A 60,948-nucleotide genomic window follows, 5' to 3' on the forward strand; every position below is an offset into this window, starting at 1 on the left:
TATCGTGCTTTATTTGCTATAAAATTCTTTTAAATGTTGATTGATTATAGCTGATGCAAGTTGGATGAAATCATACAAAAAAAATTCCATACAAAGGAATTTTTCGCTATGCGTTTGTGCTTTGATAGTTTTCTTACTTTGTCAATTTCACAGCTAGTTTTTTTTTGCTTGGAAATATTCTCACCTAAACCTTTCAACGTGTCTTTTATTGTGGAAAACACAAAGTCCAACTGAAACATGATGCCAACGTTTGTCGGCACGCATGCAGTGAAAAAATAGCATTGACTGTGATAAAAAAATGCAAGAATACTTGACGCATCAGCGAAATATTCCTAGCTAGCGCTGCCTTGAGTTATAGAGTATTTTCCTGTTTCAAGCAATTTCTTAGACCCAGTAGAACCTGAGATACCATAAATACCTTGGTGATCTGTTGAATTCATGGCGCCGCATAATTAGTGGAACGTGATAAAAAACATAATTGTCGGCACGAGTGTAAACAAAACACCGACAAGTGAAGAAATAATACAAAAATACTCGACGCATCAGTGGAAAATTTACAGTTAGTACTGCCTTGATTTAAAAAGTATTTTCCTGTTTCAAGCGATTTCTAAGACCAAGTAGATCCCGAGATATTGTTTTTTTGAGAAAATTGCGAGCCGAATTTTACAAGTCAGTTCAACTCTCAATGAATATCGAAAACAATGGGTGTGAAAATTTACTAATTGCATGCTGGAAATTGCTTTGTTGACAAAAACAATGAATAAAGTTTTCTTCGATGCAAAATCGTTATAAAAGACTAACTAACTCAATAAGTTTTTCAAACATCAATCATTTACGATAAGTGCATCCACGAGTAAGTTACGAGTTTAATACGAGTTCAATTTAAAAATGCCTGGTTTGAAACGCCCTCGACAAAGTTTCACATTTGAGTACAAGCTGAGAGTTATCGCTCGGGCAGATGAAATCGGTAACAGAGCAGCAGCACGAGAGTTTGAGATCGACGAATCTATGATCCGTTACTGGTGAAAGAAGAAGGCTGTAATGACGAAAATGCCAAAGCGTCAACGCACCTGCCGTACTGGTAAAGCGAAGTTTCCTGCATTGGAGAGAACTTTGAAAGAGTGGGTCATCAGCCAAAGAGAAAAGAGCCATGCAGTCACCACCGTTATGATCTGTTTCAAAGCGAAGGAGTTGGCAAAACAGATGAATGTCGCTGAATTTGTTGTTGGTCCGAGCTGGTGTAGCAGATTCATGCGCTGAAATCGCCTATCCGTGCGTGCGAGAACCACTGTTGGCCAGAAGCTGCCAGATGACTGGGAGGAGAAAGTTGTGAACTTTCGCGAGTTTGTTTCGCGAAGAAAAGAGGAGCTTGGCATCCAAGCAGATCGTGTTTTCAACATGGATGAAGTTCCGATGTCATTTGATGCTCCTCATTCCAGAACTGTTGATTCAACCGGCGCTGAAAGCGTTCCTGTTTCAACCACCGGTCACGAGAAAACTGGCTTCACTGTTGTACTTGCGTGCTCGGAGTCAGGGAAAAAGCTCAAACCAATGGTCATTTTTAAACGCAAAACAATGCCAAAAGAAAAGCTCCCAGATGGTGTGGTTGTCCACTGCCACTGCAAAGGATGGATGGATCGCGACGGAATGGCTGTTTGGGGCGAGAAAGTTTGGCGACCAAGACCTGTGTCTTTCTTCGACAGAACATCGCTTCTGATCTTCGACAGTTACAGCATGCACATCGATGAAGATGTTCGGAACACTTTCAAAAACGAGCACAAAACAACCACTGCAGTGATTCCTGGCCGTCTTACTAAGAAATTGCAGCCATTAGACATTTCTGTGAATCACTCATTTAAAAACCATATCCGTGTCGAGTGGGAAAAGTGGATGTTGGAGGGCCTACACACCTTCACCGCAACCGGGAAAATGAGGAGGGCAACACATGTGGAAGTCTGCGATTGGGTTATTCAAGCATGGAGGGCAGTGAAAACAACGTCAATCACAAATGGTTTCAGGAAGGCAGGCATTACGGGTTGTGCCGAGGATAGAGCGAGCGATGAGTCGGACATCAGTGACTATGACGAAATGGAATCCGCAACCGCTTTGGATCGTGTTATGGATGCCCATTTAATTGACTTGTTTAATAGTGAGACGGAAGATGAGGACTTTAATGGAGTTTAAACTGAACTTGATCAAACTGACCACTAGCCTGGGATCATTTAGGTTTTAGTGAAGGAATGCATGTTTCAGGTATTTTTTGAACATTTTAGAAGTGAATGAACTGTTTGTTATTTCTAGTGTTTTAAAATAGTTTTGAAGATCGTTTTTACTTAGCACATTAAGAACTGTTTGTTATTTCTAGTGTTTTAAAAGAGTTTTGAAGATCGTTTTTACTTAGCACATTAAAGGTATTGTTATAAGTTCTAAATTGCAGTTTTGCTGTTTCGCGGGTACTTTTTGGCTGCCCCTCACCCCTACCCCATAAGGATCTTTTACACTCATCCCAGCTTTCTCTCAACCTTACAAAAATGGCGCTTAACGATCAATTGCTCCAACAACGAACGCTTTAGCATAACTTTCTTTTGTTTTTTGGTGCGGGTTATCTGCCAGTGTGGGTAATCTGCTGAATCTTTTTTCTCATTTTGGCAAAAAACGACCGGTGCGGGTAATCTGCCGGAAATTACGGTATATTTTGTTTTAATATTTTGGTTTTGAACAAGAATTTCAAAGGTGAGAAAAAAGGAAAACAAGGAATAGAAGGCAGGATTTGTTATAAACTCAAGAGTTATTTCTTTTGAAGAAGTAATTGATGTAACATTCAATTAATTCGCGTTTACATCGTGTGAAACAATCAGTAATTTCATTTCAAAGTATGGTCTCGTAAGGAGCTCTTTCAATGGAGAAAGTGTTACAAGAAATCCGAATTTCTAGACTTACCACTCTCTGTTTGGATTTGTGAGATAATTATAATGCCTGTAACACAATTCACTTTTTAGTGCATTACAAGTTATTGTTTTGTAACCTATGTGTTTTAGTCTCATCGAAATATTTAGAACAGTAGATTCTGTTCATTCTTGTCAAGCTATTTTACAATCAAGGCTGTTTCTATTTGCGCTAAAAAATATTAGTTCTATTTGCTGGGCACTTGTGTTGAGAGTCAAATTTCACTGTTGTCCAAAGAAAACGCTTGTTCAGCTATTCTCTATTTTCACTTTTAATGGAACAACATTACTTTTTCTTTAATTACTATGTGAAAGATGAAGAATTATTGCATTGTAGGTAAAGGGAAATGGTATTGGTATCATTTGCTGGTTTGGTTCTTCCCAATTCTGGCGAACAGATCATACGGCAGTGCACGTGGGACAAAGCAAAGAAAATAGAGACAATGCAGAGGCCTTTTGAATCAGTATGGGCGCAAAGTGACAAGGCACACTACAACGAAAACCAGCGATAGCAATATATTACTTCTCTGGCAAAAAAAAAGGACAGCGACATTTGGTTACACCTTTTTAAGCTACATAAGTTCACTAACTAAAATTTGCTGTAACACTTGAATGGTCTGAGTGTCATGTGGTACCATAACTTTACAAATAAAAATAGCCCTTGATAAGCTTGTTTCAATGAAAGAATTGTTGAAAAGCACAATCTTTCCATTGTTATTGCAATCAATCGCTAGTAAACGGGTGCGAAAGCTTAGATGTTGATTTATTTCACATGTGAACAAATTCATGCTTACATATGTATCACTTTCGCTGTGCTGTTGATAAAATAAAACAGATTCACAGTTGAAATGGTTTCATTTGTGCGATTATTGTACTATTGTGAAAGAAACAGTTTTAACAATCGTGCTTCTACGATCAGACAATCCTGTGTTTTCTAGTAATAACTAATTCATGAGCAATACTTACCTCTCCCGGAATTCACTGTAACTTGCCTTGTTTACAAACACCAACGGCACGACAAATGTCTTGACAATTAGGCTGTATACCTCACGTTACATAATCGCCATCCATAAAAGGAAGATGGGGGGCTGGTTTTAATTGACAGCTCATATTCACAAGCCGAACATACTATACAGCAATTGAATACATTTTAATTCATTTTTCAAAGAGTACCAACTGTTGAATTCAAGTTAAAGATGCTTATTGGGCCAGGTTCTTAATGCTTCCCCGTTTCCCACATTGGGTGGAGGCTTCTGTACTGCCATTTTGCAGTGACGCTTTGTCAGGTAGTTGTAGTCTGCACTAATGAGTCTGCTATCAAGCAACTATTGATGAACCGTGTTGCTAAAACTTGTTCTCTGTGTTGACTTTTTGCCTTCTTGAGAATCTGTGCTTCTGTCCTTGGCCGTGCACAAAAATTGAATGCAGAATTGCAGAGGAAATTGGGTGAACTTCTAAAATTTAGCACAGGTGAGTGCAAAATAATAATAGAACTGCTTCGGTTGTTGTTATTATTAAGCTAATGGCCATTTCGAAAACCCATCCTTTAGCCTACAGGTGAATTCAGCTTTACAATCTGAGATTTCTCGCCAATCCTGAAATCTAAATAAAATGTAAAATTTTAGTTCCAAATTCTTGACACCTCTGTTTCAGCCAAACACGCTAAAGAGAAAGACTAGTATAAAGCGTGACTATCTGTGAATCGACGTGAAGGCAGATCAAATAATCCTACAAGCGATAAACTACCTCTTTCCTGCGTTTGGTAAGCTTGGATTTACTAAGTTTTGAATTTTCTCAGCAGATTAGTAAAATACCAAAAGCTATTTCAATGTGGGGAGGCCTTCAACAACAAGCATGTTGTAGAACATTCATAACTTATACATTGTTGAGGAAAAGATTTCTATCTTGGCTCAACTGTCTTGGTTCAGCTGCTAAAATGCTGTTTTTGCTACATCTTTCCAGAGGTCAGTTATGACCAATTGCGAATGTACACATGGTTTATTTCATTGGTAAAAATTCCTTGCTCTCTCTGAGATTAGACCTGTTGTATAATTGCGATGATTTCAATAACTTGCAAACGCACAGCGCATCCATAACAGAGATTGATTTGCACATAATATCCTTGGTTTAAGACCCCTGCACATAAGATCCTACAAAGGCTAAAATTTTAGGTTATGTTCGTATCAGTGGAGTTACTGAAACAAGTGTACAGGTGGTAACTGGATGCTGAATTAAATTGACCATCTGCTTATATTTAGAATTAACTTGGCATAAAATGTCTTTTGTTTCAAGCTAAAGTAACGTGTTGTATGAATATTGTGTTCCCCCTTTCCAATATGATTTGTATTGTATTATATAAACAATAGCATTCATTTGATGCAAAAAAATCAAACTGATAGTGCAGGCCTAAGATTTACTTTGTTCCAGCTTAATCCTACAGTACTATGATCTCTTAAAGGGGCCCTTAGAGTTTTGATTTTGTGACTTTGTCATGGAGGAAGAACTTATAAGTTTTTCATAAAATGGATTACTTATTCAATATAGCAATGATAGTGCACTTCGACAGGCTTTTTCCAAAAAGATATATTGAGCAATTTTCATTCAGTGTTATTGCTTAGTTAGGTAGTGCCTAGGGTGCTGGGTTTTAATAAACTATAGTCCTTGTAAAATGTTAAATATATTCCGTATTTCAATTCTTCCAGACAAAATTAGAAATTCAATCTCAATCACACTTGTAATCCATGCTAAAAAGAGAAGGTGAAATCTGTACCCTGAATTTATGTCATAGTTGCTAAATGTCAAGTCAGCCTCTTCAAGTCACGATCCTGTAAGGTTCTCTTCATGCCCTGTTAGAGTAAAAACTTGGATGAACAAGGTAAATACCTTCATTAGTGTACTTCTTGATATTTCACTTCTCTGCCTAAAGCATGTCAATTATTTATGTGCTGCTTTGTCTCAAAGGGAACTTTGAAACCAGTTTTTTTCTGTGGATACAAAATAAATGCCAATATATCATTTCCCTTTTAATTAGACAGAACAACATTCACTGTAACCACATTGGCACAGTGTTTTTGTTTCTTCAACAACAGTCTCTACTTTATTTTCACAATGCCACTCTCCACCCCTGTGTGTCAATTGGTTACATGCAAAGGTGATGCTGGGAATGACCTCTACATGCACTAGTATCTCATCCTCGTGGAATACATGTACGCTTACTCCTATTGTAGTCCCTTTATGGGACTGAAATTGAACTAAGCTGTATATAAATAATGTGCCTTACATTTCTCATAGTTAAGTGCATTTATTGTCTTGGTTCAAGCCTACCTGTCTGTCTTTTAGTAGTGTGATATGTGAGGTAGCAATTGTAAACCTTTGGAGATGATATCAGGGTTGGTTATTTTGCTGTCATGCATTGAGACATCCATGCGATGAGCTTTAATGCATCCACAGGTGGCCAAAAGTTTTTTGTGTCATTACCGGATTCCGCTCGATGACTAATGGAGTTCCAAACTTGGCAAGGAGTGCTTACATGACTGCCAGATACTATGTGTTCCAGGTTTTTAAGAACCCGAACTGTCAATTTTCAAGTATACTACCGAAACAGGTAGACCGCGAATTGAAAGATATGCGTGACAGTTGATTTTGGCACTAAACGTCAACGACTTAGGTCACATGGCTTTGTTTTTCAAACCAAAAACATGAACTCACGTGGTCACATTCCTAAGAGTGCGATAGAGTGAGTCAAAGAATGGCGTTCTCTGTAAACAGCAAAGGGCGAAGTTACAACCGAGGAAAATCAATCAATGAAAGTTTGAGAGGAAGTGTTATCGACTCCATTATGGCGGAAGGCGGAGATCCAGCCTCAGGGTTCTTTCCAGGAAAGTTTTCTGATGTTGCTAACCGCTTCAGAGTGTCAACTCAATTTGTTTCAAAGTTATGGCAAAATTTGTGCGCTACGGGTGACCATTTGCCTTCGAAGAAACTATCAGGTAATCCGTCACACCTCAAGCCTGAGGACATAGAACTGATTGAATTTCTCAAACAGGAGAAGCCTTCCCTTCCCTATAAATCAGTTAAAGATGTTCTTGAAAACTACAGTACTTTAGACGGCAGAACGTCCTTGACAGCGATCGGAAATGTTATCAGGAATAAGCTGCCAGAAGGACCTTACACTAGAAAACGACTGACGAAGGCATCTGCGGAAAAATTTACCCCTGTGAACACAGTTTACTGTCAACAGTTTCTAAATACTTTGAGTGCTTTGCCACCAAAAAAACTTAAATTTTTCAATGAGGCTGGCGTTCATAGTGGGACAGGAAACCCCGCTTATGGAAATTCTCTCAAAGGGGAAATAGCGGTTGAAATAATTTCAGGAAATAAAAAAGGAGCAAATGTAACGCTTAGCTTATTGTGTGGACTGGAAGGAGTACTGTATGCAAACACTGTGGAGGGCGCGTCGGATTCTACAAATTTTCTCAATTTCTTCGCTGAAGCTGGCCAAGCCACAACTGCACTCTGTAATCCAGCAATTGAATTTGGTGATTATATCATTCTTGACAATTGCGCCACACATCGTTTCGAGACTGGGGACATTTTGCAAAGATGGCTATTGCACATGGGAGCACAAATCATTTACACTCCATCCCTTTCACCAGAATTCAACGTCCCAGAATTCGTTTTCAATAAATTGAAAACTGTTTTAAAGAAGGAGGAATTTGGATGCCTATTGCGTGAAAACGTTCATGTTGCAATCTTTGAGGGGTTGGAACTCATAACTACTGAGGACATGTTTGGTTTTTATAGCTTTATCTTGTAGCTATGTCAGTTAAATTTTATTCGCTGTGTACTGAATCGAATTACCTTGTTAACTAAAGAACCTGTTGATCTGATATAAAAACAACACAAGTTTTTATTCATTTGTCTGATGAAAGTTTCAGTTTACATTTACTATTATTGCAGCAAGCATGTTGTGTAAAGTAACATTTGTACAAAACTGTAGAACTTCAACAATGGTTAATGTAAGTTACAATTTACGTTTCTTGAACAATATTAAAACTTTCAATGTTTTGTTCTAGTCCATTTGTAACTGAGAATCGCTGAAGTGGCAGCAGGTGCATGTTTGTTTACTTTCAGTATTTCATTATCTTTGTTGACTGTAGACCTTATAAACAGAAAAATACAACATGAAATTACTCTTTTCCAAGGAAAAATGTTTATCTTTCTTAGTATCGGAATTTTAAACACATTAACTTAAAAATTTCAAGAGCAGTAACATATGTACTCTTTAAAAGCACAACATGGTTCAAGCAGGTAATTGACAGCCAGACAGTTTGTCTCCTGCTGAATCGCACTGTATTTTGAAACGAAGACTATTTAATTTAAGCTTAGTTCGGACAAATTTAGTAGAGCATTTGCAGCATCGTTAAGTTCAGTTCGCTCATTGTCATCATTTCCTTCACTCGTGGAAAGTGTCGATCGGGTGATAGTCGCGCTGGGTTTAGTTTGCGTACCATGCAAGTACAAGTTGCTTTCCTTCAGTGCAGCGGCCAGTTGTTCCTCTTCGTCTTCGACTGTTAATGGTTGGAGTTCTGTGCCAGTTGAATAAGATTTGCTAAAAGTAAAGCTAAGCGGCGAGTCTACGGGTTTATATTGCAGAGGTTCAGGGGTTTCTGAAGGCCATTTAATGCCTTTTAATTCCCATAAAGTTCGCACGGGATTTCCTTGGTGTGGCACTTGGTAGCTTTCTAGCACTATCTTCTTGTCATATTCCGTCAGTGCCTCAAGTAAGCTGACCCCAACTGGGGGAATTTTTCCTTTAAAATGGGATTCAAGTTTCTTTAAATCCATGTTAACCTGACGCCAGTTTTCAAACCCTTGAGTATTTAGATAGCATGGCTTGCACTCGTTAATCAATCGCGATCGCATAAGACTTGAGAATGAGTTTGATGTTTGATTCTTTAATGCTATCTTCATTGACAAAGTGTTTTGCAGTTTCTCAAGACCTTTCTTTGCATTGTTCAGTTCGTTAACTGCGTGAGAAACAACATCTTTTTCATCTTTGTGTTTGCTTAAGTCACCACAAAATTCTGCTGATTGGCAAGGGTGAGCTTTGTATGGGCAGTTGACACGATTGTGCCTTTCACGCCGACGACGTTGGTACAAGAAGGTTTCGAATAATCGATCCCTGCAAGTTTGCCGTATCTAGCCATCAATCGCTGTACTTCCTCTTCTTTTTCCGCCACCTTTTTCCTCTCTTTTTTTACTTCTTCTTGTTTATCTGATATGAGGAGATCCAAGGGGGACATATAATGATTTGATCGTGGCCCACGATTTAGCGCATTGTTTTCGGGCAAATCGCCTGTACTAACTCGGTGCTGTTGTTTTCGAGGTGGAGATTTGAGTTTTCTCTTCGAATCTCTGTCTGTTTCGCTTCCCTCTCTCATCTGCTGACGCTTCGCGGAAATTAACTCGGGTGTTGATTTAGGTTGCCACATGATTTTTATCTTTAAACGGCGAAATGTCGTTCCTTGCACTTTGGAAGCACAACGCCAAGCATCGTGGAAGGAGTCGTTCGGGCGTATGGTTACCAACGTGTTCTCATCATCCGTGTACAGTACTCATAGTTCCGTGTCAGGTATAAACTGTAAACTCTCAATTTTACCTCTAATTACTTACATGAGATCTTCAAAATTCTGTATTATACTTTCGGTGAAGATGACTTCACACCTGTCGACTCCTTCTGGGATGCTATAAGAAACTTTTAGCTGCAACATACTTGTGACCAGAGAAGGAAGAAAAGCAAAAAGGGCAACTATTGCGAATAATCGTAGAGTTCTAGAATGTGGTCACGTGAGTTCATGTTTTTGGTTTGAAAAACAAAGCCACGTGACCTAAGTCGTTGACGTTTAGTGCCAAAATCAACTGTCACGCGTATCTTTTAATTTGCGGTCTACCTGTTTCGGTAGTAACTATTAAATAATTTAAGGGTTTCTATAGCTACATTTTTTAAGTACCCCCTTGCAATGATTTCTTTTTACAAGGCAAGTGCTATTCTGACCTTACTCTCTGCTCTAATGCCCCTAACCTCACCGGCCATTCTTATAGTAAGAAATTTTCCCGTATGTATCTACTCATCAGATAAGGAATATGTGTTTTGTAAAGCTGAGTAGCTCATTTCATTATTGAAATTTTATGTGGGTTACCCTCAACAACAGAATCATGGCCTTCCCTTAATTGATTTCTGCTCCAACTTCATCCCCCTCAATTTCAATTTTCTTATATCATCATGGTTCTACCTTCTTAAACCTCCATCCTGACATGAACAATAAAGCTCTTGAACTTGACAGAAAGTAATGTTGTGAGTGTAAAGGTATTAGGTTCTTTGTTTAAGAGGTCTTGGTTTTGGTTTTGATTTAAAGAAAAAGCTTTCAATAAACAAAATAGACGATTTATTTGTTAAAATAAAATAGTTCTTAAATTCCAATGCTACAGGAATGAATTAAGTCCAACAACACTACTTTCTAAGGTTTGTATCTTTGTACTGTAGCTTCATTTTGGCCCACGATACAGACTATTAAACCGTTTGCAATACTCCACGCACTTTTATATCGATGCTCATTATGTGATGACAACTTTTGTCATTCTTACCTTGCTTGAAAGTACAACCAGCTTAGAATAGTATTCTTGTAACGAACCCAAGTAGCTGGCACGTGGTGTGCGTTGAGATCGTTGAGTGTCAACTGCACGATGTAGAACAATTGGACAGGCTTTACTTGATCTATGCCTTGCATTATGCACACAATGTGTGCACATTACCTAAGCACCGGCCTTAAGTAATTTGTTACAAAGCAAAACAAAAAAACAACAGCTCTAATTTTATATCAGCAATTCAATACAAAACCGATATCTTAAAGTTACCTTTAATGACAAATAATAATCAGTTACAACTGCTTCACTGTTTCGTTTCTATTTGAATGTTTACTACGTACAAAATGATATTTCAAAATGGTTTACAAAATTTTGATTCATACATTGCAAAATGTTGTTTTGAAAATTTATAACATAGCACTAAAATAGTTTCGAAAATATCAATCTCAAAATCACAGTAACAACCCTAAACATCCTCAGGTTTCCTGAAAAGATCCTGATGAACATCCTCGCTGAAACAAAAATAAAAGTAAGTGTAAGAAATTTGAAAAATACACTAACAGAAATTCCTTTATTATGTATTGCAAAATTTAGTGATTAATCTTTCTTTTGGGTTGGTACATTTCACTGACCCATAGCACATGGACTAACACAATGGACCTGGTACATGAACTACTTGAATGAACTACAAATGAACTACCCTAAATGTGAACCCCTAAAATTTCTAACACAAAAGTTCTACAGTTTAGTTTAAGAATCAGTTTGTCTGCCTATGTTCCAATCTTCTAGGAATAATTTTACGTTATCGCTTCTGCATGCATTGCGTGCTGTTTATTTGTTATTCCTGTTACAATAATAACTGAATATAATTTAAAGTAAACTTTTTTCTTTATTGCAACACAAAGGACACTACTAACAAAACAAGACATACACTACTTACAATACCACTAACGATAAGTTACTTATACTACTTACTATACAATACTTCCTTAGAGTTCAATTCTTACACTACTTTTACAGTTTGTTTTTTCCTTTTTTCGATTACACACCAATGTGCCTAGCAAATTACAATGCAGAAAGGGTTTCCACTTAGCCTCTAGCATCTTGCTATTATTGTACCTAGCAGCAATTTGACATCCAGTTTCATATTTTCTTTGAATTAGTTCCTTATAGGAAGAGAAAAAAGGATGACTATTATTTCTACGGCAGTTCCATAAATGCAGCTTACCTAAAACGATTCAGTAGTTAAACAGAGAACATTTAGTATCTGTGACATCAACTAAAATAGTCTTTAACTGGAGTTTCCTTTGGTCTTTGGCTATAGCAAACCAGTAAGATTCAACTTCTTCCCAAAATTCATGAGTAAATACAGTAAAAGAATAAATGATCAATGGTTTCCACACCAGTATTGCAAAAGGTGCAAACATTGCTTTGTATTAAACCTATCTTAGCTAAGCAAGAATTTGTGAATAAAATGTCTTTCAATATTTTAAACTGAAAGCATTGCACATATGTTTCACAGATACAGGACATTATTAATGAGAAGGCTATCAATAGAAAATTTAGATTTTAACATTGTGAAGCCTCTGGACTCTGTCGTGTTACAAGATGTAAGCAGACTGTAGAAATCCCTAGATTTGCTAAGTGCTGGATCAAAGGTTTTGTCACCAATTTTAAATTGCAGTGATCTGACATGATCTTTATTAACTTCGCAGGTTGGAATTCTTAGATGACGGTACAGCGCAACAAACACCAGTCTAGGTCAGAAAGTTGGAATCTTTTTAACTATTATGTTTTGCAAGGTTAAAGGACTCTGTGTTACTGAAATCAAATTTAAAGTTGCTTAGAAGAACAATGTTTGCGCTATTATAATTATTATAAAATATAGGTTTACTGTTTACTTCAATGTTATGATTGTTCCAGATGATTGTTTCACATGGACTTACAAGGTTGAATCTAAAACAAAAATCTGACCACCAATGTAACATCTCCTTATAAAATATTGGGAAAATGTTATAGTCATCAATATTATAATCACAATGAAGAAAAAATTCTCACCAAAAGGTTTTAGTAAATGTAATAGATGTGCTTTCCAGGGATAAAAATTATTGCTTAAAAATCTTCTGATCCATGAAATTCAGACTGACATAATTGATGTTGTGAGATGAGTTACCTTTAGGCCACCAAATCCAAAATCATTTATTACTTCTGTTGTGGTGATTTTATCAGGACCCTTCCAAAGAAAATTAAACATAATTGTTTGAAAAGCCTTTATGAACTCCATAGGAGAAGGAAGAATTGACGAGATGTATAAAACTTTAGGAAGTAATAAACTCTTAACTGTCACTTGACCAAACAGGGAGAGGCCTCTCCAACTCTACAAGTGTATCTGAGATTTGATTCCTCTGAGGTTATCGTAGAAATTCTTTTGTACTGATTCTGCATTATTGTAACTAAAGTGAAGTCCTAAAGCTTTTACAGTTTTTTGCCATTTCAATGCTAGAGGTGTTTCGGTGTTATTACGGAAGGAGGCAATCCACATTGCTTCAGTTTTTGTATAATTCACCTTTAGGCCAGAACATTTTTCGAATTGATCAAGTAACTTAAAAGGTATTGAGCAGATCTGATATCTGACACAAAAGCTGTTGAATCATCTGCATACTGCACCATTTTGAATTCTTTTGAATCTATTTTGATTCCATTTATTTCTGAACATGAGTGAATAGCGACTGCTAATAGTTCCACAGCGATGATAAACAAGTAAGGGGAAAGAGGGTCTCCCTGCCTTACTCATCGATTTATTTCAAAGCTAGCTGAGAGCATTCTATTACAGACAATACAACTTGTTATGTTACTGTAAAAGGTTTCTAACCATCTTGTAAGACTGGGACCAAATCCAAAGACTTCTAAGCATTTAAACATAAAATTTCACTCCAGACTGTTGAAAGCTTTCTCGAAATCTATACAAAGTAGCAATCCAGGAATAACATAAGTTTTTGTGTAATCCATTATGTCCAGAATTGATCTTGCGGCTTCTTCCATGTAGCGACCTGAAACGCACCCAGTTTGATTGCTATGAATGATTTCCGGTAAGACTCTAACAATACGGGTCGCTATAACTATAGATAAATTCTTGACTCATAGAGACTCTGGGTGCGCATCACTGCAGTCCTTTTGCCATTTTTTTGTTATTCCTGTTACGATAAGAACTGAATATAATTCAAAATAAACTTAGAATGAATGGTTTTGTTAGCTTGGCTTCTCTGACGACCGTAAGCCAATTGTTGGGCACCAACACCTGGGTTGTTTTTTGCTCTTCGATCTGGGTGAAATCCCTGTCGTTCTCAAGGAATGTGTGGCCTCTCATGAGAAACTTGTGATTAATCACCTCGTAGATTCCTTCATGTTGGAGGTCTGCCAAGAACTTCACTAGGAGGTAGTTTTTATTCTGGCCGATACACCTGTCAGAGTAGCTGAGCAGCAATCTGTAGGTAAAAAAATGAAAGTTCAAATGAAATGGATTTGATCTTCGATTCTCTACTGTGATAAGTCTTAAAATCATGCTGTTTGGTTTTTACCTCTATTTTTGTTTTTTACTTATAACTTATGAAAAATTACAGAGAAGATATTAAGACCTTTTTAGTCTCGTTTCTCTCTTTGTTAAGACAATACTGCTAACCACTTGCATTTGCTTGAGTTGTGGTTGGTTCACTTGGTTTTCTAAGTTTTTGTGATTTCTAAGAGTAATAAATTAACCACACTGTTTAAAACCGCTGCGTCAAACTAGATCTGAATTTTCTTTTTAATGCAAACTTTCAGTTGCTCCACTTCTGAATTCTGTGAAGAACATGTTCAGGCAGGAGACCACTACACAGGAATCGCACTTTGCTACATTCCCCCCCACATCATGTAGCCCTGCTCGGCCACACAATCGTGGATGCCAAAGTTGTAGACCCAAAGCTGCGTGGCGTAAAACTCATCGCTTTGGTGGAGATTGGGTGTGGGAAGGTTTTGCTCACAGTCAAAGGTTATCTTGTCCACGGCATCTACAGTCAGTGGCTTATTCTGTGGCCCCAGAATCCTTTGCTTTCCCAACCAGCTGTGGGTGGTGACTAGCTTTTCCCTACATTTACTGTCGTAGCCAGCTTGTGCCTCCTCTTGGTGTTTGTCATGCTCCTCTTTTAGTTGTTCTTTCTCTTCTCCTGAGCTGACTTTAATTGCTAAAGCCAGCTCATCACACCTCACGTAGGTATCCATCCTCAGCAGACCAAAGCGCAGATTGAATTCTGTGTTAAACACATGCCAGTAATAGTCTTGGCTGATTTTAGGTTGAAGTTTCGGCAAGGGTTGCTGGTTTTGCAGTACTTCTCTAGAAGGAAGAAAAGAAATATTTAGTGCCAAAAAATTAACAAACATAAACTTTTTTCAATGATGTCTTTTTCTTTTGATTAAGTCTGAGATAACAAACATTATCTTGCTCCAATGATGTCACCTTCTGATATCAGTTACCCTATTCCATAACTCAATTAGTCAATGTCGAGAATACTGATAATATTAAACAAAAACAAGGAAGTGAGACACTCAAGGAACTTATCACTTTTGAATTATTTACCTGAGGACATTTAGGTTATTGATCCATACTTCGGGTTCTCCCTCCTGCAGGTACATATGGTACACTTGCTGCGCCAAAAGACTTTCTACCAAATAACATTTGTTGCCATTGTCCTTTCTTGAGTAATGTGACTCTTGCGAGGGGAAAGAAAGGATGTGATCCCTGACCTAAAAAGTTTAAAATACACTAAAACATTAAAGGCACAGAATTGTGCACACTTTTAAGAAGAACTTTTTCACATTTTTTTTGGCCAGATAATGTTGCTTAAGGGTGGGAGTTTGTAGATTTTTTCAATGGAATTGCAGTATATGCCTCGAAAACACTCTAAGCAAGCCTAGTGGTTTCAACATTGACACATACTTAAACCGTGTTTTTGGCAAATTAGTCTTAAACCCGTTTCTTTTTTAGCAGAGATGATTTTAGAAAGCTATTTCATGGTTGCTTATGGCATTTGATAGGTTTAAGTGAGATATGTGTGGAAACTAATGCCAAAACTAGACTTCGAAAAATGATACTAGCACGCCACATCAAATGTGATGATTTGGTGTAGCCAAACCAGTCACAATGCTAAAACAATGACAAAACAACGAAAAACCAACCAGCATCATGGATTTCTAAAAAGAACGGTGGAGCATGGCAATACTTTCAGTAGAATTCTAAATGAATGCAACAATCCAAACTTGGCAATTTCCTTACTTCTTGTCTAAAAATCAACATACTTGCGTGATTGTGTTCCATGGGAATAAATCCGTGACAGTCAGTGGAATGCATTGAGGGCTCGGGAATCAAGGAAGAGCTCATACTGATCATGTGTGAAAGTATCAAATTGCAGCCAACAAAAAACACTGTAATGGCGAGCAGTGTGCGAAGTTCAAGCAAAAATTCTTGCAGTTTTTTTGTGTGCAAATACACAATGCTTCCTCCTGAGATCTTCTCTGGGGAGGGAAAAACTTTCGCAAAATTAAAAGAAATGTTAGTTTGCATTATTTTGCTGTGGAGCGATTGATTTCCAAGAGGAGTTCGGGCAGAACAGTGAGTTCAAGTTTTGGTTTTAATATTGTGGTTTGTCAGGTGTTGCTGTTGGATTTCTCTTGTTCTTTAACACGTACTTACGCATATAATATATCATTTTTAGACACAGTATTTGGTTAAATGGCTAGGTTACAGCACATTTGAAAACAGTTGGGAGGAAGAGGAAACCCTCACCATTGATCTTGTCAGGTCACTTTCATTGACACTTTGACTGTTTAGTAAATGAGCTGTTGTATAATAATTAAAGGAACTATAGCTTCTTTGTTTTTCAATTGAGTTTTCTTCGAGGAGACGCAACAACTGCATGTATAAAGACCATTTTACTTAAACGTTTGGTAGAGTTTTTATTGGCAGTGTTCTAACTTCAGTCAAATGTGTACACCAATAATTTATGTTAATAGTCTCCATTACTACTGTGGGATGTCTACACTGTAACAGAATTATAAGTCTATTTTTTTTTATTAAATGTATTTATTTATGTTTGTACATTAAAGTTTTGGAATAAGACCCTGATTAATGTACATGTATTTCATTCAATTTTGGTTTCCTAGTTCATTTTAATCGATTTCTATAAATTCAAAATTTTGGTTGCTGTCAAGAGGAGCTGACCTAGTACCTATTTTGATTCTGCTGCAGAACTTTCAAAGTGCAACCAGAGAGGTTGATGAGAGCTGTAGATACTTAACAGGTATCAGTGCTCTCGAAACTTAAAAATAAGAGTAAATGTAATGTAGTGATTGACTTTCACCATGATTGCTTTCGAAGTTTGTTTCATGGAAAGGGAAGAGAGGCCAGGGAAAAGGGGCATATTTTACTATATGAAGAGGACTTCAGTAGATGCAAACTCCCTGAAAAATGGGATTTACTTTGTTACTCCAATGGGGATCGGGGTAAGGGTAAAAAACCCTTTTAAGGTGCAAATATTTTTAGGAAAGTCACCTAAAACTTTTACACTTTTTCAGAGAAAACTTCTAGAACATAAGGGAATGCTTATTGAGAAACTTTCTCTGGACTTTAACCATTGGCCATTCACACTTTTAAGTTAGATTACTTTCTTTGAGCTTAACCCAATCTACTCCTGCAGCCAAACCTTGAGCCATTGACATGGTCTTGTAGTGTGTCAGTGAAACCATATTGTGTAACCATTCAAATGAAAGTTTCACATTCTTTTAATGAACCCAAATCAAATTTAGGATTGTACCGAAGTTTGATTTTGGCCTTGGAAGTGAAAGGGTTACAACAAAGGAGGTTTATAAGGTCAACATATTTGCCTTGTTTCCATATGTCAAAGTACCATTGCTGAGCCCATGATGTAATAAGCACTCACAACAAATCATGATTTCACTGCCCAGGAGTATTCACCAAAGACAGTTTGAGATTTGGAACAAGTCATTACCCTGGTCAACAGCTCTCTTGCATCAAAAGATTTTGATTTGGTCCCTTTTAAAACAAGATTTATCATTTATTCATTGCTTACTGCCACATCTAATTTAAAGGGTGTTGACCTTATTTACTGTATGTTAAGTAACAAGTTGCCTGATTGATTCAGGAAGAAAACTGCATTGTCTGCTTGCTAGCTGTTTGCTGATTGATGATTTTCTTGTTTACAAATCTCTTCCAGCTGTTTGAGAAGCTCAGCTTTGTTTTTTTGACTGAAGCCTTTGGCATTTCTCTGTTTCAGTTCATTGTTGAATTCTCAGTCATTTTTGAAAAATCAGTATCGGAGCTTGTGGATTGTGTAGGAGGCTGTTCATTTTGAGCTTCACTTGGTTGTTGCAGATGTTCAGTTAGATGAATTTTTGCTCGCTTTCGGGCTTCTTTAATTTCAACATTCAAGTAGCTTTCTTTTCTCTCTGTGTAATTTCGCACCTCCCTTTCATGTTCTTTAAGCTCCAGGTGATCTGACCGTAAATAATTAACCAATCATCTTCAAGGAGAAATTATTTTTAAAGCCGCACAGAATACTTTGTGCGCCTAGTAGAGCTTGTTCTGACCTTCGGCGTGTATTCCATTGACACGTCGATAGGGCTGTGAGGATAAACATGGCAGTTTTCAGTCGGAAGGCTTTTTTTCTCATCATACTTTGGTTGTGAGTGGAGTTATAACTTTACTACCACATATTCGTAAAGATTTTTAAACTAAGAAAAGTTCAGTACTCGATTATCTAGACCAACAAAGTCAGTGAGTTGTGGGCCTTCTGCATGGGCACATGACATGTTCTCTCCCACAAGAGGTGGTTGAACCTTCTTTCCATTGATCCATACATTTTGATGGAGTATTCAGCTTTGTTGGTTGAAGGAACTGTGTGCAGAAGATGCAAGGAAGCCATTTGTGCCGCTCGAACTAAAGATGGATCTTGTGCAATCAGATATCTTTCCTCCAGATTCTCATTGGTGTCGTCGCAGAGATCGCAAACAATGGCAAGTCCTCCATCAGTTGCGAGACTTTGTCCAACATTTCTTGCAGCTTCGTTGTTCCAGGCTCTCTTCCACAGGCCAACAATAGTTTTATTCTATGAGGTTTTTTGTGTCCTACTACTTGTAAAGTTTGCTCCACCCATTTTCCGCCAATTGCTGTCTAGAAAGACGATTTTTCTTCTTAAAATCGTGCGCTCGAAAAGTGCAAGTAATCATGGCACGTTTGTGGGACAAATCTAAAAACTTCCAAGGTCTTGTTTTCACTCCTAACAGAGATAAATTACTGCTTTGGGCTTTAAAATAGAAAGGAAAAATACAAATCAATGTTTAGGTGGCCTCAGTATGGAGGATCAAGTAGTACAGAGTCCGTAGAACTTTCTGGTGAAGAAGGTTTTCTTCCTACAACCGCTGCGAAAACATGAAGATCAGAGCGCTTTCAGATCACAGATTTAAAGCAGCTTTTCGGACTTAAGAAACAAAAATGGTAATGTACATTATTACTTCGAAGTTGAATTCAACTTTTGGAACGATTGGTAAAGCCACAGGCGTTAAAAATGTCCGGAAAAGCGGTCGGTAAAAACTCAAGCTTTTGTGTTAGCGTAAAGAATAATTTGAACATGTGGTCATGCAGGAAAGCACATGTGCAAAATTTTGAACAATTTTTTGCGTTTAAATAGGTTTCTTCGCCTCAGTGTGAATGAAAATCTATTGTTATTGACCTTCCTTTTGCATTTCTTTCATTTGGTTCCCTGTGTTTGGGAATTTTAGGTTTTAAAAGTGAACAGTAACTTGTACGCTGGATTTCTGCATATTTAATTTACGGCCACCTCCAGGCACTTTGTTTATTTTGTTTATTCACTTCGTTCAAATATTTGCGCGTCTTATTAAGCTACTACAGAACTGCTGGGAAAAGAACCAAAATGGCCACTTATTAACACAGTTGAAATACGACTGATCTCAAAATAATTGCCTTGTTTTTGTCGTCTTTTTGATTTACGACTTTCATCTTTCTTTCCAGCGCTGTCAAATTTCGTCGCACAGCGAAGAAATTACTCGATTTCTTGCTTTCAGATTGATTTTACAAGAGTTCTTCGCTTTTATTTTTCGTTGTTTTCTCAAATGTTAGCCGTTACAAGAATAAAATTCTGTTGTATTTGGTTTCGTTTTGTCCCCCAAAGTCAATAATTAACTCATTTTCGCAAAGTCAATTTTCTCTGCTTCTGTGGGACATTTTGTCGCACGGTAAGGAAATAATATAATTTCTTGTTTTCTCACCAGTTTTATACATCAGGTTGAGTTCTTTTTGTTAAAATTTTTTAATATTTCAACCCTTCATTTATTGAACTTTAAATAAACAATGTCTTGAAACCTGATCTTGTGTCTGTGGTTACTCCGCATATGGTTTAGGGGTGGGTCGCGGGCAATTTCATTCAGGCATCAATGGGTTAGTCCATGTTTGATTGTTTGAAGTTGTGTAAGCTGTTCATAAACTGCCCCTGCGCATTTTTGGACAGTGCCATAGTCATCATTTCCCAACCAAAGAGCAACTGTTATACTGTGCTCAGTAAATTATAAGGCTCAATGATTTTCACTCTGACACTTTTCTCCCCTGTGAAATGGCATGACCATTTCAGCCATGGGAAACCATCATGATGCTGTTGGTTGGTGTTGAAACTGCACTCTGTACACTTGAGTGACTTAGAAATAGTGTAATGTAATTCTCAATGTCAACATAGCCCACAACTACCTCTCCAAATTTATTAAAGGTCAGGCCAATCTCTTCTAGCAATTCTTGGCGTGTGCCATTCAGATTATTAAATTTTTTTCTTTACTGAGTTGGAGAGCGTTTGATCGAATGGTCGACCAAACTAGTGCTGTGGCTGACATACGATAATAATAAAATGAATGACTAAATAAAAGCAAACTAGAGATTGATGGAATACAGTACCTTTAATACCGGTATAGAAAGTACACTGTTAAAAGCAAATTGAAGTAAAACACGAAGTGATTTTCAAGCTTACAATGCGATGCGGCCAGCGCTGCATGTTGTGCGATTCAAGTACTCAAATCACTTCCATCCAAGTGTAGAAAAGATTCACCGTCGAAAGAGACTTCCCAACTGTCCAAATCAACACTTCTCATATTTACAGCACAATTCCAAGTTCCAAGCACGGTATAAGACAAGACAAAATAATTCTGAAAAGTATCAACACTCGCCCTGGCAGTGACTGCCATCATTCAAATGCAAACTCACGACTACACGCGGGCTGCCTTATGGGATATGGCAATAAAATTTTCTCTCCAATAACGTCACCAGATCACCTGGCTCCCATTGACATCTTTCTTGTCGAAGGACATCCCTAGCAGAATCCCATTTATTGGACTTGCACAAAATAATCCCACGAGCCATGTCGTCGTTCTTTTCGACTCCTTGTCCTGTGAAAATGTTGACTGATTTGTGGAGCTCGAATAACCTGAGGATGTGTGTCACCATGAAATGCATATATGGTGGTATTGAATTTCTTTTGTACCCCTTCCTTTTGTCATTTAAGCTGAGGAACAAAGAAATCCACTGCTTTGCTTTCATAAAAAACTGTTTTGGGTCGTTTTCTGGATTCCAGTTGTTGACAACTTTGTAGATGTCAGCAAATGCTGTCCATACCTCTACAACTGTTGATACAGTTTCTGGACGTAGGGTATTGAGCAGTTTACTGGGGGAGGTCAGCCAGCAGGATCTTCTTGTCAGATCCCAAGAGGCTTGTCCAGTCATATCTACTGCTGGCTTTCCCATCACCATTTTTTTTGTTCCCACACATCGAAAGAAACACCAGAAGGTCTGATCACTTGAATTGGGTTTTTGAGCTGTGCCTCCTTTGCTTCCCCCTTTTTTTGTCTAAGTCATCTTCACAGTCTCAGTCTAAACATTCATTGACGAAATTTTCAATCAAAATATCTGTAACACGTAGCATCAAGTGAAGTTCATCTACTACTATATGATCCAGCAGAATGTTCAACAAAGGTTGCTTATCACAGCAGTAATTATCTTTAGATGTTGACATTTCACGGATCTCTTCGAGAGTTCATACCATGGGTGGAGTGTTATAAATAAGGTAGTTGTCACTTATGTTCCAACGATCAGCCTTGTTTACTTTACACCAAGCACAGGCATAGTTGGATGTGGCTTCATTGAGTCCAAGCATCAGTAAAATAAATTTGTAATCGCCTCCAAGGTAAAATTCAGTGTTGAAGTCTTGACCATCTACAGTTAATTTTCCTGAGTCAATCAAGCTGTTTATTTCCTTGAATAAACTTCCAAATTACACCATTATTGTCTGATGCCCTTCAGTTCCATTGACTATACCAATAGTTCTGTTTCCTTTTGCAGACATGACAGATTCCCCAGTTTGAAGAATAGAAAATGAAAGTAAGATGAAATTTGAATTCCTTGTCATTCTGGCACCACCATTGATTTTAATTTTGATTTTGTCATTGATAGTAAAAAGAATTTCAACTGAACTCACTTTGCCTCCTTCAAAATTTTCATCCAATGCCTCAATGTGGCACATTTTGTTCAGCTGTTCACAGCACTGCTTCACCAGGTAGGACCTGGGTAGGTTGTCTGTAATCATGGAGATTTCATGATAGAATGAATCTCCCACACAAAACATGTCTAACAAGAAAAGGATTTGCTCAACTTTTCTTTTTTCATCTTCTGACGAGGAGCTGTACCTGTCTTCCCCCTCTGCAGATTGAGATGTAGAATTGCTGGAATTAGGCAAGCAACTAACCTTGTGAGTCACACTGGTGTCTGATTCTTTGACACTTAAACTTTCCAATTCAATACCTGGACTTGTTTTTAACTTGTGAAAGAGGCTTTCCTTTGAACGATGAAATGTCCAAAGATTTTTCTAACAATTTAATGTAATCTTCCAGTTCTTTGTATTCTTCCTGTAAACTTTGGGTTTTCCTTTCACTTTGTTTTGCCTCGAACACCATCTCCTCATAGATCCTTTCCTTCTCTTCCTCTAAATTCTTACACCTTGATTTCCATTCTTGTAGCTCATCATGTAGGATTCCTATTTCATCATGCAGGCTTTCCATTTTGTTGTAAAACTCTTGAATCATTTTTGCCCGCCCTTCCATTACGTGAAATTTCCGGACTTGCTCTTCTAACTCTTTTCTTGCCCTACCTTTGGTTTTTTTGTACTGCAGAGAAATGTTGTATGTAGTTTTCATCAAAGCTGAATCAATTTCTTTTCTAATATTTGGGTCATCGTTGAAGGCAAAACATTCACCAAATGTGTACTTTTCGACCAAATCTATGTAGGTGAATTGTTTGGTGACCGATAAAGATGATGCCTCGCCTTCTTTTGGGCTTGTAGCCAAAGACCTTGGCTTCTCATAGCTACTTCTGGGTAAAGAATTTTCACCAGAAGTGTCCATAGAGCATGTGATTCCTTCTTGCACAATTTTTTGTGCATCTTTGAAAATGGGGTAAGGAATTTTGAAAGTGAAAATGATTCTTCTTTCTTTATCTCTCCCATCAAATCTTATATCTGGTGTAGTGACCCTGTTTGCCTCCTTGAAATGAGTCTAACATTGACTAAATTCATCCAACATACTTGCAAATTATTCTATGATGTAATGTTTCAGCATTGTTTATTTTGCAATAAGGAAAGGCTACTAAGCTTTATACATAACACTATGGGATTCAAAATGGTGGATGTCTCATGAGAAAAATGGCTCTTCGGCACTTCTAAAACATGGCGATTTGCAGTGACCCCTTAAAAATGGCTTCCCTCTCAGTCTTACTCAGCAATGTTTTAGAGATTCTTTTGCCAAGTTTGGAACCAGTTTAATGCCATCAGTGAGTCGTAAATCTGCACGAAAACTAAAGTTTCGCATGTAAACAAAACAGTCAGATATGAGAAGAACTTCCAGGAATTGTACAAAGTGGTTAAGCTTTGGCAGTTTTGTGCACTCTCCAGGTGTAATTAAGAAGTATGGGAGAACAATTGAAAGGCAGTGGGCAAGAATGTCCCCTGGATTTTTTCAGCCATTTTTGAAAGTGCTCAAAACTGGCTGAATTTTGGCATGTGGGCTTTATTTCACCTGAGAAACATTGCTCTGAAGTTTTTTTCACTGGGTTGTTCTTTGTTCCCGAGAAATAACGTATGCAAAAAAGGCACACAGGTTGGAAAAACCGAGTGGTTTATTGCATACACAATATCTTGAAAACGAAGCGAACTTTAGCATGAAAACTACAGAACATTGCTTAACATACCGGAACAAAACTGCATGCGAAATTTGGAGTGTTTTCGACAAAGTTCACTTTTGATTAAAATACCTAACGCCCTTTCCCTGCTGAGTCCTTCAAATAATCGAAGCCGGGCCTTTGTTATGATAAACTAACCCTTGGAGTCAACCCTTTCCCATATTAATTTATTTTTAGAACACCGCGGGGCTCTTGTTCCTGCAAATTCTTTAGAATGCCCAATCAGAGGGAAGCTATTGTATACGTCACACGCATGTCACATGCCACTGGTCACAGCTTACAGCAAAAAAATAAAAGTAATGGCGAAATGCGTAGAGAATTCATCCAGTGAAGAAAGTGAAACTTCTGATTCTAATGACCTCTCTTCGGCAGATTTCAGTTCATCTTCCGAAAGTAGTAGTGAAGAAGAAATGGCGTCGAATACGTCTAAAGGAAAAGCACCAGCAAGAACCACGAAAACAGCTTCTGGTAATCGGTCCAAAGCTGAGACCGTGTGGCTGAGAAAGAAGACAAAAACAGATAAATCGTTGAATGCCAACGAGATTGAAGACCTTACAACCTCGATATTCTCATCGGAAGAAGTCGAGAAAGTGGAACAGCAGCTACGGTCGACTTTAGTGAACGATCCACGCCTGAACAAAGGCGATTGTAAACGTTTTGTGGAGCATTTATTATGCGATACCGAAATTCAAAATTTCCTGTTGCTGACAAATGGCTTTTGTCGGAAGTTTTCTAACTTGGCAATGGAAGCATTCAGTGGTAATACTTCAACCTACAGGAAAGCGGCTTTTTCGATTGCGTGGATGAAGTTTCTGTCTAACTTCTATCCTGGAAAGACAATGCAGGAGCGGATGATCGTGGAGAGGATACTAAAGACTTCAAATCAACAGTTCGATTCAAATTCTGTTCATGCTGTTTTAAGTGCGATACATGAAAGTGTGTATTCAACAATCCACGATCATGTACAAATAAAGAAAGCCGAAATGGAGAATGGAGGAACTGGTCAGGCAAGAACAGTGTTAAGGGAAGAATCGGACGACATATTGTATCGATTCTGTGGAGCTTCGCTTCACCGCATGATTAAACTTCGGGAAGAAACGCTGGAAGGGAAGAAAGGGCATGGAGAATTGTCCGATCAAAGAAAGCCGATCATGACAAAAGAATAGCAAATTCTCCGTGAACTTTTACTGAAAGATAAAACAAACATTGCAGCCAGCCTCAAAACCCGCGATGAAGGGAATTTGAAGTTTCCCAAAACTGAACTTCTCCCCCTTTTAAGATCTGTGGACAACGAAGTTTGCGAGTTTGCAATGGATTCTAATCTACGAAAGTACCTGTCAAAGTTTTTGACCATGTGTCAAAATGCTGTGCTAAACAATGAAACACTGGAAATGGACTTCTGTATTATCGTGGCTTCAATTGTAGAGGCAGAAGTTGCAACTAATGTACAAATAGTTAATGGTCTTTTCCAGGCATTAGTGTCAAAACTAGCTAACACCAGAATCAATGAATTTATGAATGGCAGAATGGAGAGAGAATTTAAAAACCAGGGAGAAGTTGTGGATGCCGATGAGATGCTCAGACCACGTTTGAAAGCTTGCGCCTTGGCAACAAAACGCAAGTGACTTTTCTATTTGCATAGTGAACATAACATTTTAGCCAGACAATTAAGACAGATAGTTTTTACATCAGTTTTATTGCTTGCGGATTATTTGGTGTTGATTGAACTGAAATTAGGATTCCATAAGGGCTCCTGACTGAAATGGTTGTCACAAAATTATTTTTTATGTAACATTTCTGTTTGGCTACATGTAGATTACCTGTTCTTCTCTTTAAGTGTTTCGTTATTGCGCAACAGAAGAAGCAATGAGCACAGACTGGTGCAACTTTTAGTTTAAGGATACCGATAGTCACTTTTTTTGTGATGACATGATACTAGAAAGTTAAGTTATTCTCAAGCCCCGGGGGGACTCCTATATGAAAGGGGCGGGGATGCTTGTCGAAAATTTTGAAAAGAACCCCTGAAAGAGAGCAATCTGGGTGTGACTCTAGCTTTTCTTGACCCCTAAAAGATACCAAAAAGCTAAGAATAGAATTATATTTCTTCATGTGCAGCCCTAAAGGAGACCATTATGGCTAAAAATATTGGTGTTTTGCCTGGAATACCCTAAGCAAGATGAAAAATCCGAAATTTACACCCCTAAGTGAGACGACGAGCATCCACACCCCTTTCATATGCTATCCCCACCCTGGGTTCTTAAGCCTTGAATAATGAGTAACAATAGATGTAAATTATAAAAGTAAAGCCTGAATCTTTTGCCTAATTTATCTTATTTGCTAGTAATGATTATACATGTACTGTACCCATGTGAAAGTGGAAAGATTAAGAATTAAATTCTGCTCAAGTAGCATTCTTGAGTAAGCATTAATTAGTCTGCTTGGAGTATCTGCCATCATTATGATGGCACCATTGCTATTGTGTACATGACTATCAATTAATGCACACAGACCATTAGTTTGTACAAAAATACCTACTGACTTTTCACAGCCAATAAGAACCCCATAGGATGGCTGTTGAACATTGCCCACATGTGCAGCTAGATCAGCAAAATTATTCGCATTTGAGAAACCAGCAGTTGCACTTATACTTTGTATATTACAATCTGTACCTAGGGACTGTGCGACATCTTCTACGTCAAGATAGATGGCAGTATCCCCATACAACTCATCATACATATCATTGGTGTCACATATTGCTTTTACAAATAAAGAAGTCCATGACTGTGGCAACTGTGTCCATAGCAATGAAACATCTAACATATTGCATACAATAATTACCAAATGTAACAGCAATAATAGTGCAGGCACTGCTGCCTTGCCTTCCTCCTATTAAGGACTGTGCGATATAAGAGGAAAAATAAATTTGCACAGATCCCTGGAGACAATGCTACATGGTATGGAAATTTGATCTTGAGTTGAAATTAACCCTCCATCTAGGTTAAGACTTTGGTCTCTGTAACCCTTCTCAGAATTATTGTTTTGAGCTAAACTCTTCCTGCTAATGAGTCTTCCCAATGCTGGAGGGTAAGCAATGGCAGACAAATTCCCCCCTCTTGTGTGCTTTAGAACACTAAAAATGGATTCCAAAGCACTGCCATTGATTCACAATGGAGTGATGAAATGTCTTCCATCTGGTGACACACTGGTAAAGAACCATTCACAGAATGAAAGAAAACCATGCACAACAATTTGAAGAAGATCCCATGTCTATGAAAAAAAAAAATAGTGACAGTTCAGTATAGAATAAGATACAGCGAAATGGCATAATGCATCTTCACTGACATTACATAATTGTAATCAAGATTCAAGATCATATGTCAATGTAATCCATAGCAATATCAATTATTTGTCCATGATTGCATGCAAGTGACAGTTACTGTTGCACTGCCTGTTTAGGGTTGTTGTTATCAAGACTGAGGTGAGAATTCATCAATTTTCAAGTTAACAAATGATAGCAAGACTGTTAAGAAGACAGGGATTATTCCAGGTTATTAATAAAAACTTTGTGCACTAGCTACTTCTATCGAGAAATAAAACATTGCCAACTGACCCAAATTCATTTTTTTACTATTTTAAACATTAGTAACTAACCTGCCATGCAAGATACGTTTTCTGCCTAGACTTCTTGGTATTGTCAGAGTATTCTGAGGACAAAATAATTTATTTTTAATTTGATGACAAAACATTGTAACACTCACTAATATTGTGTAATAGAATATAAACTGCAGGGCAATTAAATAAATAAACCAATCATACTTAAGAGTCAAAGACCCCCTCCCACTGCTAGAAGTAACACAAAGATCCTTATGAAGATTGCATATTACACTTCATTTCAAAATGCTATTATCCGATGCAAATTGGTAAAAAGGAATTAATGACTTCATAAAAAAAAGCAGAAAGTAAATTTGTTGTCCTCTATGTTGTTTACTTACTGAACAAGAACAAAATATTACCATAATCCCTTAAAACAGAAATATGGGATTGACATTTTGTTCTTTAGTACTTCATTTACACTGACAGAATCCCAAGAGAAAATAAAATATCATCAGACATCTCATTCCAAACCTTACACAGTATGTAAGATATGATTACTGGTATTAAACATACCTGCTTCATCATGACTGTGGCTCCATTTCTCGAAATCCATTCCTTTCTTGATATTTTGAATGACAGAGCTCTCCATGCTTTTTATTCTCCGTTTACTAAGCAGTCCCTTTTCAAAAGTGAGATTGCAAGCTTCTAGGAAACTGACGACATGCTTGGCACTCCCCTAATTCAGTTCTTTGCTCAGCTCATCGATTGCAGAAATCATGTAACGTTGCTATAATAAAAATAATAACAAACAGACCAAATATTTAGCAATTTGAACTTAGCAAATGCAACTTTCAGAACTTTCTCATATCATGATAAAACAGCCACTACTAAAAAAGGAAACATCGTTAGTTGATCCAAAAATATCTGCTGCAGACTTTTGAAGCAATGAAATTATTTTCTAATGTAAAACATTTTGGGTTAAATAAGTTTGTTACCTGCATGATCTTGGCTGGTCTAACATTGAGATGTGTCCAGTTGTCTCGGTACACAAATGCGTATTTCAGACCAGGGACTTTGCGGCTTTGTCCCCCCTCTGCTCTTTCCATCTCTTGGCTGTAGATCTTCTCAATTGTCTGCCATCCAAAAAGGGTTCCATCCAGTGTGAGCCTCTTTGAGCCACTTGTTCTTGAGCAGTATAAGGCAGCTATCATGTTCTTTTGCTTAAAATAAGAAAAATTATAATAAAATACTTTTGAATATCAACAGTATCATGATATCATGACAATAAAAGTGTACTGCTTTAAGAGGTGGATCACTAACAGCAAGTCTGGAAGTTACAAACAAATAAACAAAATAAGGAGATATGTACAAATGTCTGAACTTTCAGGCCCAGTTGTTCAGATTCGAAATTGATAAAAGTCATTGATGAGCACTGAAGGTGTTGTAATAGAGACAAATATCATTATTATCTCTTGATTGTAATTATCAAATGAATCTTCAAAATTAGTCTTAAAACTACTGGTAAATGGCCAGGGGAGCAATATTAATCCTTGAAAGAAGTCACTGCATGAAAACATCTAAGCTTTATACTTGTAGGGGTACACTTAGGCCAAAAAAGTGAAAAAAATAACATTAACATTCTGGAGTGAAATACAGTTCATTACAGTGCTGCGCGCGGTACTGTGAACACCCAGACAGTTTTTTTTTACATTTTTTTGACATATTTTTGACGTGTTTGATGCGTGGTAATCGGCAACTGACCAATCAGGGAGTAGATAATCTTGTAAGGCGGAGTAGATCTCCCAGCATGATATCCATTACAAAGAACACGGCAATGTACCAGGTGAAGGTGAAGTACGGGGAGGAAAGATTTAGTACTTTCTTGATCAAGGATATCTCCTTTGCTAAGCTTATGCAGGCAATAAAGCAAAACTGTTCACCGCTTGCACACTTACCCGCCTCAAACATTCGTGTAAGATATCGCGACGAAGACGGCGATATGATCAATCTGTTGGAAGATCCAGATGATTTTGCTTTTGGTGAGATGCTAAGGAGTACAAAAGAAGTCAAGGATCGGGACTACGGAAAGATTTTTCTTCAGGCAAGCGAAGTAGATTTGCCGCTGCCGAGAAAACTGAGATGAGTGGACGTGGAACTGCCGAGTTCTTCAGCTTCTAACGAATTCAAGTCGCTGCAACCGAAGCATTTGTCTTTCACACCAACGCCTGGCACACATCTCGCAACTATGACAGCTCCAAAAAATGCTGAGAAAAGTCGTGTGGACTGCCAGCGACGGGAAATGGAAGAAAATCTTAAGGTTTTGAAAGTACAAGTTGCTAGTGCAAAAGAAGAATTGGAGAAACTGAACAGTGAATCCAGACATTTTCAGTCGCTCATTGATATTCGAGCTCGACTCTGTAACAACTGTCACTGCAGTGGTCACACAAAAGTAAAATGCTCAAAACTTCCTTGTGCGGACATCAGTGTGTGTAAAATAATAGAAAAGCATCCCAAACACAAAACGAAAATTAGCCAACTTCAGCATGAGATTAGATCTCTGGAAAACAAGGCACAAGAAGAGGAAACCCATCTCAAAAGTTTCACGGCTGCACGTGAACGTGCAAAATCTTCGTTTTTCTTTGTTGTGAGACCTAGATTGAAGGCACAAAACCAAGTAACGTATGTGAACAGAAGCTGGTTGGATAGGGATCTGATAATTTTGCAAAGAGCGCTCAAAAAGGTTCCTCACTGGTGTGAAGACGAAGACTGGAGACTTATAGATCAATATGAGAACTCAAATGTAAACATCTATTTATAAATAGAGCGTATCACCACACTCACAGGATAGAAGGCATCTGATTCCTCTTCTTGTCTCTTCCTCGCGTTTTTTCATGAGTAAAATTAAGGTAAACTAAAGTGAACTCAACAGTTCCTGTACACTGATTTATTTGAACATGGGGAATATTGATCAAGGTCAAATAACAAATAACTCGGCTTCATAGCGTTGCAAATTTCAGATTCTCGTTCATTTGTTGATTTTTCTGGAAATGTTTTACTGTTGTAGTTATTAGCTGAACAAACCTTCGTTCATATTCTGCTCTTGTAGTTGTACCTCTTGCGTTACTACGTCTGTGATATGTATTTTGCAACTCAACAATGACAAACAGCAAACTTTGTAAATATGATATGTTGTGTTCAGAGATATCATGTAACATTTTTCTTAGTTGAGTTTTCTGATCTAATTTACAAAAAGGTAAAAAAAGTGTTGCTCATAAAAAGTATCCACAGTGCTTGAAATATGCATACGAGCTATTGGCAGTAATGTTGAGCATCGCCTGTGCTATTGCGATTTTGGTTTTATTGACAGCTAGCATCTGGTGGTGACATAAAAATGCCTTTATCTTGTGGAAGCAATATTCACAGGTGTTGAAATGTGGTGAGTAAGTTGGCTGAAATAATAGTCTTATACCGCAATCGGCTAACATGTCCCTGAGCACTGGTTCAATGCGATGACCATGGTGGAAGCCACAATTATCCATGACCATGCAGTCTCCCCGCTCAAGTACTGCACTCCCGTCAGCTCGATGCTCTTGAAGAACTTCGTCAAAGACGTTTAGTGGTTCAAATCCATTAGATGGACCGTCCAGTATATTGTAAAAATCTACGCCGGAAAATGAATGCAAAAGATTTACAGTAAAATTTGCATTAGACGTGTAATACTGAATTTCGAAAGCAGCCTGTCCTAGTGGCGCGCTCCCGTAGTTTCTGTTCCCTGTAGTTTTGATTACGCTGGATTTGTCAAAGAAATGCAGGGTCATTGGGTTGACGTTAGCTATTTCAGTAAGAAAATCATCGATAGCTGTTGTTGCTTAAGGGGTTGTAGATTCGAGTAGAATAGATGTAAGTTTCTTTCTCATCACTACAAGTTCTTTGCGAATGACCGTGTTGATCTGTGATACGCTCGGTAGATTGGCAGGATGAACCACGCCATCAAGTAGAAGCCTCTGGTCTCGGTCGAATAAGTGCTCCGTTTCATTAGTTTTTGTACCTCTATGTACTCCACGACTTGTTCATTCATTTTGGGACTAGGAAAGCCAACTCTAATGCCTCTGAGGGATGTATTTTGTTCATTGTAACGGTCTATCACTTTCTGTACAAAACCGGGGCTCGAACGAATTTCCCGTGCGATTTGACAGTTGCCAAATCCATCATGATAAAGGTCCAACACTTGTTCTCTGTACATTGCAGGTAGGGCTCTTCCATTATCAAAGCTTCCACCATACCTATTCAGTCTTAGTTGAACATCAACTAGTGTAAAATAGAATAAAAATATAATTTCATTTGCGAGACAGCTGTCAGGTCGTAGAAAGAAAAAAACGGATTGTCAAGCAAACGCGAGTTCAAATATTTTAGAAAAGGAAAACTTACAAGCACTTTGAACGCGAGTGTGTAGCATTGTAGAACTCTTGATCAATATTTCAGTATATCTTTCACAACCGTGAGCTTTTAAAAGTCCAGAGCTTTAGTCATGTTTGGTTTCCCGCCGAATTCTATCCCACCTGTATCAACTCGTCAAAAATATGTCATAAAAATGTCAAAAAAACTGTCAGTGTGTTCATGGTACCGTGCGCAGCACTGTAAAGAATATTGTATTATCCAATTTAACTTTACAGGAGCCCCTGCTTGTGTAAATTACTATGATCATTCTTGCAAGACCCAGGTACATTTAAAATATGCATGTTAAAAAGTTTATGACATTCTTAATAATTACCTGATGACTTGGACATAACATTGCAAATATCGGATTGCCAATCGGATCCTCAGGATTGGTGAAAGACATGTTTACTTTATACTTTTCACTCAATTCTTTCACATCTTCAGTGACAGGCAGCATTGCCCTGGGTAATCCACACAGCATTTTAAGAAGGGTCAAATTTGAAGAAGCACCATCACACAGGACTATGGAGACCCTAAAACCATAGGCACTGAATGCTTTTAAACACTTCTGAAAGAATTCCTGCAACGTGTTCGAATCGATTGAATTTGGAACTGGAAAATAGGGCCCAATCATGTTGTAGCCTGAAGTAAGGTCCCTCCAAAGAAATTGTACAATGTAGCTGGTCTTATGGCAACCACTCTGGATGGATGATGAGTAAACATCGTGCAACACAGGCAACTCATCTGCCATGGTGAAGCTCGTTATTCCCCCACCCTTAAGGTTCCAGGCTACCTTCATTTGAACCTTGAGAGCAAAATATTGCCAAAAAAGATCTATTAATATATAACATAGTCGTGATTACAATAGGTTTTTCTGAGTTACCTTTTGCCTATGTTTTACAATGTGAAACCATTTAAATAAAAATCGAATTTGATTTGCATAAAAATAAATATGAGAAAAACTTATTTTCATTTCAGGGTTTCACATGAAGAGTTTGTATTTTTTGAAACAGAAGTACGAGGTGATTTGAAAATGGCCCAGTTCAGGCTGCAGTGTACTATAGTAAATAAGAGCAATGTGACCCAGCCCGAACACATAAGAATATTTGCACAGCATTTGACTTTTCTGAGTTCATATTTGAAGCATCATAATTTATGAGGATTAATGATATTGTGTCCTACCTTCACCTCATCCCACATCAACACTCCAACACCAAGAGGCTGGGGATGGCCACAACTTTCTCATTGGCTTTGATAGGTCTGGAACTTCTCCTGCTGACTTTCAAAGTAGTGGTGATCAATACCAGGCTGCTCAGCACCATCTTTCAGAACTTTCTTTAACACCTTTGTACAGGGAAGTTGAAGAATGCTTAGTCCCCGCAAAGCATCATAGGCAGAAGGACAGCGGTTGTATACCGCAAGAGCTTTAAACCAAATAAAAGACAGATAATCTCATGTCTGTTTAATTAACGAAAGCCAATGAAGTATTCAGCTTACTACAGCTAATTGTGGACACCACTCTACATTAAACTGAATTTAAATTTACAATGTACATTAAAATCAGCCTTGTGGTGATGTGTTAATAAATCACAAACCATAATGCTGGGAACCAGGCATTAATTTCATAATTCAGGATCATGTTAGCTTGCAACACTCTGTATTAGTAAAATTACTATCACAGAAATTGTTAAAACACATTATGTTACACCATATGGCATAGGGTGTCAGGTCTTTGACCGTGGTCAAACATGTAGAAGTATGCATGAGCAAAGATAGGTAAATAGTTGCTGAGGGTAAATTATTTCCATTTAATCAGATAAATGAGTATTTTTACTTTTTAATGCTCCGCATCCCAACAAAAATGCTTTGAGAAACTTTGCTGACAAATCTGCATATAGATGTTTTTCAAAACTGTAGAACTTAGAGCTCCAAAAAATATAGTAAATCATCAGGATACTGTTTATGTAATCAACTTTGAACAGTGAAAATTAAAACCCTATCTTTAAATTACTTTTCTTGTTTTTTGCAAATTGCTGTCTTGGTCTAGTCAGGTCTACTCATCACAGGTTTACCATGTTAGAAGAATGAAATAGAACTTTTAAAAACTTACCAACTCTGATGGTGGCCAAAGACCATCTGTTTCCCTTTTTGGCAGTCACTAAAAAATTAACACACATTTAATTTTATGCAGAGGTTATATCATGGGGCTGGTAGATGTTACAGGTTATAAATAGACTACTACTTTTAAAACTTTTCCATTATGGTCTGCCTGATAACAACATAATTTTTTAGTCACTTTTTAATAGTTCTTTAAAACTACTTAAGCTTATAGATTCCTTGAATTGTCAACTAGTATAGTATAGCAAAAATATTAAAAGTGTACTGTATTTGAAACTGTTCAATTCTGTCTATCCCAACATATTAACTAACATTGTTCTTATTAATTAAAGAGAAAATCAATATAAATACAAACTTATGAGAAAAAATTTACACTCATACCATTGTTTCGTTGGTCCTTGAAAAAACTCTCTCTGTCCTTCTCTCCTTGGTCTGCTTGTAGCAACATGATCTCGAGACCAAAATTATGATTAGCGTGATTTCTTATTTGACTCTGAAATTATTGCTATCCTAATCCTCCGGTCAATCCCGGCATGTGTAGTGACAAATGAGGGACCGTGGATTGCGCTTTATCCAATATGGCGGACGGAGGCGGTAAGTATCGGTAAATTGCGATGGCTTTGGAGGCTTTTAGTGGTGGAAGCTGCTTGCGAACTCTTTTTTAAACCAATTATTTATTAAGTTTAAATTATCCTAGAAATGAGTCATCGAAAACGGAAGCTGCCTGGAAGAGATCAGTTTTGCTCTGGAGACTCCTGGTTTCGAAAGTGACGGTACAGTTGCAGCTTCTTGCTTTGCAATCAGTGACTCTCTATTAGTACTTTAAAGACGTTTCTGCTTGGCTCTTGATTCATGAGCTCTCTTTTCTTCATACAGACATTCCAGATGGCATGAGCTGTTGTGAAAGTGAAAGTTTACATTCATCCACGTGTTCATCCAATTCAATGAGTGGTTTGTTCCTTGTTGCAACTATTATCTTTTTGAATAGAGCTTAGGGCTTTTTTGGAGCAATTTTAACTTTGACATTATTCATATCGAAGACTCCAGCCTAGAAAACCAATAATATCATAGCTTTAGCCTTCATGATCCAATCATGGTGTAAAGGTCATGTTGCCTTAAATCAATGATATTAGAACCGCTGTAACATTGTAGTGATTGCATATTATATAAGAATACTAATAATAAATGTATTGTTAAAAAAATTGTTACTGTTGTTTTTACTCTCAATGTTTTTTTGTTTTTTTTAAGGAAAAATGAAAGATATATTGTTAGAATTGCAAGAGCTTCTGGCAAGATTGCAAGAAAGTGACCCACCCAGGAGGCAGAAATGGTCAGAATGGCAGACTGCTTTAAATGAAAGCTGGGAAGAGCATCGGTCATATCTTTTCAAAGCCCTATTGCAGTTCACTTTTGCTGTTCCTGAAGATGTTTTGTGCAACAGGTGTATGGTTAAAGCTGCAGTGGTGAAATGTGACATGTGTTCCAGTGCAAGACATCTGTGTCAGGGTTGCAATAAGACTGTCCATGGAACAAGGCCATTTCATGACAGAAATGCCATAGTTAATGGGCACTATTTGCCCATCCCTGTTACAACATCATTGGGCAGTAATGGCGAATGGGAAATAGTAGGTAATTAATCTTTTATTTGGTTACATTTATGTCTGTGTTATCTATTTAAAATGGCAGTGAAAGTCTACTTAGAATAGTAATTTTGTCACATGTAAAGCATAAACATATATTAGCATAAAGAAACAACACAAAATATAAATTCTATCTTTTTACACTTCCTGTTTACAAACATTGACATCATTTTTTTTGGTTGTTTAAATTTATTAACAAATACTTTAAAATCTTAGCAGTGTCCTTGCCTAAGTTGTCTTAATTTTTATTTATTTATGTTTTGTATTCCAGCATAGCAGAGGAATCATTTAGCATTGGTAAAATGCTTACCTTAATTTATTTTGTTCTTTATCAGCAAGAAGTCTGCCAGTTTCAGAGCTTCATTGTATGATCTGCAATGGCCTTTGCAAACCTCAAGAAATTTTGACAGAAAGTCACTGCATCGTTGTTACTCTTCAAGGTAGTAATAGGCTTGTATGAACTTACTTCATGTAAAAAACCTAAACATATTCTATTTCTGTAACATATTAGTATTTAATTTTTTGCTGCATTTTCTAAATTTTAATCAAGCCTGTTATTGGCTTCCATTCTTCAGATGTTACAATCAGTTTGTCCTTCTTAGCTAATTATACACTTGTATGTCAAATTTCAGGACGGTTTGACATAAATCACCAGAGATATCAATGTCTCAAATGTAATAAACTCATTTGAACTTCTGAACCAGTGGTTGTAACACAGTCAGAGTTTTCACCAGGAAGTATCAGAGATATGACATATGTCTTTGATCAAGACCTTTTCCTTTACTGGGATCTTCTTCAGAAGCAGATTCCTGGAGTGTCTGAGCGCTCATTTCTCAAGTCACTTGAACTCTTTTCAAAGAGAAAAGGACGTGTGAGTACCAAGATTGAAGACTATCAGTCATTAGAAATGTGGTTGTTAATTAGTTCTTGTATGTTGCTGATAGGTTGTATATGGTGTATAATGCTGCAACAATTTAATAGCTTATTGTTAATACCAGCAAAGTGAACTTTATATTTGGGCTGCACTATGTAGTAATGTTATTGCTGACAGGCTGTTAGCCAGTGTTTAAAAGGTTTTCTTTGTTCTGCCCCCTAGTGGGATCTGAGGACAGCAGTTCAGCTTGGTGATGTCTATTTCTGCAGTCTTGAGTGCCAGATGTATTTTAAGATTCCTACATTTGCTTTTAATTAAGAAGCTCTCAACATATATCAACAAATATTAATTCTCTCTTAAAAGTGGGCTTGCACAGTACAGTCAAATGATCATTTAGTTAAAAGCTTTGTTGTTGACACAAGGAAAAAAAACTTGATGATTAAAAACTCATTTTCTTTTCTTACCTGTTGTTTGAAAGATAACATTTGTGGATTGTATAGAGATCATAACTAAAGAGGTTGTGACATTTCATAACATGATAGCTTGAATATTCTTTCCAGGTTGCAACAATTAATGCCACAACATTTGGAACATCCTTTAAAGAATGGAAGTACTGTCAATTTGAACTAGACAAATTACGACAGATTGACCGGATGGAATGCCCATCATGTAGTGATCACCAACATTCTGTGCATGTTGATGGCAACATGAAACTCTACAGATTTAAATCTGCTGGAATGTAAGTTTTGTAATTAATTTTGCCCCAATAACAAAGAATGTTTATTTTTGATTCACATTTTTTTTAATATAAAGGTCAGTGAACAGTGCTTTCATTAAGCACCAATTGGCAACTATTTTCTTTGGCTAAGTACTTATAACAAATAATAGTTGTAATATTATTTTTTTATGACACCTTTATTTAGAAGAAAAAAAGACTGTTACTACGGAGAGGCATTTGTCGTTTCAAATGAGAAAGTTGACAACCATATACACGAGGTCTATCAAGGTGTTAAGCAAAGGGTAAGAGCTCTATTAAACATGTATCATTCTGCCTGTACACATTTCAAAAAAGCCAACTTAAAATGTATGATACTAGATTCCCAATTACTCCAAAATAGTTGGCATGCTGTAGATAATATTGCAGTGTGGTACCATGCTATAGCTATTTTATCAGAAAGACAGACAGTACTTGTAAAAATACAGTACTAGTGAAAAAGCATGTTTGTTGTAGTTAAAAATTAAATTCAGGTTAAAGTGATTTTAACCTAGTTTGATTCTCAATTTCCTTTGTCTTCTAACCCTAATAAGGGTTAAAAGACAAAGGAATTTAATTTTTAACTACAACATGTTCATGTAATGTTAGACACATGTAGGTGTCTGGGTTTGTGTGGATTTAATGGCCCTTTCAATAGAGTATCCTTGAATGATTTCAGTGCTCACCTATGGAAAGCAATTGTATATCTAATGTAGCCTATTAAATGTCTGCACTGTCCCCTTTACAGTATAAGTAGTTATCAGTCTAAATTTACTTTAAATGTGTTTTTAATGATTCATTTACATTCTTAATGTTTACAACACTGGCTGGAAGTGCTGCCATTGCCTGTACTTGAATATTTAAATAAGCCATAATATTATAATTTAAATGGAGTCTGTACAATAATTGTACTGATGGACTATTTTCTGGATGCATTATTGAAATGTTTTGGTAACAACAGTGAAAGGCACTTTATAAGTATTGTGTAGATGTCTAGATGTTTATTTTTTATAACTTAGGTTTAGTTTGATTCAATGTGACATACTCTATCAGACTCCTAAAAGTCTAGTCTGATATTTAATAAATTTGAAGCTTATGTGAATTTCAATTTAGAAAACAGATGAGCATGCAAAGTGCGGTGAATCAAACTGGCGTGCAGCAGGAAACAGAATAAAGAAGAGGAGAAATCTGTGTGAGACAGGCCTGGAGATATCAGGATGCAGGCACGGATTGGCACAGCATGCCATCAACATGATGTATGGGGAGGCTTATGGCTATGCACACTATCTTCAAGTCAAATACTATTTTCCCCCCAAAAATTGATTTTTTTTTGGTACGATGTCATTTGTAAATACTGGCCTTAGCTAAAAAAGAATGGCCCAGGAACTGCCCAGAAAATGAAACCAGCATTGTCAGTGATGCATGCAAAAGCTCATGCTTGGTCATGTCAGGTACTTATAGTTATATCCATCTGCAATGATATTGTTGACTCTCGTGCATTTGGAAACTGTTGTGCAAATACAATTTTAATTCAAAAGGCTTTACATCCATGTACTTAGAAATGTTTTATATATGTACATATGAGAAGCAAACCTGTTAGATTGAGTTGAACCTTCTTATAACAACAAGCGGACTGAGAACATCATGCTGAAATTTTGCCGATAAGGTACTGTATAGATAAGGTCAAATTCAGCTCGATAAGTAAAACATGTTCCAGTATAAAGGAAAAGGTTTTACAATAAGGAAACAATACAGTTGGTTGTGAAGTCTGATTGTTTGGATTAGAGTAGTCCTTTGAAGGGTTCTGTTGTTAAGACTGACATTTCAACAACCTTAACGGAAGTTATCATCACAGTACAGTGAAGTGTTATTTATCAGTTGAGTGTTACATGTGAAAACTGATCATGGGTCTCCCTTTCCTCTCAGCTAATTTAAGTATTGAATTTTAGTGCATACTGGATGAAATACATGCAATACTTGTATTTATCTGTTTGTATTTATTGATTTTTTTTTCAGTGTATGCAATGAGTAAACCTCCTGAAGTGTTTCTGAAACCAATTTTAAGAACACTTTCAGGCTGGTTTTCACTAAGCATCCCATAAATAAAAACATAATCAGTTGACAACCTGAAATCAGTGTTCTTACATGCGTGTGTTTACTGTACACTGTATATGTTTCCACTCAGGTCTTGTGGGGTGATAGGTGGCAGAATGAGGCAGCTGCAACTACTAAAGTTGAGCATATCAACAGCCACTTCTCGAGATTAGGCTCCTGTACAAAGCATATGCTCCCTGAAGGTACAGTACTCTTATTGTCATGCATCTAACAAAATAACAAAGGCAACTGAAAGCTATGCCCCATGTCAAGAACCAACCAGCCATGTCAAATTCAGATATCTTCATAATTTTTTTATAATATAGCAATCTAAAGTATTAGATTAAAGTGTTTATGTTTTAATTTTTTTTTCTATTACTTGACAACCCAACAGGTAGAGAAGAACTACTTACTGAACATTCCGTTCATTGGAACAGGAGAAAAATTGAAATACTTCCTCATTCACTTACAAAACGATATACAAAGGTATAAATGACAGCTTTTGTCTTTCAGTGCTGTGACAGTTACGGTGGATTATTTATTGCTAATCATTCCTTGATAACACAGTTTGAAATCAATGCGTTTGCTTTATACCTCTCTGTTCCCAGGCCCAAAATGATCTTTAGGAGCTGGCTCAGGAAATTAAAGAGCTGTATCAAAGTGTTGGTCTGAAGGAAACAGATGTGTGCTTTGAAAGTTGGAAATCAGATGTTCGTCTGGTTGCAAAAGGTTAGGTATTTTGAAGTCATGTTTGGTACTTGAAACCCACATGTAGTGAAATTATCTGTTACAATTGTGCCCCAACTTTTTCTCACATATGCCAGTGTAATCATCCCCTTGCTTTTCTCTGATGCATGATGTAATGGCGTTGTCCACTTAGCTATAAAGAAATGTTGTGTTTAAGTTTCTTTATCTGTTTTTTTTTTGGTGTGTGTGTTTGTCTTTTTAGTTTTGATTTGTTTTCATACATAACTTCAGATGATGAAGCTTCATACAACAAAAAGCCACAACTGTCCAAAGATGAAGAGTTATATCTGAGTCACTTGTTGACACTGCAAGACTGCACTTCTAAACAGAAGTTACTCTGCGAGACTGCTGAGCTAATGTATGGGAAGAAGTTAAGCGACCTTCAACCAAAACGTTGTACCAACTTCGATGAAGGTGAAGTGGTATTAGTGGAAAAGGCGCTATTGTATTTTGAAAAGCAAATGGAGCATTTTCACCATTCAATTGCTCAGTTGGCAGTCAATATGGGAAAACTTGCAGGTGATTTCTTTGTAATTTTACCTAAGCGTGCCAAAGAACAAAATTTAATATGCTTACACCTAACTGTCAGTAAACTACAGGCCCTTCTCTTTCTTTCTTTTTCTAGTCTGTAAATTTCTCTATATTTTTATTTCTTTAGACGGATCAAAACAGCGTTAAAAGCTACGTGCAAAAATAACGGCAGAGAAAGCAAGCCTACAAGACTTACTTGTTAAGTACAACCGACTTTCTTCTGATGGCTCTGCCAAATTAGAAGAGATAGAGAATGGCAAATTTCCCTGGAAAGCTGAACTTCATACTGTTGAAGGTATGAGCAGAATGTTCCGAAAAGCACATTAAAGTTAACTATGATCGAAACAATTTAATTTGTTATTAATACTTATTTTTATCTGCATTTTTCACAGTTGTACCTATCCGTACAAAGCGATTGGTGGTAGACAAACATATGGAAGCCTCCAGGTTTCAGGAAGAAATAAAACTTCTTCAGAAGGAGATGATTGGATTCATGGTGTTTACAAGAACTCTGTTTTACCATTCTTGGTCAAACAACAGGAGCAACTGCAGATTTTATTGAAAGGTATCTGGATCGTTGGCTTTCAAAACTAAAATAATAGCGTTATAGTGTGACGTATGCTAACCTTTAGTAACTTCTATATTCCGAATATATCTTTTTTGAAAACACTTACACATCAGGTTTCAGTAGCCCAACCCACCGATGCGAACTGAGTACTGCCCAGTTATCTCACATTTACATTTTTTACAGATACTGAACACTTCTGACTCATAAATAAAGTTTCTTATTGTTATTCACGTATCTGTCCGTGCGTCCATCCATCCATTTATGTAGTGCGTAATACAGACAGACAGATGCACAAAAACACGGACGCCAGTCCACATAGCTCACTATATGCTTTGTTATGCTTCAAGTGATCCAACAAAACAGAACTTGTTATGTGTTGTCCCTTTCACCTGAGTTAACTTTGCTTTCTTCACTCTAGATGTAGAGAAAGAAAATGAAGTCAGAGGACTAGGAGCTTACTCGGAAGCATCTTCTGAAGAAATTTCAGTAAGTCTTTTGTTGGTCGACATAACAGACGGTCAAAGTGCAGTGTATGACCCACTTGGTCTACAAGGCTTTCCTACTAACCGTGCCACGTGCCGAGTTCTTTTGTAGTGGTTAAATCAATGTTTTCCGTAATAGTACTATTTTTGAAATCGTACAAGCTCTTGGTACGGTATCATGTTTAGTAGGTGACTTACAGTTGGTTTTTGTTTCTAACAAACATGTAGAGTCTCTGGTATACAACCTGTTCGATCCAGAAGCAGGTGATAACGGCAAAACTAGCCCTAATCCAGGATGGCAAGAATTTTGCCATAAAGCAAATCGCTGCCGGGATAAGTGCCTTCGCTCCAGTGCTGACTGAAGATCTGGATGCATTTCGTCAGTTCCTCCTCACGCATGATGTAGAAGTAGAAGATGGTGATGCCGAAAGCTTGAACGGCGAAGGAGATGAAAACGAAGAAGACACTGAGTTGATCAGCAGTGGCTACAGCAACTTGATAGGAAAGGGATCTGCAAACACTATCCTGGATGCACTTAGCAACTTAAGTGCACCTCTAGTACGTGCAGTTCCCCCAGAGGTTATAGCTCCTGGCGTTACCTGTTGGAAATTTCCAAAGGAAATAAGTCAAGGCCTCTACAAAGGCAGGAATGGAAGCAATGCATGCAGCTTAATAAGTATACTCGCTGCGTACGCCCTAAGTCTCCAGAACACTGCTCCTCCAGATTGCAACTCTAGTATCTCGAGCATTTTTCTTAAAGTATTATGCGGTTGTATAGAAATTGGCAATCGCATTTATGATCTGAGTCATGACAGTTTGCCATCAAGGTATCTTTCGATACAAGAAGCTGCTAGCGTATTAGAGATGTGGTTTGATATGGATGTAGGCATCAATTTACCTGTACGGTTGAAAGACCATCATGTTTTATCTACCATTGGTGGTCAGTTACAAGAAGCATTTGTTTCTCGTTCCTCGTTCGTTGCATTTCTTATACTCAACAAGAAAACTTCTTTGTTCTATTTTACCGAAGGCATCGTAACCTATATTGATACTCATTGCCATGAGCCAAGTGGTGCTGTCGTAGTCACAGCTGGGGAAAAAGGGCTCAATTCTTCTTGCAACACTGTTTGGGAATTAGAAGGCAATCAGGATAACACTTACAGAAATTTGGTATTTGTAACCTTTTAGTAGCAAAACTTGCCAACCATAAAGCAAGGAATTCAATTTATTCACAGAAAAATAGTGGACTTTGTCATTATGTTGTGTCTCTCAGTAAAATGTCAGTTATTCATATAAATATATGTATTTCTACAATAGACAGCTATGTAAGTTATACCATAGTAAGTGCCGAATACACTCGGAAGACGAGTTACCTAAGTTAATAGAGTGTACCTACATTTAAGCACTCAAGGACTTTAACTCCATAAGTACTTAGATTTCCACACGAGGACTGCACCAAGTACAAGTTGTCCTGTAATGAATATCACATAGAGCTTTTTCGTATCGCCGTTTTTTTTGTAGATTGTTTTCAAAAAATGAAAAAGGACAGTTCTCAATTTACGAAGCAATTAAATTAAATTTTGCACAAATGAGTGTTTCTCAGAGCTATTCTAAGAGCTAGTTTTATAGCAACATGAAACAATGTCTAAAAATCTCATTACATAGTCATTCTTGAAATAAGTTATAAGTTATATGAACTTTCATCGTCTCAGTAATATTTTGATTTTTTGGTTTTAATCTGTTGCATCTTTTCGTATTGTATGTTATTGTACATAGTTCATTAACACTGAAAAGCCCCAATTGGGAGAGTTAAATAAAATTTGTATTAATTTGTAAAATAGTCAAATTATAATAAGAAACAAACAAATGATGGCCTTTGTGAAAAGAGTGGTTTTCGTTTGACCGCCAAAAGTTATTAGTGAATTGCTTCAAGTTTGCATTACTATGGAGGCGGGGGAGGGAGTGCTCATCGATTGGTTTGAAATCCAGTACGAGGAAAACCCGAAACAAATCGCGACTCCCGCGTGCACGTTCTCTCCAAATTGGGTCTGCTGCGTGTTTGGTTTACTGGATGGTCAAAATTCTATGTGACTGGCCAAAGTAATTACTTTGGTTTTGGGTTGAAGCTCTAAAATTGCTCTAATCGTGTCTAATTGTTTAGCAATCATTTCACAGTTGAATGAAGACCGCTCTATCAAACTAATTTAAACCTAGGAAATTTAACTGTGCTAATCAGGCGTTTATCATTTGAAAACGAATAGACTATAAAAACAGTAAAATGTTCTTAAAAAGACTAGTTAAAGGAAGCTCGATGAAAGGTGGGTATGTGTTTGTTGACTATGAACAAGAAACGGCAATTGCAACTCTAGGAACTCTTTAGTAAATGTTTCAGAACAACCAACTGATGGGTATAACTCACTTTAGAACTCTGGGAAAAGTAGAATTAGAACTAAATAATTTACCCTAGTAAGCTATATAACACACTGTAGAACACCCAATCTACATCCCGATTTTACAGTTATTTTAGAAACGATGGAAAAGCAGGGTTCATTTTGTGAATTGAACCTAGTAAGCTATATAACTCACTATAAAACACCCAATCTACATCCCGATTTTACAGTTATTTTTTAAACGATGGAAAAATGGGGTTCATTTTGTGAATTGAACCTAGTAAGCTATATAACACACTATAGAACACCCAATCTACATCCCGATTTTAGTTATTTTTTAAACGATGGAAAAACGGGGTTCATTTTGTGAATTGAACCTAGTAAGCTATATAACTCACTATAGAGCACCCAATCTACATCCCGATTTTACAGCTATTTTTTAAACGACGGAAAAACGGGGTTCATTTTGTGAATTGAACCTAGTAAGCTATATAACACACTATAGAACGCCCAATCTGCATCCCAATTTTATAGTTATTTTAGAAATGACAGAAAAACGGGGTTTATTCTGTGAATTGACCCTAGTAAGCTATATAACACACTATAGAACATCCAATCTACATCCCGATTTTACAGTTATTTTAGAAACAATGGAAAAACGGGGTTTATTCTGTGAATGGACCCTAGTAAGCTATATAACTCACTATAGAACACCTAATCTACATCCCGATTTTACAGTTATTTTTCAAACAATAGAAAAACAGGATTCATTTTGTGAATTGACCCTAGTAAGCCATATAACTCACTATAGAACACCTAATCTACATCCTGATTTTACAGTTATTTTTCAAACGATAGAAAAATGGGGTTCATTTTGTGAATTGACCCTAGTAAGCCATATAACTCACTATAGAACACCTAATCTACATCCCGATTTTACAGTTATTTTTCATACGATGGAAAAACGGGTTCATTTTGTGAATTGACCCTAGTAAGCTGTATAACTAACTCCAGATCTTTCTCATTGTGTTGGCTTCGTTTTGGTTGTTTCGCTGGCTTAAGTGGTTTGGTTTTGGCATTTTCGTTTTGTTCTGGGTTGTTTTTTTGTAGGTGCCCAAATGACCGCCGATGAGGGTCATCGAAACCCACCACGATCGGGTGTATCAATACGCCCCGTCCCCCCCTAGCCAAAATCCTGCTCGAGTGCCTGCACGCGCAGTAAGTTTTTTGAAGTTTGATGCAATCAGTAAGTTAGATAGAGCGGTGGTGGATATTATTTAGATTCGCAAAGCTGTGAGGGAGATAATATGGACAATCTTTGTTAACAATATTTGCCTCATTAATATAAGCAATAAGGTTTTGATAGAGCTACAAAAGTATCAGTTCTGAGTATTTAAAGAGCATAACACAATTAACTGTCCCAGGGAATTTTACCCCAATGTTAATGAATTCTTTTTGTGCCTGCCTAAGTTCAAAAAACTCAATTATTAAAAAAAATAGATGTTCACAAGGCCTCAAAATGTTTATCAATTTGTGTCTAGCATGGTGTCTTGTACAATGTCATATGTTAATGAGGAAAAATATAAGCAATGACATGAGCTTTGCCATAACATCATGGACGAGGGAGGGGGTACTCCCGCATTGGGAGTGCCACCTTGCCACTCTACTGCCTCCTAAAACAGGAAGGCATTGAAGTGGATGGATTTGCATTTTATTTTATTCCAGTATATTACCTCACATTATTATTAATTTTTGTAGAAATCAAGAAGTAACCAAGTGTAACAGTAGTTCGTGTGGATAATGAGAGATTTTTTCATAGATATTTATTGTCAATAGATTATAGTATCCAGACTAATCTAGCGATTCGATATTTAGCACTGTTATATTTACCTAATTGACATCAGTTTTTATGTGTCTGTCCTCTTATTGATGAAAAATTGCATCATAACATTGTCAAAGTGGCTGTGTGGCAGTGTCACAGATGAGTGGTTCCACAGTAAACTTTGACAATGTTATGATGGAATTTACACATTTAAAACTAATGCCAATTTGTTTTTTACAATAACAAGACCCGAGTCTGACGCGTACAAGTAGCTCATTTCCATAGTACAGTGCGTGCAAGTCCGAGTCTTCAATTTTATCCATCTGTACTCCTATTTATGATAAAACTGAACCAATCACTGTGCAAGAAATTGGACAGTTATTGTAAAAAATATCATTGATTGTTATAACCTGGATGTTTGAACTAAACACCTCAATTAAAGGGCTCATTCTAATGAATAAGTGTTGGATGGATATTTTTGTTACATATAGCAACCTTTCTATAATTCAGGAACATATTAATATGCGTCTGTTTGGCTTTTACACAGGAACTTATTTTACAGTCAAAAAATGAAGAGAAGGAATTGAGGTAACTTTCCAGGCAAAGTGAGCTACAGAGTTTATATAGCCTCCAGAGAATGAGACATTTAGTAAAAAGTCAGAGCTGTATCCTATTTGTCTGCAAATCTGATTGGTTTTCACACTGTTTTGTCTTTGCTAATGGAAAACAAGTGTGTAAATTGGTCTTTTATGGCAAGATGTTTCTGTAGTGGTGTCTTAAGGGTTTCTTCTAAAGAAGATTAGACTACTTGTCCTTGTTTTGAGCTATTTTCTCCTGCAAAAAAAAGTGTGTTGGTAGACTTACATTAAATGACAATATTGCAAGGTTATAAGTACCTCATAAATATTATCTACCCAAAATACTAGGGAAGATCATTTCAAGGATTTTTGTCCTGGTGTTTTGATTATAATTTTTAAATGATTACATGCTTGAGCCATGAGATGATATAAAATAAATACCAGCTGAGAGATGATATTATTGTAGCCAACTACATAATATTTTCAAAATTTGGTGTGCCTGTTTCTTTTTTTTTTTTTTGTTACTGCTAAGTTGGTTTGGTGAATTATACATGTAACTCAAAATAAATTGACCTTTTTTTGCTATTCAAATGTCTAGGGAAAGAGTGGTATATGCCATGTCAACGGGTGCCCACAGATGGGAAAAATGCTTAAAAGATTGGATAATCACCTTAATAAGTTTCACAGAGGTGTTACAAGAGGGTTTAATGATAACCAGCCAAAAAGACGTGTGTTAGAAAAGTCAGGCAAGTCAAGAGTTACTTGTTTGCTGCCTGGGTGTTTTAAAGAAGTAATCCATTTATCTCGCCACATAAGAAATGTTCATTCCATATCTGTCAGTGACTATCGCTCAATGTTGGGAATAAAAGAAAGAGAAAAAAGGAAGCAGCAAAGGAGAGAAAAGGAGAGAAAAGAAGGCAGCAAAGGGAATAGAAAAGGAAGCAGCAAAGGAACGAGAAAAGAAAGCAGCAAAGGGAATAGAAAAGGAAGCAGCAAAGGAAACAGGAAAGAAAGCAGGAAACCGCATTCATAGCATTGACAAAACTGGTGACATTCATGAGCATGTTGAGCAGCATATATTGTTTTTGGAAAAAAATGAAGAATATAATTGAAAGGCCGCGTGCAAGAACATCCCCTAGATTTTTTGGCCATTTTGAAAGTGTTCAAAGATAGCTGAATTTTGGCATGTAGGCTTCGTTGTACCTGAGAAACATCGCTCTGAATTTTTTTTGGCTGGGGCGCTCTTCGTTCTCGAGAAATAACATATGCAAAAAGCTCAGTTTTCCAAGCGGCATCTTTTGGAGATCTTTTGTTGAACAAAAAACAAAAGAAACCTTATTATTTTGTTGAACAGCAAACAGGCAGACTGTTTATAGTGTATTCCACTGAATCTTAGCTGTCTTAAAGTCAAAGGAAAATAGTATATAGAGCGGAAATCTGGGAACAGATTGTTTACATCAGTTATTGTGACATAAACACAACACGTGAATCGATTGAGCGGCAAACGAAATACCATCGAACGAAAAAGAGATGTGCCGCATTAGAGCTCTGTCAACTAATATCTTAAGCATTGTGTTAAAGTACCTTGTGTGCCTGCCTGGTGGTTGAGAGGCATCATAAAGCCTCGATAAACCTGTAAGTCATCAGCACGTTTTAAAGAATCAAAATGTGTTCTGAAACTTCGAAGGTAGCTGATATACCGTAATCATGTTATTGGCGTTCAAAGTCAGATCGAGCCAGGCAGCAAAGTCCAAGAGCAGTTCTTGCCCAAGAAAAATACCCTCTCGTGAGTTGTGGCCCATTTGCCAAGTGTTGCTAGTGTCAAAGTTTGGAAAGCGAGAACTGCTTTTTGAGTTATAAAATTTGTCTTGTATCGACCACCATGTTTTCCTGTGCACGAGGTGTAAAGACCCTTCCCGGCATGCATTGCGATCACGTTCTGCTCGCGTTTCTCGAACTGGTAACTAGATTGTTTCGGCTTTTTTCATTTAAAGATAATAATGGCCAACAAGTAGTGATCGATTGTAACATAGATCTGTGATCCAGGTTGCGTTAATTTTATTTCATATCGGCATGATTTGTAGTGTTTTGAACTTCTGGGATCAGCGGACATGCAGATGTATGGAGACCCGTACATTGCGCAGAAGGGTTAATTTGTTAATCTGTTAGGCGGTGCGTGACATAAAGCTACGATTGCGTTTGTCGAAAAATGTGTATTTATCTCGTGATTTTTAGCCATTTAAGACGTTGCTGTATTTAGAAAAGTGCTTATTTGATGTTTATTTGTTCGGTGCAGATAATCATTGTCCCAGATAACCAAAGTAAGTTCCAGATGTTAACACTATTTTCCGGCCGCCATATTTTACCTATTTAAACCTGAAATCAACATTTTTGAGCTTATATGTTGCGTGAAATTAACATTTTGCTGTTTTCTAAGTGAAATCAACATCTTTTCCTATTTAGACCTGAAATTAACAATTTTTAGCTCATAAGTTGCGTGAAATTAACATTTCGCTGTTTTCTAAGTGAAATCAACATCCTTGCCGTCATGCGTTAACGTGAAATCGGCATTTTTACCTATTTAGACCTTAAATTAACAATTTTTAGCTTATAAGTTGCGGGAAATTAACATTTTGCTGTTTTCTAAGTGAAATCAACACCCTTGCCGTCACGCGTTAACGTGAAATTGGCATTTATACTTATTTAGACCTGAGATCAACAATTTTTAGCTTATAAGTTGCGTGAAATTAACATTTCTCTGTTTTCTAAGTGAAATCAACATCCTTGCCATCACGCGTTAACGTGAAATCAGCATTTTTACCTATTTAGACCTGAAATCAACATTTTTGAGTTGATACGCTGCGTGAAATTAACATTTTGCTGTTTTCTAAGTGAAATCAACATCCTTGCCGTCACGCGTTAATGTGAAATCAGCATTTTTACCTATTTAGACCTGAAATCAACATTTTTGAGTTTATACGCTGCGTAAAATTAACATTTTGCTGTTTTCTAAGTGAAATCAACATTCCTACCGTCACGGGCTAACATGAAATCAACATTTAAACCTTTTTTGACCTAAAATCGACATTTTTGAGCTTTTACGTTGCGTAAAATTGACATTTTGCTGCTTTCTAAGAGAAATCAACATCCTTGCCGTCGCACGTTAACATGAGTCAACATTTTAAGTACTTTTGACCTGAAATCAACAAATTTGAGCTTATATAAGCTGCGTGAAATTGACATTTTGCTGGTTTCTAAGTAAAATCAAAGTCCTTGCGGTCGCGGCGGGCCGATCCTTTGTTATAATAAACCGAGGCAAGACTTCGACTTATAACAAAGGCTTAGCTTGGCTATTATAACAAAGGATCGGCTTTGTTTATCATAACAAAGGCCCAGCTTCGTTTATTTGAAGGACTCGGCGGGAAAAGCGCATCAGGTATTTTAATCAAAGGTGAACTTTGTTGAAAACGCTCCAAATTTCGCATGCAGTTTCGTTCAGGTATGTTAAGCAATGTCCCGTAGTTTTCGCGCTAAAGTTCGCTTCGTGCTCGAGATATTGCGTATGCCATAAACCACTCGGTTTTTCCAACCTGTGCCCTTTTTGCATACGTTATTTCTCGAGAACGAAAAGTAACCCAGCGAAAAAAACTTCAGAGCAATGTTTCTCAGCTGAAACGAAGCCCACATGCCAAAATTCAGCTAGTTTTACGCACTTTCAAAAATGGCCGAAAAATCTAGGGGACGTTCTTGCACGTGGCCTTTCAATTATGTTTCTGAAGAAGTGCTAGCAGAAGAGTCTGAAACAAGTGAACTGGCTATAAGCCATGATGTTTCAATGTCAGAATCAGATGCAATACCACAAGACAGTTTTGATTTAGATGCCGAGCTACACTCAAATGAATATAATGATGAACATTTGCGATTTCTTGCACATAACACCTCAGCAGATGGAATATGGTTCTCCTTGGTTGCCATCAAAAGATTGAAATACAGTTTGGCACAATTCCAGAAGTCAAGAATTTGCAGAGTAATGTTTGGGGAAATAACTATTTCAACACTGCAAGATATTTATTTGCACCGTATGTATTTGATGAGTTATTATAGGATGAGCAGGCACTACCCTTATCCTAACAAAGAAATTATTGAAAAGTGCCTTGCATGCAACACAATCAAATGTGGAAGCTGTGAGTGTCCTGTACTTTCAAAGTCATTTTATGTATTCTGTCGTCGACAGTGTTCAAGTAAATGGAACTGCAAAAAGTGCCTTGGTTTTGACTTCACCCCATCTCATGTCTGCTTTGACTTTTTCCATTGTGAAAGGTGCCATGAGGACTATCTCAAAATCAAGACATAAATCGTACCCTTAGATGATAGTTTCGGGATTGTTTCAGTACCACCCTCACAAAATGTGACACTGGTCCCTAAAAGAATTATTTTCTCTTCATGTAAGACAACTGAAGAACTTTTTGTAGGAACAGTTAATAATTTGTCCAAAATGATTTTCTGATTTTCAATTCTAACTCTCCTTCAGGAATTAATTTCTCATCTCATTTGAATGGTAATAAAGAAATTCTCGCAAGATTAAGGAGTTATATCAGTTCAGATCAATTCACCTTTCACATCTGATATCATTTGTAAATTACCTCCAACTCATGGGCACCATATAAATTAATTGGTTGAGTAAATGAGATGAATCATTTAGGAGCTAGATTATCCTAGCAGAAGTATGCTAAAAAAACTATATTCACCTCAGTAATGGTAGCTGCTGGCCTATATTTTTTGTTGCTGGTAGTTCTTATTTGTTGTGTGTAAAAAGCTTTTGTGCCACATGTCTTTCCACGAGATACTGAAAGGGCCAATTATTTAATGAAAGTCTAAAAGTTCAAAAGAATTAAACAGTCATTTACTACAGTCATTTACTACAATGTATTTAATGGGGTATTTAATGTTCTTATTGTTTATGCTCTTAGATAAAAACAAGAATTTTAATATCCAAATTCTAATACCATAGAGTCAGCAAACATGAGGGGACTAGTCCCTGTAACTAGGGCTCTCAAGAGTTTACACAAAGATAGTAGTTGCAGGGACTTGTCTCAGAAATTTTGTAAACCATTTTGTATTCATGGGACTAGTTGCAGGGACCAAATTTCAGTCCCTGTGGTTAGATTTTGTGGCAAAAATGGCAAGTTCACACAATGGGACTTCTCCTGTGACTTGTTGCAGGGACTAGTCGCCTCATGTGTGCTGCCCTTTATAGGCTTAAGATATAGCATTTGCACTTTTGTGTGAATTAAAATATTTCAAGTGATGAAAACTGCCATCTTAAAACATAAGCAAGTACTCTGTATAAAAAAATGCTGTTTACTATTTTTAAGTATCTCTATTTGTTCCAGAGATAATCAAGATTTTAAGATTGCAAATTAGTGTGGATCTTTTAGCATAAAGAGTTTCAGTGGTCTGTGTTGCAAATTGGCAAAGATAGCCTTATTTATGTAGTTGATATAATATTGGATTGAGTGTATGACGTATATAAGTCATCTCATTTGCACATTTTACACATTTTTCATATTTGCAAACAGTAAAAGGCATTTTTATTCTTTCATGGACTTCTATGTCATACACCTTAAAAATCAATGGGTAAAAATTTGATCAAAGTGCCATGCAATTTCAGATGAGCCTTTATTTCCTTTTTACAAATTCACATACTTCACATACTGTATGCATAGGAATAATGTAATGTATTGTAATGATGTAGCTCAATATTATTTTAATTCCTATCTGCCTACACAATAGCCGTGGCAAAAGGACTGATTGGAGTGCAAATTAGGGAGGAATTGACCCACTACTTTAAGATTTGCCATGTAGTGCAGAGCCAGTTTGAAATTAATAACACTGATTGCCCTTATTTTGAACCACATGAGGTCCTTTTGCATGATTTCAAAAATAGTTATTACTACTAGGGTATCTAAAAGATAGTAATGCTGCAGCACATTCTGTTGATAGTGAAATATTCAATGCCGTGATTCATCTATCTGCACATTTCAAGACTTAAATTAACTGTTATTTCTCAAAGTAGTGTCAAATCGTGGTGTCACTTAAAATCTGTCCTTGTATGCATCAACTTCATGCATGATGACGCATCGATGGCGAGGTGTGACAAAGGATCGAGACAAAAAAGCACATTGTGATCTGAAGTATGTTGGGACATAAAATGATACACATCAGCCTCCCCTTTACCAGATCGTGAAAATCGAAAGATGTGGAAATTGTAGGAGCAGAAATCTAACTTATAAATTCTGTACTGGTATGCATTAAATATCTCTAGAACTTGACAGACTGTGTCCAGAACGTGTCCATCGCGATGTGTGAAAATGCTCAAGCTTTAGCTTAAATTCATGTTTCGATGAAAAGGAATAGATTGCAGCATATATGAAAACAGCGTGTTCCACGGTTTTCGTTTGTTTTAATTATTCTACGGACTTTAGTAACGACGATTTCTCTTCATTTAAGAATTCGAGGAAGGAGGTGAGACTGCTAAGAAATGACATACTAAGATTAAGATGTCACAATTAATCGTCCAGATTTACAAACCTTCACATACCGCATAGCAAGAGTTGTAAAAGTCAAGCACGATCTCCTTCACATCGCTTTACAGGTAAATGAGAGGAAACTTTCTCAGTGGAATCCACGCGAAAAAGGACGACGGCTCGACGAGTATGACATCCTCGTGTTGTTCGAGGCGCAATGCACTCTGGTAAAAGTGGCGCAGTGCAGTCTGGTTAACTGCAATGCATTCTGGTAAAAAGTGATCAATTTGAGAATTTGTACCCTCTTCTATATATTCTTTTTAAATCCTGATTATGTTGCTACTCGCTCGCTACGCTTGCTCCGCAGCAATTAGGTTTTAGTTTTTATTACTATAAGGTGTTAGATGAAGTGACTTGTTTTGAAGATTTGCCAAATAAAGGAACTTTTTTGGGAAAGCAAAAAACTTTCCTTTTTCCAAAAAGGAGTTTTCCTCCTTGTCACCAGCAAGAAATGGTGCTTTAATGTTTTGCTGCGCTGTTGTTAGCAGCACACAAACATGGTCTGGTGGTAATTTCTGTCGAGTTGGATCCACATAACCTGCTGCAAGTACACAGTCTGAATTAATCATGTAAACAACCATTTCTGTAAAAATAGAGAAAAAAAGAGAAATATGAAACAACTAGTAGAATACCCATCACAAATGTTATGGCTGATTTGCAGTGACCTGTACATTTAGTTGAAGATGAGTTTTACAAAAGATTAGAAATTAATAAATTCTTGCCATGTGGTATTTAATGTTAAATATTCATCTTCTTTTTTATATATAAGTCCAGAACCTGAAACATTAATATGTTACTGCTATAAAATTAATAACTACTGGTATATCAGTCTGTGGTTGTTATTCAAGACTGCACAACAAGTACCTGTAAGTAATCATTTTAATCTTTCTTGATTTTTTAAGGAGTTAGAAACCAGCATATGGGAGCAGAATGTGATATGTCATGTGATAATGGTCACCAGGGCTAAACCTTGTTTTGAAAGCCCATAAAATGAACACGACCAGTGTCAAGAATGTAAGCTGAAAAGAAAAATAAGGTTCACATATTTCTGCAACCTCACAAGAGTCTGTATGTATACCCATATGGTCGTAACCACCTACCAATGCCTTTATTAAAATGTCTTACCAATGGTGATCCACTGGCACACTTGACACACTAGAGCTTGGGTACAAATGCCCATATGAAAAATCAGTGGTGACAAACTATAGTGTAACAAACCAACAAACCTTTATTGCAGGAATTACTTCCAATAGCTGCAATGGTTGTTTTGTCTGTTTGGTTCAAACATGTAGGTTTTGACTGTGAATCTGCATGGGAGTAAAAACAACAGAAAAATTGATGGTTGGAAAATGCTAAAAACAAAAACAAACACACAAAAAATAATTTGTTATCAAGGAAATAAGATGAAGCTGCAGATGTCATTCAATGGAAATGATATGATGTTAAAAAGAGACACAAGAAAATAAACCTTGATTGGAAGAATAGGATGCAGAAGTTGAAGGGGCCATTCCATGTGGCTGATTCAAAGTTGTAGAGGTTGAAGAGATTTCTGGATTTGGTGAGTTTTGTACAGAGCTACCTTTGGACTGTGAATCTGTTTGGGAGCAAAAACATCATTTGAATATTACAAATTCAATAATATACAAGGATAGGGAAGCAACAAATTAACAGCAGTTTGACCTACAACATATACAGCATCAACTTCATTAACCTTGTCTTCCCGTGTCAAAAGCTGTGATGCTGACTCTGAAATGGTTTTAATACACAGGAGACTTGTGCTATATACATTACTAATTCCTTGGTAACACACAGACAGAGCCTCCAAAACAGAGTGGCTATCAGATGGAAATCATACATTTACAACAAAAATTGCATTTTATTGTTATTAATCACAATAAACACTTTGCATATATGATATCACTATTTAAATACCACTGATACATCCTTAACCTCAAATATAAAAAAGCATTCGTCTATAAACATCCAATAATGATACCCAATAATAAGGCGTGTTTTGATTCAAATTTGGGTGCTATTTATGCTGCAAAGTGCCTATCAGGGAATAACAAAAAACAAACCTTTATTGGCCAGAGACATTTCACTTGGGTCAGTTGAGGTACATGAAGATGCAAGTGGCCTTTTAGTTTGACTATCGTACTCTAAATTACAAGGTAATAAAAACTAATTAACAGCTGTGCCAGAAAACAGGGCTACATGTGTTGCTGTTTCCTTCAGGGCCAGTAATATTTTTACATCTTGCTCAGCAAGTGGCCTAGTCAAGCTAGTTGCAGACTAAACTGAAGAAATATGATAAAAGAATTGACCAGGCAAACAAAATTGAGAGCTAATTGTCTGAAAAAAGCTAATTTTTTAATTGCTACACAAGTGTTTCTCAAACAATTCTCTACTTGTAAACAAATTAACATTAAAAATAATGAACAAGGCCATAGTAAATAATACCGGTATATACTAATAATAACATTAATCAAAACTATTACAAAATTCTTGGACATGATCTGTTATCACCAGTCCAATTTGAGCACTAAATAGGCCAGTGTATGCATCACTAACTGGACAGTGTAATAGGACAGTTAACATGTCATGCCCCAATGTATGGACAGAACATTTCGTGCCTGAACTGTTGTCGAATGTTTTGCCGAGTTAAAAGTTGTTTTCTTTCATGAAAACATTTAATCGATGTCTAGTTTCTTTCTCAAATTTTGTCATAGCTTTGATTAATTAGTAACAGTACTTTGTCTTCCAATTTTGTCCGTAATCATACCGTCCTGTGATTAAAAAATTGGACTCCTGCTTTACTGGTCGTCCGATTTTGTTAATCACTCGTATGATTGCAGACCGAACTGGACTCCACTCAGTCTTATTACCATTAATAATAACAATAATCATACCGGTAATAATAATCAAAATAATAATAATGTTAAATGAAATTCATTATGCTATTAAGTAATCATTTCTATACCTGAAGGATACACCTGTGTAAACCTAATGAAATACTATTTTTTTGTTTGCCCAAATTCTAGAGTATACCTGTTATAAACCTGTTAACAAGCTGCATTGCCATCCTTCCACCTTCTGAGGCTTCAATTGAAGATTTATTTCCAATGAAGTTAATGCCTGCACCTGCCATGCCATACACATTTAGTGTGTCACCATCACCATGTCTGTTCCTCATGATGATTACGACATCACAGTCATGTTTCACATTTAGGATATCAGCCTATACAGCAAAATTTCAATTTAATGCATTTGGTGACACACTTGTACTGTAATATGTGAATGGATGTCTCTCATCTTAATGTTAAGCCTATTTGTGTCAAATGTTTCAAAGGTCAACACCTAGCTCACTGTCAAAATTTTTACATAAACCTACAATGCATTTGTGTTTGTTGCCATTTCATTGGACCATAGTCACTGTTTACTGTTGGTATCTATTCCTAACTGATGCCTTTTTAATCTTAATAATGTGGACACACTCTTAGCTTCCAGATAGTTTAGAGGTATTTGACAAATTTGTTGGGGTTTTACAGTGCCAAATTATGTAGCAAAATAATATTTTATTACCACTTAAATACCAAGTGCACACTTGCCAGGTGCATGCACAGGGAATGGTACAATGAATAACAATAACTATTTTTAAAACCATGGCAAGATAAAAGTACTGGTAGACAACTATAACTCTAGGAATATGTATCATATGTCCACAGAAAAAAAGGATGCTGGGATATTTATTATACTAATGATTGCAAACAGTGGTCTATTTGAGTCTGTCTGTATTTGCCTTTTATTGTGACTTACACGCTTTTCCATTAAATGTCTCTGCTGTGTTACCCTTGTCTTTCCCATTTTATGTATTTTTTCTAATGACTTTTGCACTTGGTGACATTCCGAACAGCCTCTACTTGCTATTGGCTGTTGTGCACCACAGAGAGGGCAAATCTGTTGACAAGAAATGAAATTAAAAAAATATATATTTATGTTAAAGATTGACTAGACAGCACAGTGACATGGCCTAAAAGGGAGCAATCTAGAGATCTCTCAACTATTTTTCATAAATTGGTGTGGGTAAAATTAAAGTTATGTGTAGCTCTGCGAAGAACGAGCATCCCAACCAGAAGAGATTAGAAATACTCCTTGTTAAATCTGTATCTAAACAAAATGTACTTGCCTTTCTGCCTTTCCTTTTCAGATTGTCTGATGAGAGAGGTAAGAAAAACATGTATAAACATCCTGGAGAAAGTGGCCCTAACACTGAATTAAATATATTTATTGGATATGTGGATATTATGTCGCAAACGGAACAGTCGCAAATGATCCTCATTTTTGTTGTTTCGGCATCCTCTCGAAGGACAGTTTGATGAGGTATGTAGTGCACAACCTCCCCTGTTGGAAGCGAGGGTACTGGTTCAATGATGCCGTCCCTGAGCTGGTCTCTCATTATTTGGTAGTATTCTTCCAATCTTCCCATTTTCGCAAGCCTCTTTGCGGTGCTATGGAGCCGAGCTGCTGCTAGATTCTTGTTTACAGGGAGCGGGACATGATCTTCCTTCCATGGCAATTTGGTCTCGTAGTATCCATCAGGTGTCTTCGTCAGTTGCTGTGGAAATTCCTCGTGTACTAAACCATCCTGTTTGGCTCCTGTGTCAGCGATTCCGAGAACATCAAGAGAGCACAATTTTTCAACTTCTTCTTGTCCGGTCTTTAGGAGGAACTGCTTGTCTACACCACTCTCTACTCCAGGATGTCGGCCGTAAATAGGCCAACCGAGCATTGTGAATTCCGCACCGGGGTCCTTGTCTGGATTGGCTCTCAAGATTAATGGCTCAGTTGTCTGCATTCGTTGGTAGTCAGCTGCTCCAAGGATGATGTGCACAGGCATGGACTCGCCCCTTGTCTCCTCTTCAGTAAAGGGTAGTCATCTTAACCGGGCATATTGTTTCTTCAGGTTGTGGATGTTGGGGTTCGGCAGCGATGTAAGCACATTCTTTTCAGCATTGATGCATTCTACATCAAAGGAAAATCCCTCCACTGCTAGTGACTCAATTTTCACGTTGTATACCTCTACATTTCTTCGCGTAGTTCCGAACATTTCTTCAATGCATCTTTGTTCCTTCCTGCTTGGCTTCAAATCAAGTTTCGTGATGACGTCCGTGCATAAGTAAGAGCTGCTGGCTCCGGAGTCGAACATTACTCGGAATGTTTCTGTCCCAATCTTTGCCAACACTGTTGGATGTAGTGTGCCAGCTTGGTTCATAAGAGAGCTCATACTCTTTTCTACCCTCGATTGTTGGACGGAATCCACTGTTGATTTCGGTGCTCGATCGCAAATTGAAGTATGATATTTGCCTTGACAGTTTCTGCACCCCCTGGACCTACATTGAGATGCACTGTGTCCAGCACCCGTACAGTTGAAGCACAACCCTTTCCTAGTAATTATCGCTCGTCTTGAAATTATGTCAAGTACCTTTGCGCAGTTGTGGCTGAAATGCTCACTGGAGTACAGTACACGCAGGTTGGCTTGTGGTATGGCCTTGACTTTCTGGTGTTTCTGAAAAGCATCTTTTCTCTCTCACTATCTCTTTTCCATGGGTGTCTCTTGGGATGTCATCTTTGTTGCTTGAATCGTCGCTTTCTCTCAATGGATTTCTTTCCACGTACTTCCGAAGGTTTTCCACGAGCTCTTCTAATCCCCATTCCTCCCAGTCGTCATCCTTTTGCACCAGCACATCTCAAACTGGTCCAAGTTTGTCCATCAGCGAATAGACCATACTCTGGGCTGTTGTCAATCTTTTCATCGTTACAAAGGCACGGACCGCCCTGGAGAGCTGGTTGTAAAATTCGTGAATGCTTTGCAGCTTGTGAATGCTAGTGATGGGTCTTAAATCTTCCAATTCCATGATCAGGGCCTTGTAAACCTTAATGTCCTTCCCATAAGTTTGTTGGAGGATCCGCTTAGCCTCTTCGTATCCTTTTGTGTGCGGAAGACGGAGGATATCATCTCTAGGCTTGCCCTCTACCAGCTCAAGCAAATAATTGAACTTGCTAATTTCTGCGATTGATGAACCATCTACTTCCACTGTAAACTGATTCCAAAAGCATAACCAGTCTTTGTACTCGCCGGTGAAAGGTGTAATAGTGTACTTTTGCAGCTTGACAGATTGTCCAGGGGATGTTTCGGTCTTCTCCTTGCCTGCACCCACGTCTTTACTCTCTCGTAGCTGTTTTCCGAAGTCCAGTTTCCTCAAATACCACTTTTCTTCTTGCTCTTGCTGTCGCCTGGCAATCTCTTCCATTTCTTGTTGTTCTTGCAGTCTGTATTTCCTCTGTTCCTTGTTTATTTGTTGTTGAACACCTATCTCTGTCTTCACTTTTTCCTCGGCTTCTCTTGCTGCAGTCTCGTCCACTTGCTTTTTGATTTGAAGGCATGTTTCTCAAAAGGATTGAATAAGTCGCTTCTGTTCCACTGTCCACTGCTTAATGAAGTCCAGTCCCTTGTCCAATTCCAATAAGTAATTAATTATCTTGTCCTTTGCCTTTTCCAAATGCTTAATAAGCTCCATAAGCTGTTCGTAAGCGGTGAATACGTCTTCCTTGTCTCCAGAGCCCGAAAGTTCGTGGATCTCTTCAAGCTGGAGAGCAGCTACTGCTAGTTGTTTGCCGAATTTCACATCGGTTTGTTCCATGATTAAATTCGTTGCTCGAATGACGCATACACGCTGACACAATGAAATCCAAAGTATATTTCCGATCCAAATTGTCCTGGCAGGGTTGCCACCTTTCAGTGTGGGGAATTTTTAAGTTGCCCTGTCAACTGCCCTGTCACAAATTCCCTGAGACACTGAAGAACTCCCAATTTCACCTTTTAACCAAATATATTCTCGCTGTGATTGTAGCTGATTACATGCTCGATTTTCAATTGACTCACACGCGCCAGAAAAGTGATGATCACGACTTGAAATCCGACCCAAAGTTATTTTAAGCCTGTTCTCGAACATTTTAGAATGTTCTACACAATAAACATCTGATATCCTACGTGAGATGTAACACTCGTTGTCCTCAATCACAACAAAACATGTCCTGATAAATCAAGATAAGGATCAATAAGTCTTCGAATCAACAGTCCATCATCAAAATAAAAGAAAACGAACAAACTCGCAAACTCATAAAGCTAGAGTGAGCATGTAAGTCCCTAAAATGTCACGCAATGTCACAAGTTTTCCACAATGTAGTTGGAGAGTAACTTTCATTCTGTTCAGTGACAGTCATTTCTTTTTGGACACTGAGAGCCTCCAAATCATTGCCACATGCACTAGCTCACAATTTTCACACTGACAATGCTCCCTGTGAAAGTCGCAGCATGTGTGGTCAGGGTGTTGACTGTTGGGAACATCACGATCAAAATAATTCAAAATAATTTTTTATTTGCATTTCTTTGATTGGACATAGGTCCTCATCACCTCAGTCATATTTTTGTGGGCCTTTGGAATGCCATAGGAATTATAATGTCTGCCCTTGCTTTTAGTCCATCTCTGCCTGCCGTCCTACTTCTTGGCAATATTCCTCCATTGTGTATGGTACCCCAATGTGAACTATTCTACGAATGTTGTTGCGGGCAATACCGATTCCAAATGCTACTGTTACAAGCACAACCCTGTGATTTGACGTACCATTCACCAGTTCATCAACTATTCTTTTTGTCTTGTGTTTGGGGTATTGTGCATGATATTGGCTAAAAAGCTTGTTTGCAGCAAGGGGTTCAGCTGAAGTGGGGAAGTACTGTTCTTTA

General features: G+C 37.3%; 2 protein-coding genes and 4 pseudogenes across 3 annotated transcripts; 3 read left to right on the forward strand and 3 right to left on the reverse strand.

The window, feature by feature from the left end:
• Positions 1–21,360: 21,360 nt before the first annotated feature.
• LOC149099498 (uncharacterized) lies at positions 21,361–23,096 on the reverse strand (annotated as a pseudogene).
• Positions 23,097–26,265: 3,169 nt separating this feature from the next.
• On the reverse strand, positions 26,266–28,733 carry LOC149099499 (uncharacterized; annotated as a pseudogene).
• Positions 27,552–30,764, forward strand: LOC110056912 (uncharacterized; annotated as a pseudogene).
• A 1,484-nt stretch (positions 30,765–32,248) lies between these two features.
• Positions 32,249–34,525, reverse strand: LOC149099500 (uncharacterized). The gene is made up of 4 exons (XM_089276851.1): positions 34,459–34,525; positions 34,070–34,117; positions 33,240–33,383; positions 32,249–32,793 (listed from the first exon to the last, which is right to left on the reverse strand). The coding sequence occupies exons 1-4, from the start codon at positions 34,523–34,525 to the stop codon at positions 32,249–32,251; spliced, it is 804 nt and encodes a 267-aa protein (XP_089132977.1).
• A 1,236-nt stretch (positions 34,526–35,761) lies between these two features.
• Positions 35,762–39,087, forward strand: LOC149099501 (uncharacterized). Its single transcript, XM_089278113.1, has 4 exons — positions 35,762–36,588; positions 37,152–37,330; positions 37,515–37,611; positions 38,459–39,087. Exons 1-4 carry the CDS (start codon positions 36,466–36,468, stop codon positions 38,666–38,668), a joined length of 609 nt encoding a protein of 202 aa, XP_089134239.1. The 5' UTR covers positions 35,762–36,465; the 3' UTR covers positions 38,669–39,087.
• Positions 39,088–40,176: 1,089 nt separating this feature from the next.
• On the forward strand, positions 40,177–43,498 carry LOC149099502 (uncharacterized; annotated as a pseudogene). The gene is made up of 5 exons (XR_016203969.1): positions 40,177–40,705; positions 40,845–41,012; positions 41,110–41,282; positions 41,704–41,771; positions 41,996–43,498. The product of XR_016203969.1 is annotated as an uncharacterized LOC149099502 (transcript).
• The last annotated feature ends 17,450 nt before the right edge of the window (positions 43,499–60,948 follow it).

The sequence above is a fragment of the Orbicella faveolata genome, unplaced genomic scaffold (assembly GCF_042242905.1).
Source record: "Orbicella faveolata isolate gen_17 unplaced genomic scaffold, um_ofav_v1 contig_46, whole genome shotgun sequence".
Taxonomy (NCBI): Eukaryota; Metazoa; Cnidaria; class Anthozoa; order Scleractinia; family Merulinidae; genus Orbicella; species Orbicella faveolata.

Bases quoted from the DNA above. Each gene is read 5' to 3' on its own strand.
- LOC149099500 (XM_089276851.1), bottom strand. From the start codon at position 34,525: ATGTTGCTACAAGCAGACCAAGGAGAGAAGGACAGAGAGAGTTTTTTC. The intron at 34,118-34,458 runs GTATGAGTGTAA...TTAATTTTTTAG, and splicing joins CAAGGACCAACGAAACAATG to TGACTGCCAAAAAGGGAAAC. The intron at 32,794-33,239 runs GTCAGCAGGAGA...ATATATTAATAG, and splicing joins TGATCACCACTACTTTGAAA to ATCTTTTTTGGCAATATTTT.
- LOC149099501 (XM_089278113.1), top strand. From the start codon at position 36,466: ATGACATATGTCTTTGATCAAGACCTTTTCCTTTACTGGGATCTTCTT. The intron at 36,589-37,151 runs GTGAGTACCAAG...TATTCTTTCCAG, and splicing joins TTTCAAAGAGAAAAGGACGT to GTTGCAACAATTAATGCCAC. The intron at 37,331-37,514 runs GTAAGTTTTGTA...ACCTTTATTTAG, and splicing joins AGATTTAAATCTGCTGGAAT to AAGAAAAAAAGACTGTTACT.